At 43.1% G+C, this 51,092-nt stretch overlaps 1 protein-coding gene across 1 annotated transcript; it reads left to right on the forward strand.

Annotated features, from left to right (window-relative positions):
* Positions 1–25,832: 25,832 nt before the first annotated feature.
* Positions 25,833–39,354, forward strand: LOC141250273 (beta-crystallin B1-like). The gene is made up of 5 exons (XM_073669912.1): positions 25,833–25,967; positions 28,573–28,691; positions 33,433–33,565; positions 35,889–36,031; positions 39,152–39,354. The coding sequence occupies exons 1-5, from the start codon at positions 25,833–25,835 to the stop codon at positions 39,333–39,335; spliced, it is 714 nt and encodes a 237-aa protein (XP_073526013.1). The 3' UTR covers positions 39,336–39,354.
* The last annotated feature ends 11,738 nt before the right edge of the window (positions 39,355–51,092 follow it).

Here is a 51,092-nt window from a genome sequence, read left to right on the forward strand (position 1 = left end):
GTAATGACGCGCCCAGGGAATGGGGACGACTCGGTACCCAGGCCTTTGCCTGGTTTCGGGGATGTTGCGGTGGTCGGCTCCCGGGCCCGTACTCTGGGGTCACTCTTCAAAAAGGGGATTGTAACTTGGAGAGAAAATAAAAATAAAGTAAATAGTTTGTGACGCCACCTGTGGTACCTGGTAAGGTTTACCAGCGCTGCTGCAGACCTCCGGGGGGTGATGGGATGGCAGCTGAGGTGTTTCTGCTCCCCACAGGTGGAGCGGGTCCCCGGGGCAGTGTGGAGTTTTGATGGTGGGTGGTGATACTGGGACTTGTAGTGAAGAGGGAGAGATGGCGCAGCTGAAATAATTGACGTAGGCAGTGCAGTGCAGTCATCCGAGTTTTTACTCACAGTTCTTATGTAAGTTCCACAGGTACGCTGTACGGGTGTCAGCCTCCCACGTCGTGCTGCCTTCACCAGACCGGGGGTTCAGCTCTTCCTCAGATGTGTCAGACGTGCTTGACGGAACCCCGCTTTCCTTATGTTCCTTACTAAACCGACTTCTCACGCTGGGTCTTGTCCCTCCTGCCCTGCGCTTCCCCACTCACAGTCCCGATCGGGTGCTCTGAAGTCCCTCTGGGCAACCTGGAGTTCCCGGACCTACTTGGCCCTCACGGTGACTAAGATGAGGCTGTGGCAACTGTACTATAAAAGTCAGAAGCCTCCGGTTTTTCCAGCCGAGACCTGGAGTAACACGGCTGGTCTAGGGGCCGGTCCCCTTCTTGCGGCCTGATCCCTCTGACACCTGGCAGATTCAGGGTGTACGGGTGCCGTCCTGCACTCGCCGTACCCCCTGGGATCCCTTCTATAGAACGGAGCCTTCCTCCTCTGCTCCCCTCCTGGGCCTCTATCACTAGGCCCCACTTGTGGAGCAGAGGTCCTGAAGAGACTCTGCTCCCCTCCTTACTCCTCACTCACTTCTTCACTGACTGCTCTTCTTCTGTCCTGCCACCCTAAGATGGCTTCCCTTTATATACCTCCTATGATGGTGCTCCCCTACTCTACTTCCTCCACCCACACCCACTACTGGTTCCCCCTACCTTTGGTTCCCCCCACTCCAGCCAGTGACAGGGCTCAGCAGGAAACACAGTGCATCTTGCCCTTCCAGCCGGCCTGGAGCAGTGTAGTGTTGGATGCAGGTGTTGGGGTTCCGGGCAGCACTCCCTACTTACCTGAGAGAAGGAGACACCACACCTCTGGGTGAGGTGCAGTACCTCTGTGGCAACTGAACCCTCAGGGGCGCCACAGTAACTATTTTGGATTCTAATACTTTAATATTCCTCTATTTTCTTGTTTGGCTATATAGACGGACATTTGGGATGGCTTTTGACTTTGAGGTCAAAGAAGCGGCCTGGAGGAATCAAGTATCTACACTTTTCCATGCCAGCACGACAGTTACAACCCCTGGCAAAAATTATGGAATCACCGGGCTCGGAGGATGTTCATTCAGTTGTTTAATGTTGTTGATAAAAAGCTAATCACAGATATGGCACAAAACTAAAGTCATTTCAAATGGCAACCTTAGAGCTTTAAGAAACACTAAAAGAAATCAAGATTAAAAATGTGGTACTCAGTAAGGGTAATTTTTTTCAGACCAAGCAGAGGGAAAAAATTATGGAATCACTCAATTCTGAGGAAAAAATTATGGAATCACCCTGTAAATTTTCATTTCCAAAACTAACACCTGCATCAAATTAGATCTGCTCGTTAGTCTGCATCTAAAAAGGAGTGATCACACCTTGGAGAGCTGTTGCACCAAGTGGACTGACATGAATCATGGCTCCAACACGAGATATGTCAATTGAAGTAAAGGAGAGGATTATCAAACTCTTAAAAGAAGGTAAATCATCACGCAATGTTGCAAAAGATGTTGGTTGTTCACAGTCAGCTGTGTCTAAAATCTGGACCAAATACAAACAACATGGGAAGGTTGTTAAAGGCAAACATACTGGTAGACCAAGGATGACATCAAAGCGTCAAGACCGGAAACTTAAAGCAATATGTCTCCAAAACAGGAAATGTGCAGCGGCCGTGAGAGCTTGGCGTACTCAGCAGCCGGGCGAGCAGTCTTCCAGGGAGGTCACAGTGGCAGTAGCCCAGCTCCGTGGCCATGGCCGAGCAGATGAAGGGAGTATTTACAGGGAATTAGTAGTCTCTATGTGAAGCCACCTGTGGTGCCTGGTCAGGGGTGACCAGCGCTGCTGTGTGGACCCTGGGGGATAGATGGTATAGCAGCTGAGATGAAACACTTCCCACAGGCGAAGCGGGCCCCCAGGGACTGAGAGAGCTGATATGAAGGATGGCGGCAGGGGAAACGGTGCAGAGAGCAGGGTGGCAGCAGTGATGATAGTCACGGTGGTAGCACAGTTGCGGGGATGTGCAGAAGAAGGAGACAGACACGAGGAATGCAGTCCGGTTACCTTTACTGCAGAGAAAGCTGTGGAGTCCAGGGCACTGGTCACTACGTCCAGGAGGGTCCGGTCAGCCTGGAAGCAGTTGGAGTCCGCCCTGTCAGGTGGGTTTGGAGGCCTGCCTTCTTCTCTTCTCCATTGCGGGCCCCGCTGCCTGTGAGCTATTCTGCGGTCCCTCTTCTTCACTCTTGCTCTAAGCTTCGTACTAGCAGGCGGTGCAAACCTATAATGGGAACTGCTGTCTCGGGTGCACCTCCAGGCTCTAGTTATCCCGCTGTGCTGCCTGGCTTCTGCTTGTGGCCAGAAAACTTGCAGTCTCCTGTCCCCCAGATTTGGTTGCTGGGACGTGCAATCCTTGTACAACCCAGGACTCTGGCGTCCTCTGCTCCACTGCCTGGGGTGAGCTCTTCATGTGCTCGGCTCCCCAGAACTTTCTCCTTCTCTCTCTCTGCTGCTTTCTTCTCCCTCTCCCTTCCCTCTCACACTCACTGACTAACTCCTCCCCCCCAACCAGAAAAGGCAGCTCCCAAAAATAGGGTATAGAGCTCCCTCTTCAGGTAAGGGATCAGAACTTGTGTGTGCATATGGGGTTTACCTGACGTGGGGAGATCCTCCTGCTTCCAAGTGTAATACCACCTCCAGTGAAGGAGGCAACACTACTGTGGCAACCAGCCATTGGGGCGCCACAAATGCACTACAAAAGAAATGAGGAACGGATGGGTGGAAACTGGAGTCAATGTCTGTGACCGAACTGTAAGAAACCGCCTAAAGGAAATGGGATTTACATACAGAAAAGCTAAACATAAGCCATCATTAACACCTAAACAGAAAAAAACAAGGTTACAGTGGGCTAAGGAAAAGCAATCGTGGACTGTGGATGACTGGATGAAAGTCATATTCAGTGAAGAATCGTGAATCTGCATTGGGCAAGGTGATGATGCTGGAACTTTTGTTTGGTGCCGTTCCAATGAGATTTATAAAGATGACTGCATGAAGAGAACATGCAAATTTCCACAGTCATTGATGAGATGGCTGTCATTACATCTTCAATAAATGCCCAAATTTACATTGATATTTTGGACAGTTTTCTTATCCCATCAATTGAAAGGATGTTTGGGGATGATGACATCATCTTTCAAGATGATAATGCATCCTGCCATAGAGCAAAAACTGTGAAAACATTCCTTGAAAGAAGACACATAAGGTCAATGTCATGGCCTGCTAATAGTGCGGATCTTAATCCAATTGAAAATCTTTGGTGAAAGTTGAAGAAAATGTTCCATGACAAGGCTTCAACCTGCAAAGCTGATCTGGCAACAGCAATCAGAGAAAGTTGTAGCCAGATTGATGAAGAGTACTGTTTGTCACTCATTAAGTCCATGCCTCAGAGACTGCAAGCTGTTATTAAAGCCAGAGGTGGTGCAACAAAATACTAGTGATGTATTGGAGTGTTCTTTTGTGTGTTTGTTTTTCATGATTCCATAATTTTTTCCTCAGAATTGAGTGATTCCATAATTTTTTCCCTCTGCTTGGTCTGAAAAAAATTACCCTTACTGAGTACCACATTTTTAATCTTGATTTCTTTTAGTGTTTCTTGAAGCCCTAAAGTTGCCATTTGAAATGACTTTAGTTTTGTGCCATGTCTGTGATCTGCTTTTTTTCAACAACATTAAACAACTGAATGAACATCCTCCGAGCCCGGTGATTCCATAATTTTTGCCAGGGTTTGTAGTACTAATGATGATCTTACAATGGTCACAGATGAATTGCTCAAATTGCATAAAAACTACTTTCGGGTATGGTGGAATGCCAATAGCCTGGAACAATATTTGAAACTATCCATTATTTCCAGGGGCTTGAGGGTCCAGATTTTTCCAGCATGGGAATGTGATTCCCAATTTAAAAGTGCTTGGGATGCAGGTTTACTGCAATGCTCCCAAATTATCCTGAGAATGCTAATTGACCATGATAAGGCGTTGTTAGATCTTAAGACAAAAATTGCTGCCTGTGAGGGTAAAATTGACTCTTTTGATAAATCCTCACTGGTACAGCCATTTTATGCTAGGATTAAAGAAATCATGGACCGTTATGAAAAGGACATTATGGCTGGAAAAAAACAAATTCTTGAGGGATAAACTGGACTATGAAAATAAGACGGCATATAGATGATCATATTCAGGTAACAGTAGACCACGTATTAATATAGTTGGGACTGGTCCTATGAATAAGGAAAGTGACATAATGTCCAGTGATTTTTTTATCAACGGACACAAGCGATCCAGAAGGTGCACTAGACGTGGGGTGCGGAGGTGGAGGACGCAAAATTGTCAGAAGAGACAGACACAAAAATTTCTCGCCCTTTCGCCCCGCCTAAGGAGCGGGAACAGACGATAGAGGACTCGTAGGTGGTGGATTGCCCAGATGAACCTCAAATCATAAATCTTTCCAAACATACATTGTCTGAAGTTGAAAGGTCAGTGCTAGCAAAGGGGTTGACATTCTCCCCCACGCAGACACTTGATAGATTTACCTTTATTAAAGATGTGTACTTATTTTGCAGAAACCTAATATTCAGACATATGTACTGTCAACCATCTGCCCTGGATGATCTACCACCGGACGAACGACAAACCTTCCGTGATCTTATGGACCTTTTGGAAGAAAACGAGGAGCATTTAGGTAGGAGAAAGTTTAATTCCCGCCTCCCTTCTAAGGTAAAACCTTCCCTAGGAGTAGTACCCGCCATTCAAACCTTTTTCAGATCAGTTGTACATGACATAGAAAATTTTAAACTAAGAGGCAATGATGATAGCCATTTATCGCTGGCTCAAAAACGTGCTATTAACTCTCTAAAACAGAACACTCTGTTTGTTATAAAGGAGGCAGATAAAGGGGGTAATATAGTACTATGGCCAATTGAGTTATACCTTGCAGAGGCAAAACGGCAGTTGGGTAATAGGGACTATTATATGGCTCTCCCTTCAGATCCCACTGAGTTGTTCAAAAAGAAATTGGATTCTCTTTTGGAGGAGACATTTAGACAGAGAGTTATTGACAAGGCTGAACGGGATTTTTTAACCACCAGGAAACCAGTTATCCCAACATTTCACCTTCTTCTGAAGGTCCATAAGTCACTGTCGGCTCCCCCTGGCAGACCCCTCGTTGCGGGCATTGGTGGCCTTAGTGAAAGGCCGTGCGAATATGTAGATTTCTATTTGCAGCCTCACATTCTCGGACTCAAATCATATGTTCGTGACACAATGCAACTCCTTGATATGTTGGAGGGGCTCCATGTCCCGGAGGATACCTTTCTAGTGTCCATGGATGTGGAGTCCATCTATACCAGTATCCCGCACCAATTGGGTCTACAGGCAATTGCCTCCTTTTTGCAGGGTCCGGAGTCTTCTGACCCTGCACACAGTGCCTTTTTGCTTGAACTGATGTCTTTTATCTTGAAACACAACTATTTTGTCTTCGATCGTACCTACCACAGGCAGGTCTCCGGGACTGTGATGGGTGCGCGCTGTGCCCCCTCCTATGCCAACCTTTTCCGTGGTTGGTGGGAGGGCGAGCACGTGTACCCGTCAGCTTGTTTCCGGGGGCATGTCTTCAAGTGGTTTAGGTACCTCGATGACATTCTTTTGTTGTGGACTGGCCCTGAGGATCTATGTGTGGAATTCATTTCCTTCCTAAATCAAAATACATACAATATACACCTTACCTATCAGACCTCAACCAGTTCAGTGAACTTTCTTGATGTGCATCTTACCTTAGAAAACAATAGTATACGGTCTAATTTGTACCGTAAGACCACCTCGACAAACTCCTTGCTACATTATAGCAGTTTCCACCCACTGCACCTCAAAAGAGGTATCCCTTACAGCCAGTTACTGAGAACTGAATGCAATTGTAGTAACACTGTCGATTTTGCATTTTAGACCTGCGAATTACCCTCTCTGCTGAAGGCCAGGGGTTACCCTGGAAAAACGATTAATACAGCACTGAACAGGATTAGACATCTTGGGAGGTCGGACTTGTTACCACCTAAACCTAGAAAAGACGGTACTTCAATCCGTTTGATTACTAATTACAACAATCAGTGGAGGGATTTGCATGCCATACTCCATAAGAACTGGACTATTTTGCTGACTGAACCAAAACTGCAACATGTCATACCTGCAAAACCACTTTTGACTGCAAGGAGGGCAAGAAACCTTAAGGACGATTTGACAAGGAGCCATTTTATTCGACCTACAACGAAGTTGAATAGAGTTACTTCCCTCAAAGGCTCACATGCATGTGGAAACTGTTCTATTTGCTCGTTTGTGCCTTCCACGTATGTCTTTGTGAACCCAGTGGACCAGAAGGAATTTATTTTGAGAAACTATATCAACTGTCGGACCAAAAACGTTATCTATGCGCTGGTCTGCCCATACCCCTTGGTATACATTGGCCAGACATCACAGGAGGTTCGTAAAAGAATCCAACAACTCCTTTCGAATATTGCTCTGGCGGACATACATCTGAAGGCACAAAAACAAATTTCAACCGTGGCAATGCATTATTTCGAGCATCATCACTGTAAGACCCGTGGGACATTGATTTATTGTTTGGACTATATACCCTCAAATATCCGTGGTGGTGACATGTCACCGGCTTTTTTACATCTAGAATCTAGGTGGATATATAAATTAAATTGTGTATCCCCCAGACGTATCAATGAGGATCTGTTATTCACTGGTTTCTATAAAAGATAGGGTTATATGGGTGTACATTGTGTTTGGTATATGGGAATATCTCCAATCAGTACTGATTGTTTCTTTTGTTGGAGATGTCTGGCTGACTTCTGAACCAGAAAGAATTTTTTTGAATGGTGGGGAGGGAGGCAAGAATGTCACATCCCGTCATTGATACCATATTGCTGCGGTTTTGTTTTGAATAATTCTGGCCTTATGTATTTACATCTTATTGTGTTTTGTATGTGACACATTCCTATAAATAAAAATATACCTAAAAAGAATATTGGCTATTATAAGAAATGTTTAATAGGTTAGAGTAGAGTAGGGCCCAGCCAGAAGAGTCTTGTTGTCGTGGTCGTGGCTTAAAAAGTCTTTTGGCCAAAATAAAAGCTGCTGGCTATATATGTGACATGGTGTTTGGTAGGAACTGTTAATGTGTGACTGGTGAGGATGGGGTGCAAAAGTGGAGTTTTTCCAAAAGTGGGCGGTAGGACTGTGGAAGGATCGAGGGATGGAAGGGGAGCTGGGGTGGAGGCAGAGCTGGGGTGGAGCCTGGGCGCAGTCTCAAGGGGGCCCAAAAATTTTGAAAGTAGAGTTGAGCAGATTGTTTGAAATTCAAATTTGCCAACTTAATGAGTCTTTAATCAACTGGAAAATACATGTATAACATTCTGAGTTTTCCTAGTGTATACTGGACCCATTTTGAGTTTTTTCTTCAATGCCTTATTAATGTCCAAGTGACCTCAACTGATCTGGGTAGGAGAAAAAAGATGGTAACTGTTGGTAACGAACAGTGGTATTTAGGTGGTGTGAAGAGTGCAAAAAACAATTATTTTTTTTACTACATAAACACTTTGTGAAGAAAACAGTTGTGTTTACATTTCTGGATTATGGAGATTTTTCTTCACAGTGTAAAAAAAATAAATTAAGGCTTACCCGTCTAACAATTCAGGAAGCAGTCTTCTTTGACACACAAGCCTTTGTCTCAGGACTTTCATTTAGTAGCAAAATAAGCGCTTAACATTGCTTCTCTTGATTGCATTGCAAAACATGAATGAAAGGATGTTTATAAAGGGTTTTACACATAATTCAAATGGCAGCACATCTTAGACATGTGTCAGGACAGGTGACAGTCTGAAGAAACACTGCTCCCGGGACCTGTGTCTCAACTGACAGAGCATTATGGTAAGCATGTGTACCAGAACTGCTGGAGAAGTATCACTCTGCTGGCTGGTAACGGAGGACTGAGCCTGGAGAAAAAAGTCTTTGATGCCCCCTACCACTCTGTCTTTCCTTTACCTAAAGGGATCCTGTCATATGATTCATGCTGATTGACAGGTCTCTCTCATTATAAACACATGAGGGAGAGACTTGTCAGTCACCTCCAGCAGAGTTGGGAAGAATTGGCTGAGGATAGAGCCAGATTAGTCTAGTCTCCGGGTATGCTTCCCGACCAGATCTTTAAGTATAAAACACACTAGTACTTTCACCCTTGTACACACGGCTGTAGTAAGCAGCGCACTGACTACCTTTCTGCACAGAAATCAAGAAAACTACATAAAATAAATAGACAAAATGTGCTTATGCGTACCTAATAGACTAATAAGGAATTGTAGCTGTCAGTAGGTAATGATAAACTAACAGTTCCAGCAGATAAGTGCCTCAGTTGTTCCTACCTGTATAAAAAGATAGCTGTGTACCAGGCCCAGCGCTAGCACCTGTGCAAGTGTCGGGGCCCTGAGCAGGTGGGGGGCCCACTCGCCATCGGGCATCCCGCCGCGCTATGGGACCCGTGAGCGGAGGAGAGCGGTGTCAGTGCCCGCTCTCCTGCCCCGCTTGCTCAGGGCACCGGCAGCCGGCACAATACTTGCCCCTCCCCATCCCTCCACAGTAGTTCCGGTCTCTTCCGCGTCCTCTGACTGTGACGTCTCAGGTCAGAGGGAGCGGTGACGTCTTTCCACCGCACCCTCTCCTGAGCCGTCACAGCGCAGAGGGGAAGATGCCGGCGACGCTGGAGTCCAGAGCTGAGCAGCGGCAGCAGGTGAGGAGAAGTGAGGTGAGTATTTGATTTTTTTTTTATGCATGGAGGCATGGGGCATTATAAGGGAGGGGGGGTGACATCCTGCATGGGACATTATATGGGGGGGAAGTAACATCCTGCATGGGGCATTATAAGGGAGGGGGGGTGACATCCTGCATAGGGCATTAAAAGGGGGGGAAGTGACATCCTGCATGGGGCATTATAAGGGAGGGGTGACATCCTGCATGGGGCATTATAAGGGGGGTAGGTGACATCCTGCATGGGGCATTATATGGGGGGGAGTGACATCCTGCATGGGGCATTATAAGGGGGGTAGGTGACATCCTGCATGGGGCATTACATGGGGGGGAAGTGACATCCTGCATGGGGCATTATAAGGGGGGATGACATCCTGCATGGGGCATTATAAGGGGGGTGACATCCTGTATGGGACATTATAAGGGAGGGGTGACATCCTGTATGGGGCATTATATGAGGGGAACAGCCTGCATGGGGCATTATAAGGGGGGAACAGCCTGTGTGGGGCATTATGTGGGTGAACAGCCTGCATGGGGCATTATGTGAGGGTCACAGACTGCATGAAGCATTATGTGGGAGGAACAGCCTGCATGGAGCATTATGTGGGGGCACAGACTGCATGGAGCGTTATATGGGGGCCAGTATTCTGTATAGAGCGTTATATGGGTGCCAGTATTCTGTATGTAGCATTATAAGGGGGCCAGTATCCTGTATGGAGCGTTATATGGGGGCCAGTATTCTGTATGGAGCGATTCGCCGGTTTCTGAGCTATTGTGGAATTTACAATAGATATCACTCATGTAATGTAAGAAGTGAAATCTTTGGCCTTGTACTATATATATATATTTCTCTGCGGTATCTGTGCATCATGAATTGTGGTGTATGTTAAAGGGGCCACTGAGACTCTTTCACCCAGGGCCCACAAAAACCTGGAGCCGGCCCTGTGTGTAACCATCGTTGCCACACGATAGTTCCTCCTTGTCTGATCCTTGTCTAATGTCCCGATATATCTGCAATAATAGTGTATTCCGCGTGCTTGCTGTGGTTCCTGGGGTTTACTCAGCATATATGGTCCTTTCTGGAGTGCTCCAGCCGGTGGCACTAAATCAAACAATCTTGGGTCAAAAATAATGGCTCGAGCGGTGTGATGTTACCTGCTAGAGTGTCCAGTGAACCAAAAAAGTTTTTCATCCAATGTGTTTCAGAGGTTTTGTCTTCCTTAGTTAGAGACAATTTTTTGGCTCACAAGCCACTCTGTGACATCATGCCGCTCGAGCTGTTGTTTTTGATAGGTTTATATACCCCTTCCGCGGAAAACTATTTCAAATGCAAGTGCAGCAATACCTTTTTAAATGGCCAATCCCTTCCTCCATTACTGAGAAATCAGCATTTGAATTAATACATGAAAGAGGCTGAAGAGAGATCTGAAGCCTCTTTCACTCCATCTCTGTTCTATGGCCAGCACTGCCTCCTCCTGCTTAACTGACTCCTCCTTTGCCTAAAGACAAACAGCATATAAGCTGTCAGTCAAGCAGGAGACAGGAGGAGGTGGTGCTGGGATGGGAATAGATTAACTTTCGAAGGCTTTAGGATAGGATATGTTTGTGAAGATTTAATGCAGACATTTCTTATATGGTCCAAGTCTTCCGTTTAGAGTGCACATACACTTAAAATATCTATTTAAAGGTAATGTGTCACGAGGCCTAGGCGGCTCTATCTAATATAGTAATAAAAAACATGAATTTTGCATTTTCACCAATTTTTTTTCTTGCAGTAGTTTCCACAAAATCACTGTCTATCAGCTGCACTGTGAGCCGAGTGCTTAGCTGTCTTATTCATGAGCTATGTCTTATTTGGCCTCTCTTTGGCTAAATGTACTATCATGGTCTGCAGCATCTCCATACTTGTTTTCCATCAAACACATCTGGGATTTTTTCATCTTTTCAGTCGGCAATTGCAAATGATCTACCCACTGTGTTTGATGCCGACACAGAATTGATTGAGTTGCCCTTTTCTGAAGGGGAACTATGGGCAGCCATAAAAGAGTCCAAATCGGAGAAAGCCCCTGGCCAGGACAGATTCTCCTTATCCTATTATAAAAATTTCTTGGAATATCTTTCCCCCCATCTGATCTCTAATTTTAATGCGATATCCAATGGCTCCTCTTTCCCAGGGAATTCTTTACAAGCTCATAAATCAGACATTCAAAAGGATGGGAAGGATCCTTCCCAATGTGTGAGTTATAGGCCTATCTCACTTCTCACTGTGGATATTAAATTGTTTGTGAAAATGCTCGCAGCTATCCCCTTTTTTAATGGATATTATCCACCCAGACCAGGCAGGTTTCATGAGAAGTAGAGAAGCTAGAGACAATACAACTAAAGCATAAACCTCATACATACAGCCAAAGTGAAATCTCAGCCCCTTATGCTTTTACCTCCTGAAGAAGAAAAGGCCTTTGATAGGGTAAATTGGACCTTCATGAATGAGACACTCCGTGGTGCGGACCTAAAATCTAACATGCTATATTGGATATTCGCCTGTCATGAGTTTGAGTTCGAAACCTTGCGCCTGCGCTTTCGGCTTCTCTGTCAGCAGAGCCACAGCACAAACACCTTTTCTCCGGGTGTTTAGTTTCTTTTACCCTTGCTTCAGTATTTTTATGGCAACAGGTGTTTTCATTTACTCATTTGTCTGCCCTATCACCTTTCACCCTATACTTTCCCCCTGCTGGTATTTACTCCTGATGATAGTCTCATTTGGACGTCCAGCCATACTGCTGTAGTTTAAGCCAGTCAGGGAAAGAACAGCTAGAGTTTATCTGTTTGCTGTTTATGTTCTTTACCCTGCACCTATCTTCTGTTTCCTTTTAGGAAGTAGGCGGCATATCCTCTATCAGTACGTACTTAATCATTTATTTTGTATTTCGTAGTTTGTTTTACTCACTCTGGGATCTCTATCTAGTTCTGTACACTTTCCGTTCTGTAGGTAATTTGCACTCTGCTCTGCTCTATGGTTCTTTAGTCGGAAAGTGAAGAGCTTGATGGCCTTACGGGCAGCATACGTCCGAGTTGCCATTGTCTACTCTGTAGTTAGGGCTATCTCAGCTCATCTAGGAACCAATAGGGACTGTGGGGTCATTATCTCTAGTCTGTACAGAAGCCGGCAGTTGCAGTTTTAATGTGTTACCTATTTTCCTGAGTGCGTTGCTCTACTAGCATAACACCGCCCTATACACAAATTCGACAGCCAGCATAAAGGTGAATGGGATCTTATCTTAGGAGTTTGTTATATGCAATGGTACACATCAAGGGTGCCTCCTTTAATTTTCATACTTACACTGGAGCCTTTCCTCAGAAAAATTCGGTCCAATAGGAACATCACGGGCAATTGTATTCATGGGTCACCTTACAAGATTGCAACCTATGCAGACAATCTTCTTTTTTTCATTAATAACCAGACCACTTCACTCCCAAATTTGATGGCAGAATTCCAGGCATACATGGTCTAGCTAATTTTAAAATCAACTTCTCCAAATCAGAGGCCCTGAGCATCAACACCTCCCCCTCTATCATAGCGCCCCTGACAGCTGATGTCAACTTCAAATGAGCTAATTCAGTTATGAAGTACCTATGGATACTACTACCAAGAGACATAAGCTTGACTTACTCTTGTAATTTCCATAAACTCCTCCAATCGGTACAGGAGAACTGCTCAAGATGGATGAGGAATGCTTTTACTTGGTTTGGTAGAAGCTCAATCTTTAAAATGAACATCCTCCCATGGATTTTGTATGTCATTCAAGCTCTTCCGAATGGGGTCCCATTGTCCTTCTTCAGGAGTCTTGCTTCAGTTCATACCAAGTTCATATGGTCTGGTAAACCTCCAAATATCAGCAGAACCATATTAACTTATTCTAAGTCCTCAGGGGGATTGCCCGATTTCAGATCTTATTATATAGCCACCTATCTCTCTAGAATCTTGGGCTGGTGTAGGAATAGTAAGGGGAAAGCCTGGATCGGGATCGAACAAAGCTTTACAAAACTACTTTGACAGCTACTTTGTGGCTGGACTTGTTCTTGGTTAAATCGATTAAATCTCATCCCACGATTAGGGCCACCCTTGCCTACTGTACTCATCCCATGGTCCGTTCTCATATCTTACCACTCTCATTTTGGACAATCTGCTTTTCCCCCCAGGATTAGAGGATAAAGTCTTTTTCATATGGGCTGTTTTAGAGTGTTTAATTTTGGAGATGGACATATTTGACTTTCAAAGGAAGATCTTCTTGTTCTCTCTGCTCCCTCTCCCTTGGGAACCTGGAGAGTTGGTCAACTTTCACAGTTTTTCCACTTACTTTTGCTTAGACCTTTTTATAATAATGACAAAACGCCATTCGAAATTGCATGTACGGACTTGGGACCATTAAGACACACTTTATCTTTTTCATATTCCTTGCTGATTGAACCTCCAGATCAACCTAACACCAATTTTCAAATGGGAAGGCGATTTGGGCCTCTCCCTATCAAAGGAGCGGTTGAGGTGTATCTTCGCTTTAACGCATAAATCATCTATCTGCTATCATTTTCATGAGGCCGGTTACAAATTGCTCTCTCGGTGGCATAGTGTCTCAACCAGAGGTGTATCTAGGGGCAGGCAGCCGGGGCACGTGCCCCGGGCGCAGCTGGCAGGGGGGCGCAGTCGAGCCGCCTAATGCAGCAGTCCAAAGTGTCTCCCCCGGCGGCTGCATTCTGCCGCCCCCCGGAATGAGAGTCGGCCGTTCTCTGTGGTGTCTGTCAAGCTGACAGGCAGCTTAGAGAAAGTGCAGCTTGCCGGCTCCTAGTGATCAATTTTACTCGCGTCCTTTAGACGTGAGTTTAATTGAAGCTCTGACTGCCGGGTCAGAGCGACGCCAGCAGCGTGATCAGGTCATGTGATTATGCTGCTGATGTCAGTCGCCGCCACAGCAGACAGAGGCACGAACGGTGGTAAGTGCTCCACAGTAGTGAAGCTGAAGACACAGAAGATGGGGGTGTATTTACTGCCTAGGGGGGAGTATTTACTGCCTGTGGGGGTGTTTACTGCCTGGGGGGGTTATTTACTGCCTGGGGGGGGTATTTACTGCCTGGGGGGGAGTATTTACTGCCTGGGGGTGTTTACTGCCTGGGGGGTATTTACTGCAGGGGGTGTATTTACTGCAGGTGGGGCTTATTTACTGCATGTGTGTGGGGGTGTTTACTGAGTCTGTGTGGGGTTATTTACTGTGGTGGGGTATTTACTGTGGTAGGGGAGATTTTGTGTAACGGGGGGATGATTTGAAGAAACAAGTGTAGGGATCAAAGAAGGGACAGGTGCAGACACAATATGGGGAACGGTAGAAATTTGAAGACACAATATGAGGAGCAAGGGGTGCATGTATGGGGGGGTGGGTGCGGACACAGTATGGAGAGCGAGGGGAAAATTTATATGGACACAGTATGGGGAGCGAGGGTGATGGGATGAGTGCGGACACAGTATGGGGTGTCGGGGGGATGTGTGAGGAGGCAGTATGGAAAGTGAGAGGGTAAATGTGTGAGGAGACTATTAAGGGTAATAGTGTTTGGAGACAGTAGGGGGGAAGAAAAGTGTGAGTGGGCACAGAATAGAGACTGAGCAATGTGGGGGGATAGAATGGGGGAGACAGTGTAGGGGCACAGCAAGGAGGGGGCAGTATACCAAGGAGGGGGAGTGTGGTGAAGGGGCACATTATAGAGACTGGGCCCTATAGGGGGGACACAGTGTGAGAGGACAGTGTGAAAAGGGGGCCCCATAAGAGGGACAAAGTGAGGGTCATATTTTGTGCAGGGAATATAGTGAGGGGCAATTATTTATTTAGGGGCTCAGTGTAGGGCAGATATTTTTATTTAGGAGAATTGTAATAACGCTCCTATCTTTAAGGGCATCGTATGGGGATGTGCTGCAGAAGACCAGAGAAGATGGAAGTCTGCAGAGATGAGCTGTGGATGAAAAGTTATCAAGGGGTCTGGACAAGATGAAGAAGAAAAGAAAGAGAACGACTTCAGAGACGTCATCTATCAGGTACCTGAATGTAAATGTTTTTTTGTGATACTGACTAATTCTCATATTTTCATTGATGTTAGGAGCATTAAAGGGGTTGTCCACGTTTGTGATGAGTCTGCAGTCATTCTATGTGACTGCAGACTCTTAAATTCTCACAGTGCGCATTGCACTCAGTTAGAATTCTCTGGTGCCAGCGATTTGCATACATGCAGTCACGGGCCGACTAGACATGTGTGGCGTCACTCAATGAAAATGAATTGAGTCAGGCCGGACACGTCTAGTCGGAATGTGGCCAGAAGTATACAAATCGCATACTTGTGCAAGGGAGAATCATAAAAGTACGCAATGTGTGCACTGTGAGAATTCAGAAGCCTGCAGTCACCCAGAGTGACTGCAGATTTTCATCTCAAACCAGGACAAGCCCTTTAATTATAAAATGAAGCCCTGTAGCATGGCAATCCTAACAGCGTGTAATATACTCACTGTCAGGATTTGGCTCTGCTTGCTGGTTCCAGCAGTAATCACATGGCCACTTCACTCATATGCGATTTTTATACTTACGGTCACGTGACAATGAGCTTCTCTTCCTGCTTCTCTCAGTTTTTCACTGAACATTGAGAGAATTAGGGAGAGCAACTCATCGGCACGTGACTAAAAGTGCAAATCATATACAGGTGCATCTCACAAAATTAGAATGTCATCAAAAAGTTAATTTATTTCAGTTCTTCAATACAAAAAGTGAAACTCATACATTATATAGAGTCATTACAAACAGAGTGATCTATTTCAAGTGTTCATTTCTGTTAATGTTGATGATTATGGCTTACAGCCAATGAAAACACAAAAGTCATTATCTCAGTAAATTAAAATAATTAACAAAATATACCTGCGAAGGCTTCCTAAGTGTTTAAAAGGGTCCCTTAGTCTGTTTCAGTAGGCTCCACAATCATGGGGAAGACTGCTGACTTGACAGATGTCCAGAAGGCAGTCATTGACACACTCCACAAGGTCCCAGAGTTCCAATTTTCATTTGGAAATCAAGGTCTCAGAGTCTGGAGGAGTAATGGAGAGGCACACAATCCAAGCTGCTTGAGGTCTAGTGTGAAGTTTCCACAATCAGTGATGGCTTGGGGAGCCATGTCATCTGCTGGTGTAGGTCCACTGTGTTTTATCAAGACCAAAGTCAGCGCAGCCGTCTACCAGGAAATTTTAGAGCACTTCAAGCTTCCCTCTGCCGACAAGCTTTTTAGAGATGGAAATTTCATTCTCCAGCAGGACTTGGCACCTCTCCACACTGCCAAAAGTACCAATACCTGGTTTAAAATCAACTGAACTGAAATAAATTAACATTTTGATGATATTCTAATTTAGTGAGATGTGCCTGTATGTGCTGGACGGGGGGGATGCCAAACTGAATTCTTGCCTCAGGTGCCAGAAAGCCTAGATAAACCTCTGGTCTCAACATGACTACATTCTACCTTTCCGTAAGCAAGTCCCATGTGTTGGAAATGTGGGGAGGAGGAGAGTAATCTGTTACACTTTTTCTGGTCCTGCAGGCTTCTCTCTCCTTTTTGGGAAAAAGTGCAGCAAGTGATACGTAAAATCACAGATCTGTATCTGACTTCTGATCTTGTTTATGACTTTGGATCTGTTGTGATAATTCTCATGGATTATCCCTTCTGCTTCGGACGCACTCTGACTTCAGGCATCTGACCCCGGACTTGGCCTCTGAGTGTTTGTTTGTTGTATTCCCTGGTTTTGACGTACCCTCTTTACTACAAGCCCTCCTGGTATCTGACCTCGAACCTCCTGTCTACCCTGTCTCACACCTTGCCCGTGAGTAGTGACTCAGCGTCATACCGCTCCAACAATCTCCCTCTGGTTTACTAAAATACATGAGGTGATGCTAATGGACAAGCTCACTTCAAAGATGAATAATTCTGATGATCAATTTTACAAAACCTGGTATTATTGGCTGGAATTTAAATCTTCGGCTGACTACCTGGCCCTTATCGGGGAAATCTGAGTCTGCATTCTTTGGGCCCCACCTTTGAGCACCTTTCCCTATTGCCCTCCCTACCTCCCTCTCCCATCCCTTCTTCTCTTCTTGTTTCTTTTGCCTCTCTCCTTTGCTCTCTTTTCTATATTCTTCTTTCTTTTTCATCTACTATTTTGTCTGGATTACTCCACTGAGTCTGGGAGATTTTAGCTATGTACTTTCTCATCTTACTCATTAATGTTCATTTTGTGTTATTGTTTATTCAGAATTTGAGTAGCAAGGTAATAACGTCTTTTGTTATTTCCTCTACCCCAGTAATTGTTTATATTTATTGGCACTGTTAGTGCCTTGTGATTTTACCGTTTCTTCTCTTTATAAATGTAATAAATATAGACAAAGTTTAAAAAAAATAACCTCGTTGATAGCAGCCAAGCTGTCACGGGGTTACCGCACAGTTTGGAGCCAGAAGGCCTCAGCGTCGGATGTGTACTACGCCAGCTCCGAGAAGACGCACTTCTCCATAATTTTAAGTGTGTGTTTATTTCTTCCTGCAGAACAGGGGTTAAGCGGCCATGTTGGAATTCCCTGTGCTCATAGCTGAGCTCGGTTAGACACTCCTTTTCCCTTTATAATCTGGGCTATTATACAAATCATTGTCAGAGCTAGCTTTTGCTGCATGGCTAACGGAGGGAGAGGAGTTCTTGTGAGAAGGAGTGTTGAAGGAATTATTTGTAATTGCAGTCTGGTTTATACGCGTGGTAATTCCTTATCGTTCTCCATTTTTAGTTTATTCCCCAACCTTCACACCCCGGTGATTTTCTCTGTTATATATGAGTGAATATTTTGTGTGCCTGGAGTTTTCTGTTTAACCCTGTCTGTGTGATCCTGTTTGTCGGGTTGGTGTACTACGGTGCACAGTAGCACCCCCTTCTCTGGGAGGGGGAAGTGAACAGATGGAAGGTTTACTCAGGAGTTAGAGCGAGGGTGGAGGCCCCCGGCATCCTCACCTTCAGAGGTATCCCATGGAATAGGGCAAGCTAGGGCGCCCCCTAGTATTAGTGACAGGGTAGGGCCCCTGGTCCCCGGTCACCCGACAGATGTGTCGTGACACAAGCCATTTAAGCATGTGTATTTCTGCATGTGAGGCTCATACTTAATACTGAAAAAATCTGGATATTTTGAAAATGTTGTTTCCATTTTTCTATCATTTGCATATCAGTAACATGTCTACCAATCCTGTGATTTCCATCATTCATTTTTGGGGTAGAAATTGCAATGTTGAAGAGTGTAGATAATTCATGCAACAGTAAGGTTTTAGTTTAATGTTAACTCCCGAACTGAACTCAATATTGTTTTCAACATTATATCATTGTTAGTCTAATGCTGTAGTAAATCTAAAAGTGAATTGAACTATTTTTTGAGCGAGGTTTATTATATATTTAGAACAGAAATGAGAATAGGAGGAAGGGTTTATACGTTTTTAAAGATGGCCAAGATAAACCACTCAATTAATGGGCACTGGATGGTTGGAGGTGCACTTTGTTCTATATTGATTGCATTAAGAAATACAATACACAGATGTCTTACTCTGTAATATCCAGAAAGCAAACAGTTCGATAGTGTTTGGGAGCACAAAGGCAAAATCACAGCCACAATAAATTGAATTCATAATCTAGATGGATTAGCTTGTTTAGCAAGACGTACCAGTTACTTTTTTTACAAAGACAAAGGAAAGCGACAGTAAAAGCTTAACAAAAACACATTTATACCTGAAGATAATGCAGGAAGATGCAAATTAATTCCTAATCGTAAGTCTAACTCTGCTGAAGCCCCGTATACATATTTAATACATTTAAAACAGGTATAGTAAATAGGTAAAATGCCCTTCAAAATACTTTTCTGTACTTGGTTTCTGGAGAAAAAGAAATACATTACTGTCTTTATGTACCAAATGGGATTCATTTTCCATATGCATTTTCAAAAAAAGACTAAAACATAAATAGAAAAATGGATAACAATGGAATTGATATTTTCTGACTGACAAAAACTTTGGCTTCAAAATAAAAAAATAAAAAAATGAAATATTATTTTGTAATGTATGATTAATGTAATAACACAGATTGTTGCATTTTAATTTGAAATGGCATTTAGGGAAGGTTAGGAATTTTAATCAAATATATATTATTATTTTTTATCTATCTAAAGGCTCATATTTATCAAGTAAGTGGGTAAAACTGATATCACTAATTATTATATATGAGTCATTTATGAAGTCATCAAAGCTGTAGTTGGAGGATGGAAAAATAGATGAGAAAGGTCAACAGTTTGTCCAGTAGTGGATTACGTTACAGCTGTTCTGTTGCAGGCGCTGCAACCAATAAGTCCCGTAAGCGCTGCAACCAATCAGTGGTCGTTAATGGGCTGCAGCACTTACACCTCCCCTGAAGCCAAGTTTCGTTCCAAGCAAGGTGTGAGTGAAGCACTGGCACCAAAGACCTGGAACGGTGGCGGTTAGGGAAGTTGAGTATAAGGTTTTTTATTTTATTCATGGAATACATTATCCAAGAATGCGTTGTGCAAGTAGCGGACAACCTCTTTAACAGAAAGATAAAATATTACAATAATGCAATGAGGTTCTTGGATAAATGCAGGCTACGATTTAGTAGCATTCACAAATGGATTGTTCCTATATTAGATGATAGACTCATTTTTTTAATGTTTTTTTAGTACATTTTATTAAACTGGTAAGGCACAATTAGAATGATACACTTCATTATAATACATAAAATGTAAGTGAATGGGTAATAGGGAATAAAACAAGTCGTGTCCAAATCTCTTTCACGGGTTGAATAAGGCTTAGTGTTTACCCTACTATAATGGTTTCTGTTCTTACAGAAGTTATCCTGAATACAGTAGCAAAGCTCATATTTTGGCCAGGGGCATACATAGGAATCATGGGGCCCCATAGCAGAAGTTCTAATTGGGCCCCCCCCCCAAAAAAAAGGAAATAATTGTCGGGGTCACAGAAGAGCAGATCTCACAACTTTCCATCCTGCTGAAGTCCTAGATTCCTTTTTCACTGCCCCATAAAGTGTGATGCCAACAATGCCAACAAAAGTGTCCCCAAACACAGTATGATACCCCCATGGTGAATTCCTCCACATTCACAGTATAATGACCCTATTGTACCCCACCTCAACTCCCAAGGCAAAGTATGGTGACCCCAACACAGTATGATCCCCCAACTGTGACCCCCACACAGCCCTCCATGCAGTATAATGGGCCTACATACAATATAATGGCCTCACACCTCTCCACACTCCACAGAGTATAATGCACTCGCCATGGTCCTCCATACAGTATAAGGCACTCGCCATGGTCCTCCACACAGTATAATGCACTCGCCATGATCCTCCATACAGTATAATGCGCTCGCCATGATCCTCCATACAGTATAATGCACTCACCATGGTCCTCCACTCAGTATAATGCACTCGCAATGGTCCTCCACTCAGTATAATGTACTCGCCATGGTCCTCCACACAGTATAAGACACTCGCCATGGTCCTCCACACAGTATAATGCACTCGCCATGGTCCTCCACACAGTATAAGACACTCGCCATGGTCATCCACACAGTATAATGCACTCACCATGGTCCTCCACACAGTATAATGCACTCGCCATGGTCCTCCACACAGTATAAGACACTCGCCATGGTCCTCAACACACTATAAGACACTCGGCATGGTCCTCCACACAGTATAAGGCACTCGCCATGGTCCTCCACACAGTATAATGCACTTGCCATGATCCTCCATACAGTATAATGCGCTCGCCATGATCCTCCATACAGTATAATGCACTCACCATGGTCCTCCACTCAGTATAATGCACTCGCAATGGTCCTCCACTCAGTATAATGCACTCGCCATGGTCCTCCACACAGTATAAGACACTCGCCATGGTCCTCCACACAGTATAATGCACTCGCCATGGTCCTCCACACAGTATAAGACACTCGCCATGGTCATCCACACAGTATAATGCACTCACCATGGTCCTCCACACAGTATAATGCACTCGCCATGGTCCTCCACACAGTATAAGACACTCGCCATGGTCCTCAACACACTATAAGACACTCGCCATGGTCCTCCACACAGTATAATGCACTCGCCATGGTCCTCCACACAGTATAATGCACTCGCAATGGTCCTCCACACAGTATAATGCACTCGCCATGGTCCTCCACGCAGTATAATGAACTCCCCATGGTCCTCCACGCAGTATAATGCTCTCCCCATGGTCCTATATGCAGTATAATGCACTAGCCATGGTCCTCCACACGGTATATGCACTCGCCATGGTCCTCCACACGGTATAAGACACTCGCCATGGTCCTCCACACGGTATAAGACACTCGTCATGGTCCTCCACACGGTATAAGACACTCGTCATGGTCCTCCACATGGTATAAGACACTCGCCATGGTCCTCCACACAGTATAATGCACTCGCCATGGTCCTCCACACAGTATAATGCACTCGCCATGGTCCTCCATACAGTATAATGCACTCGCCACGGTCCTCCACGCAGTATAATGCACTCGCCATGGTCATCTACGCAGTATAATGCACTCCCCATGGTCCTGTATGCAGTATAATGCATTTGCCATGGTCCTCCACACAGTATAATGCACTCGCCATGGTCGTCTACGCAGTATAATGCTCTCTCCATGGTCCTGTATGCAGTATAATGCATTCGCAATGGTCCTCCACACAGTATAATGAACTTCCCATTGTCCTCCACACAGTATAATGCACTCCCCATGGTCCTCCACGCAGTATAATGCACTCCCAATGGTCCTCAATATAGTATAATGCACTCCCCATGGTCCTGTACGCAGTATAATGCAGCCCCCCATAGGGTAAAATGCAGCTTCCCCCCACCATAGGGTAAAATGCAGCCCCCAGTCTACCAGTTTTATCAGTACTCACTGATTTATAAATAAATACATACTTACCGCTCCTCATTCCCTGCTGCTTCAGTCTCTGCAGTGCGTCTCTGTCATCACCTCAGCAGCTGCCAGCTCCACTGTCTGAAAGAGCGTGGAGCGTCATCACGCCGCGGCGTCAGACGCAGAGGAGGAATCATGGGAGAGAGAGTGTCACATGATGTTCCCTCTTCCATCATTGCTATCATCCAGGGCCGACTCCAGGTTTTCGTTGGCCCCGGGCGAAAGAGTCTCAGTGGGCCCTTTAATACATACCAACATTCATGATGCACAGATACAGCGGAGAATTATAGGTATACAACACAGTGCCCAGCCTGTCCCCTCGTCCTTCACATATGCAGACATGCACACACACACAGTACGCAGACATGCACACACATTACACAGACACGCACACACACAGTATGCAGACACGCACACAGACCCAGTATGCAGACATGCACAAACACAGTATGCAGACACGCACACACACAGTACGCAGAGACGCACACAGACACAGTACGCAGACATGCACACACACAGTATGCAGACACGCACACACACAGAACGCAGATACGCGCACACACACAGTAAGCAGACATGCACACACACAGTACGCAGACACGCACACACAGTATGCAGACATGCACACACACAGTACACAGACACGCGCACACACAGTATGCAGACATGCGCACACACAGTACGCAGACATGCACACACACAGTATGCAAACATGCACACACACAGTACGCAGACATGCACACACACAGTATGCAGACATGCACACACACAGTACGCAAACATGCACACACACGGTATGCAGACATGCATTCATATGGTACGCACATATGCACGCACACGGTAAGCAGACATGCACGCACATGGTAAGCATACATGCACATGGTACACAGATATGCACATACACAAACAGATACACAGATAAGTACACATACAGACATACGTACTGTACATATTTGAACACATTATTAAAAACACATAAAACAGACATAAATATATATATACACAGTCATACACACTGACATACACACAAGACACATTAGAAATATATTTAATATGGGGATTGGGGAATCTGGTGACAAGCCTCACTCACCTGCCCCTTGGCCTGTGTCGGGTCCAGCTGTGCAGGGCCGTCGGCTTGTCTGATGGCCATCACAGGCCCTGGACCATCAGAGGGGCCCACTCGCCGTTGGGGCCCACACCGCTTCCCCAGCATCTCCGCAGGGAGTACCTCCGGAGGTGTTTGATTGCCGGCACTTCATCAGGGCCCCCCTCCTGCTCCTCCGGTGCTGCTTAATTGATGGCACTTCATCAGGGCCCCCCTTGGGGCCTCCCTTCATCAGGGCCCCCTTCGGGGCCTCCCTTTGTCAGGACCCCCCTCGGGGCCTGCCTTCATCCGCCACCACCCTCCGGCACTGTTTTCAGGCATGGCCGCACGCAGTGCGCTGTGCGGCTGTGTCTGCTAGTAATGACGGCAGGTGCGACAGAAGCACAATTGAAGGCGCAGTGTCGCCCCTGCCGTGTCATTACTACAATACACAGCCACACAGCGCACTGCACGCGGCCATGCCTGAAGACAGTGCCGGTGGGTGGCGGCGGCAATCAAGCAGCTGAGCGGGGAGTGCAGGAGGGGGGCAACTGCTGTTGGGCCCCCCCAGCTCACGGGCCCCATAGCAGTCGCGTGGCCTGCCGCCATTGGCGGTACGCCACTGATTTTGGCCCAGCGACAACACCGATGACTCCACCCTGTGCCAGTCTTTGCAATTGTTTCCGTTACTGCTCCAGAATATAACATAATTTTATCACACACACCTATAAAGCTTGTTACAGTGCTGCACAGCCCTACATCTCCTCCTGTATCTCTGTCTACCACTCTACAATAGTCTTTGTTTTGCTAATGATCTAAGAATCGCATTCTCTATAATCCGAACCTCCCACTTTCATCTCCAAGACATTTCTTGTGCTGCACCAGTTCTCTGGAATGCACTACCACAGACAACCCAGTTAATTCACAATGTCCACAGTTTTATGTGTGCCATAAAAACACATCTTTTTAGATAGGCCTATCATTTTTTCTTATTAATCAAATTGTTATCAGTTTTGCTTTCCTTCATATTCTTCAGAATTTGGTCCTTTCATCTTTTCTCACATACTGCATGCACTCAATAGCACTTTGTATTTGGAGACATACAAATACTAGCTGGTGACTGGTTCAGCTTTACATAAATACCCTTATTTTTAAAGCACTTTTTGGACCAAGCACTTTTTACCTTCTGCTCATAGACTGTAAGCTCTTATGAGAAGGGCCCTCGCTCTTCTTCTTTGAATGGTTGAACTATGTATTACTCTGCAACTTCTGATAATTGTCTGTACTTGTAAAGTACTGCAGAATATGTTGGCGCTACATAAATAAAAATATTATTTTTATTTATTACTTCAAGTCAGCTCTCATTCACTTCAATACTATACACACTTCAACCTGAAAAGGAAAGGCCATCAATATCAAAGTCTTGGAAACCCTCTTTCGTGAAACCATGAAGGATGTGACATTGGATCCATCTACTTTGATTAACTCTGCCTTTTTTATAGTAAGAATAGCACTACAGACTATATTTGGTTGCCGTTAAAACAGTGGAACCTGTTAGGACAGAAAACAACGTCTCTGTTAACAGAAGCTAAGCAATAAGTCACCATTTGGCAGTTTTAACATATCTCTTTCTCACATGTTCTTTTACTTAGTTTATCAAGATTTAAGCATTAATATGTATTTTAGCTTAAACTAACTAGTAATGCAGAATATTGCCATAATGTCCCAATGTCTAGGCCTTGCAATATTAACCATATGCTTAGTTTGACAAGTAAAACTTTTACAAGATCCGAAATATCATGTCAGGGATTTCAGGTATACGTACATAGCACACTTCTGACCAACAATGTAAACTGCTTGGTTCAGCTGCAATAAATGGTGGTTGTTTCCAGATGACTGGTCGCATTGAAATATGTGATGACTAGCAGCTTCCTAAGCAGACACTGATGAGCTTTGAGTTCTATTGTCCTCCACTATTCCGAGTCTGCCTTTGCCAGGGTATAAATTCTGGGTCCTGCAGTACCTCCGGCAACAAGCCTGTTAGCACCAGCAAGGATCACCTCCATCAGGTAAGAACTAGTTAGTACCAAGCACGTGACAAAGTTTTAGTGCAAAATCCGTAGTAAATGGGTCAAACACTTGGTATGCCATGCACACTTTATTGAGTCATCATGCAGAGTAGAGCCATCTGAATCTTGATTATTAGATGATGGTCATCACACTGGTAAAACAGATTACAATTAAAAATATTACGAAAATATATTTTAGATATAGAGAATGTAAGGCTCCAGGCATGGTGACTTTAGAGTTGCATCGCTTACTATTTTTAGTAGTATATTCATGGGCATACAACAAATGTGTCACTGGCATCTTTAAACATAATACTTTTTCATTCAGATTTTAGAACAAGAGCTTCAAAATGTCTCAGACACCTAAAGCTGCTGCTGCGGCTAGCCAGGGCACTGATGCCAAGGAAAAGGGTACCCCTGTTCCACTTCCCGTACCTGTAACCAAGCCCGTTAAAGGTGGTGAACCCAGCCCTGGAACCTTCAAGGTAAGACTGTCCAACTACATGAAACTGATCAGAAATGTTTCAATATGTACATGAGTTAATGACATAGATTTTATTTTATCACACACCACATGAACCATAGCGGTGTTCAGTACTATTGAACTGCTGCCACTATCTTATTAATAAATCATTTGGTCTTGTTGGCAGTGTATCTGATTTTAATCCTCCATGGCTTTTGCTTTCATAGGAGCCATGATTTTGTGTCTCCCAGTCAATTATATTGACTTATGATGAATTGGTATAGCTTCTATATTCTTTTAATTAACCATTAAAGGGGTTGTCCAGGTTTGGGATTCAAGTCTGCAGTTACGCTATGTGACTGCAAACTTGTAAATCCTCACAGTGTGCACAGTGCGTGCTGTCAGGATTCTGCAGTGTTGGGAGAAGGCAGGTGCGTGACCGCAAGTATGCTACTTGCTTTCACGCAGTTATGTGGTAACAAGAGATGCTCGGCTTTGCTCATTACAAGTGTACTGAGCAAGGCCAGACATATGTAGTTGGAATGTGGCTGAAGTATACAAATCCCATACTTTCGGTCACATGCCCGCCTGCTCCTGGCACCGCAGAATCCTGACAGAGAACACCGTGCACATTGTAAGGATTCACAAGTCTGCAGATACAGACAGTGACTGCAGACTTGAAGCCCAAACCTGGACAACTCCTTCAAATGTGAATAAAGAATTACAAGTCCTTTTTTTCAAATAGAAAAAAGTATATAGAGAAACACTTAAAATAATAATAACTATTAATATTAATATAAATAACAGCTGGTAAACATTAATAAGAAGCTGTTACACTGCCTTTATCCCGACAAAATCAATATTTTCCCAGGAGCGCATTTGGTCTCTGACCTTTTGGAAATATTCTGTGTACACAAGCCTAATACTCAAAAAGATGTATGTAAATATACAATGCTGTCACTGTACCTATAGTCCATAATGTACTCTCAGATTACTGGACAAGATGCATTATTAACTTTAACTCCTTCACAATTTTATTTTTGCACTTTTGTTTTTTTCCTTTTTTTCTTCCAAGAGAAGACATAGTGATATGAGGGCTTCTTTGTTTGGGGGACGAGTTGTAGTTTTGAATTACTTATTTTACTATAATTTATACTGAAAAACGGAAAAAAATCCAAATAAAGTAAAATAGTGTAAAAAAAAACACAATTCTGCCATTGCTTTTGTTTGTATGGCATTCATTGTGAAGTAATAATTACCTGACAACATGATTCTGCAGGTCAGTACGATTACAGTAATAATAAACTTGTATAGCTTTTTAATATTTTAGTAGTAGAAAAAATTCAGGGCTTTGTGAAACAGTTTTTATCGGCATACATTTCTTATTGGAGGTGCAATTACCAAAAAATGTCAATTATGGCGTTTCAATTTTTTATTTTATGGAGTTTACCATGCAGGTTAAATCATTTTAAATTTGAGTAAATCAGACTTTTATGAAAATAGAAATACCAAATATTTATTTACTTTATTTTTTTTATTTCTTTATATTTATATTGGGAAAAGAGGGATGATTCAACCTTTTTTTTTATACTTTAATCATTTAAAAAATATATATTTCCTTGAATCGGCGATCATTTTATTGTTTGTAATATGTACTGCAATAATTTTATATTATATTATAAGGTGAATTTACTGAACTCCTATGGAGCACATAGATGGCGACCACAGGAGTATCTAGTAGATGCTTGCCTGTCATGTCAACCCATTGCCACCGCACAATCATGTTAAGGGGAGAATTAGCACACTATCTGGATCGCGCCACTTAAATGCCGCTATCACAGATTGACAGTGGCATTTAAGTGATTAAACAGCAGTGATTGGCGCTACTTCCAATCTCTACCTTAGAGGCAGATGGTGGCTGTATAACACAGCTGGCACCCACTCTCTATACAATGGGGTGAGCTCTTGACAGCGCTTAACATTTTATATGACAGATGTAGGGAAAGGAATTAAACATGTTGTGTTCACGGTAATTATTTTTGAACAATATGTAATATAAATATAAAATATAACAAGCATGACATACAAAAAAAACACATATTAAAAATAAGTTGAATACGAGGGTAGGTACACTGTTATTACTCAAGATGTACCTGTGAAGAAATCTAAAAAGCTTGCTTTTATCCACAAATAAATAAGAAAAATGAAACTTAAAGCAAATATTAGCGTTGGTGTGAATCGATTCACATCACCAAGTTCATGGGCCAATCATTGGTAATCTGTGGTCGATGGATGGGAGCACTGAGTACCACCTCCTACTTGGTGGTATCTGTGGTTTTGCATTTGATTAGTCAGCCTGGCGCGACATCACATGTGCATCACTTCGCAATATTGATGTCATGACAGACCAGCTATTCAAAGGAAGAGCTGCAGATGTCGGGAGGAAGGAGGAGATTTTCAGAGCTCCAGGCTAGCGACCCCAGATTAGTGACTCGGTCAATGGACTGGGTCTTGCGAATCGATTCACACCAACTCTAGTAAATATAAAACATTAGTTATTTTCACAGATCTGAATGTGTGTAACCCAAAAATTATCCTTGCTCAAATGAAGAATTTCTCTCTTCCAGGTAATCATCTTTGAACAAGAGAACTTCCAAGGAAGACACATGGAACTTCTGAATGAGTGTGTAAACCTTGGGGAACGAGGCTTCGACAGAGTACGAAGTGTTATTGTCGACTCTGGACCGTAAGTGCTAAAAGCACCAGCTGACATATTCCCTTTTTCAGTTTACAGTAACGATGAAACAGTATTAGAAAGAACAGACATTCAATATTACTTGTTTTTATTTCTTTTCCATTTTTTTTTCCAAATTCTCAAATAACCAGGGAGATAGTGAAAAGAAAAATGAACTAAAACTCAAAGGCTCATCTTGTCTAAACTGTTCAATAGAATTATTGTCATCTTTGCCCATAACAAACCAATCATAGAGCAACTTGCATTTCTTACACTGCTCAGGAAAATGAGCCCTGCATTGTGATTGGTTCCCATGGACACCAATACTAGATGTTCTGCTTTGATAAATTGAGTCTATAATGTTTTGGAAAGCATATTTTCTTTTTTTTTCTTTTTAGTAAAACATAGTAAAAGATCAACACCAGCTATCATCTAGATCATCTAGTGTATAAATGATAGTATAATAACTTCATTGCAACCTTCTGTATTGAAATGTCTTGGAGAGACACAACGGCATGATAGCCAGGAGTGCTGTCTAGACAACAGCTTTACGCCCCACGAGTATCGCTCATAGGTCCAATTAATTAAAATATAGGATTGGGCAGTAGAGGATACTTTAGTAGGACATAAGGACATCACTTGGGTATCACTGCCAATAACAAAAAGGAGAGAAGACAAGAGGACCTGTTATGGTGAACTCTGATTGTCCTTCACTACATCTGAATGGCTGCCATGTAATTTCAGACTGGCCACAGCTTTCCCTTGAAAAACCATTTCTTTGCAAGGAGTGGGACATGGAGCGAGCCACATTTGTCAACAAGTAGTGCACCCATCGATAAATGTGGTAATCACTACATAGGGACAGCAATTGGGATATCATTCAAATAATGTGCCGGTAATAATCATAAATGTCCTCAAAATATGCTAATGTTAATGGGAGACTGTCAGTCCAAACTGATCGAAAAAGGAATGCGAATATCCTAGTTAGCCATAAAAACTTCCCCTTGACTCTTCAAATTGCCTCCTCTGTTCTCAAAAAAATGAGCGTTTTTCTAATATCTTTACTAGGATGCTTGATGTACCCTTGGTGTGACCAAAAATCTGCGTACATTGCTCTACCGACTCATTGTGCATGTAGCCACGACTGCAGAAAAAGCTCATGCAAGCCCTGTCAATCAAGAGAGAGAGAGGAAAATGCAAAATGAGTGGCTGGAGTTTCTCGGCTACACCAAGGGTACATCAAGCACCCTAATTAGCATATTGGAAGAAAATTAATTTTCTGGAGAAAGCGGTTTGAAAAAGCAAAGGTCCAATCTGCAAAATGTGTTTTTTAGACGTGCAAATTTTGATGGAGTCTTTAAAACCAATGTCAGAAGGAATCCTAATGGGAGAGTAACTAGTCAGGAAATACTCTACTTTGCCTCATTTTTTAAATTAGATTTGCCTTAAAAATCGGTATCATAATGGCATATATGAAAGCACACTTACCGAATATAAGCATCAGGAAAAATATATTTTCCTTACATTTTTATTATTCTTACAAACACAACATTTTCAAGCATTATATCTAAAAGTATTTGCACCCTACAATATGTTTTATTAGCCCTTTTTGGGCTTAAGAAGAATTATTATTGCCCAGAATGAGATCACAATTTGTGTTATATACTGAGTGACTAAGATTCATTTATCTCACTTTCCTGGTAGTTTTAAATTATTATCCCCATCTGGAGTTTAATGGTAAGAAGTTTGGAAATCTTATAGGTACGGTATAGATATCTCATAGCTGGCGCCAGAGGCTAATGCTCAGCTTAGAGGATATTGGAGGAGACAGTGCCAGTGCAGGATGTCCTTTGCTGATTTATGAGTAGCCGTCTGGTCCATGAATATGACACGTGGAAATAAGTGAAAAATGTAGGTAGCAATAAACTCCCACATCTTCCCACACAAGAATGATTACACTGGTTTGTTTATACACAGTAAAATATATTGAAATGTATATAGAGAATATATGATTTATTAGCCTGAGAGGATGATTCATCAAAGTATGCCAGGCCTGTGCGCTGTATACATGCATAAAAGTTCTTACTCTGAATTTGATTTATATTAGATACAGTCAGATAGGATGTATAGGATGGACTAACAGCATTCATATAAAAGAGACCCGGATCAGGAAACGTTACCTTTTGTATCCATATTATATATGGTTTTATGTTTGTCATTTAAATATATAGGGATAATGCTATATACAGTTATATGAAAAAGTTTGGGCACCCCTATTAATCTTAAGCTTAATGTTTTATAAAAATTGGTGTTTTTGCAACAGCTATTTCAGTTTGATATATGTAATAACTGTTGGACACAGTAATGTTTCTGCCTTGAAAAGAGGTTTATTGTACTAACAGAAAATGTGCAATCTGCATTCAAACAAAATTTGACAGGTGCATAAGTATGGGCACCTCACCAGAAAAGTGACATTAATATTTAGTAGATCCTCCTTTTGCAAAAATAACAGCCTTTAGTCGCTTCCTGTAGCTTTTAATGAGTTCCTGGATCCTGGATGAAGGTATTTTTGACCATTCCTCTTTACAAAACAATACCAGTTCAGTTAAGTTTGATGGTCGCCGAGCATGGACAGCCCTCTTCAAATGATCCCACAGATGTTCAATGATATTCAGGTCTGGGGACTGGGATGGCCATTCCAGAACATTGTAATTGTTCCTCTGCATGAATGCCTGAGTAGATTTGGAGCGGTGGTTTGGATCATTGTCTTGCTGAAAGATCCATCCCCTGTGTAACTTCAACTTTATCACTGATTCTTGAACATTATTGTCAAGAATCTGCTGATACTGAGTGGAATCCATGCGTCCCTCAACTTTAACAAGATTCCCGGCGCCGGCATTGGCCACACAGCCCCAAAGCATGATGGAACCTCCACCAAATTTTACTGTGGATAGCAAGTGTTTTTCTTGGAATGCTGTGTTTTTTGCCGCCATGCATAACGCCTTTTTGTATGACCAAACAACTCAATCTTGGTTTCATCAGTCCACAGGACCTTCTTCCAAAAAGAAATTGGCTTCTCCAAATGTGCTTTTGCATACCTCAGCCGACTCTGTTTGTGGCGTGCTTGCAGAAACGGCTTCTTTCGCATCACTCTCCCATACAGCTTCTCCTTGTGCAAAGTGCGTTGTATAGTTGACCGATGCACAGTGACACCATCTGCAGCAAGTTGATGCTGCAGCTCTCTGGAGGTGGTCTGAGGATTGTCCTTGACTGATCTCACCATTCTTCTTCTCTGCCTTTCTGATGTTTTTCTTGGCCTGCCACTTCTGGCCTGAACAAGAACTGTCCCTGTGTTCTTCCATTTCCTTATTATGTTCCTCACAGTGGAAACTGACAGGTTAAATCTCTGAGACAGCTTTTTGTATCCTTCCCCTGAACAACTATGTTGAATAATCTTTGTTTTCAGATCATTTGACAGTTGTTTTGAGGAGCTCATGATGCCACTCTTCAGAGGAGATTCAAACAGGAGAACAACTTGCAAGTGGCCACTTTAAGTAGCTTTTCTCATGATTGCATACACCTGGCTATGAAGTTCAAAGCTCAATGAGGTTACAAAACCAAAAAAAAGTGCTTTAGTAAGTCAGTAAAAAGTAGGTAGGAGTATTTAAAACAAGAAAATGATAAGGGTGCCCATACTTATGCACCTGTCAAATTTGTTTGAATGCAGATTGCACATTTTCTGTTAGTACAATAAACCTCATTTCAAGGCAGAAACATTACTGTGTCCAACAGTTATTACATATATCAAAATGAAATAGCTGTTGCAAAAACACCAATTTTTATAAAACATTAAGCTTAAGATTAATAGGGGTGCCCAAACTTTTTCATATAACTGTACATAGAAGGACAAGTCAGAGAGATCAATAGATTTACGTAGACATGATTTTTGCGCTCGGTGATGAAGAATTAGCGATATCTAAGAGAGTGAAATGGGTTATCCTAATTTGAAAAGTTTTTAAAAACAGCTGAAAGTAATATAAAATAACAAAATCAACCAAACTCATCTCTTGTCCAGTGATGATGTTCCAGTGGTCTTCCAGCCTTTGATCATAAGAAGTCAGAAGACAATTGTACTATACTGTAACATTGGCATCAAGGTTATCATTGCTGAGGGCATTTGTAAGGCACGTGACCACTGCAGCCACTGATTAGCAGCAGCGGTAACAAGCTTATTGCTTGTACCAGGGGAGAGCCCTCAGTGTGTCAGCACTGGATTGCCAGATAAAAAGATGGTGATTATTGTTGATTTTGTTATTTTATAACATTTGATGTTATTGTTTTTTTACATTTTTAAAGTTGGATAATCTCTTAATGTTTCTTTCCTCCCACTTTTTTTTTTACATTTGTGAGAAACCAGATTTAGCCTCTAAGAATATCCCAATACAATTATTTTCTTAACATAGACTTTAACCCACAGTGTTTTACGTGTTATAATGTCTATATTTTAATATATGTATTTACATATCATACATGTAGTGTTTCATTCTAGGATTACTCCTATACAGTAGATACAATAAGGTTAATAGTTCAAAAATGTTTTAGCACATATGAACTGCGTATAGTCTTGTATTATATTCTCATTCTTTTCACTTTTCTCTTCTAATGTTGTCATGTTGTGCGTTTTGTGGTGCTCTTTAATGTTGTTCTATTGTTCTCTATGTGATATGTGGACTCCGCGTACATATCTTCTCAGCTGGGTTGCTTTCGAGCAGTCCAACTTCCGTGGCGAGATGTTTATCTTGGAGAAGGGCGAGTATCCTCGTTGGGATACCTGGTCTAGCAGCTATAGGAGCGACTGCTTTGTGTCCCTACGCCCCATCCGAATGGTAAGTTTCAAACATTTCTAAATCCCTAACTAAATCATAAAAGTAGGATTATACTTGGAATTCAGTCAGTTTAAGTGTCTGCTATGGGGCCCATATAATAGGTGACCCATATGGTGATTGGTGAACTGAACACAGTATGATGCCCCAACTTTGATCACCACACAGCCCTCCACATAGTATAATGGGCCCCACATAGTCCTAATTACAGTATAATGTGCCCCACATAGTCCTCCATACAGTATAATGGGCCCCACATAGTCCTCATTACATTATAATGTGCCCCACATAGTCCTCTATACAGTATAATGGGAAACACAATCTTCCATACAGTATAATGTGTACCACATAGTCCTCCATACAGAATAATGGGCCTCACATAGTCCTCCATACAGTATAATGGGCCCCAAAGAGTCCTCCATACAAAATAATGGGCCCACATAGTCCTTCATACAGTATAATGGGCCCCACATAGTCCTCTATACAGAATAATGGGCCCACATAGTCCTTCATACAGTATAATGGGCCCCACATAGTCCTCCATACAGAATAATGGGCCCCACATAGTCCTTCATACAGTATAATGTGCCCCACATAGTCCTTCATACAGTATAATGGGCTACACATAGTCCTCCATACAGAATAATGGCCAACATAGTCCTCCATACAGTATAATGGGCCCCACATAGTCCTCCTTACAAAATAATGGGCCCACATAGTCCTTCATACAGTATAATGGGCCCCACATAGTCCTCTATACAGAATAATGGGCCCACATAGTCCTTCATACAGTATAATGGGCCCCACATAGTCCTTCATACAGTATAATGTGCCCCACATAGTCCTTCATACAGTATAATGGGCCCCACACAGTCCTCCATATAGTATTATGGACCCCATATAGTTCTCCATATAGTTTTATGGGCCCCACATAGTCCTTCATACAGAATAATGGGCCCCACATAGTCCCCAATACAGAATAATGGGTCCCACATAGTCCTCCATACAGTATAATGGGACCCACATAGTCCTCCATATAGTATTATGGGCCCCACATAGTCCTCCATACAGTATAATGGGTCCCACATAGTCCTCCATATAGTATTATGGGCCCCACATAGCCCTCCATACAGTATAATGGGCCACACATAGTCCTCCATACAGTATAATGGGCCACACATAGTCCTCCATACAGTAAAATGGGCCACACATAGTCCTCCACACAGTATAATGGCCCCACATAGTCCTCCATATAGTATTATGGGCCCCACAAAGTCCCCCATACAGAATAATGGCCCCACATAGTCCACCATACAGTATAATGGGCCCCACATTAAAAAAAAAACCTCACCTCTTCTCATTCCTCCACTGCTCCAGTCTGTGGAGCTCTTCACTGCTCGGCATAGCTGTCGTGAAATAGCGACGTCATTGCGCCCGCTACATTTAGACATCATACGCAGACAGAGATTGATGGAGGAGGAAGCAAGCGGCTTCCCTTTTCCATCATTGCTTTCAACTGTATCGGCATCCTGGGTGCAATACCGGGGGAGGGGTGACAAATATAATCATGCTGCAGGACAGAGTTTGACATGTGTGCGCTACATGGACGAAACAAGTGATTGATCCAAAAGACTTGTCACCGTGTAAAACAGATGAAAAATTGTGAAAGCTCGGGAAAAGACAAACCCTCCTATATTAGTGCATCAGTACAGAATTGGCTGTCAGTGGACAACCCCTTTAAGCAATATCCTTGTGGTATATACATATAGACATTATGAATTGTTAAAGAAGGACAGTATTCTGGAAGCAGTTCAATTCATATGCAGAAAGAGCAAGTTTATTCTGGTAGTGCGTCTTTGTCTACAGTAGTTTTTGCAGCCTCTTGTTGGCCAATGTCCCAGGCTTTTAATCCAGCTGCCCATTCACCAGTTCATGACAGTAAGGCTATGTTCAGAATCAAGAGTGTGAAAGTATAGGATGTGTGCCAAACACTGATGTCAAATTCTTAGCAAAATTAAATATGTCGCCAATATAAAAACATTGGCTAATGTAAATATGCACAAAAAGAAAACAGTAGAAAGCAGAAATATTATTTATGATGTTTCTCCTACAGATGACAAATGAGTAGAAAATATTTCTGAGAAAACATCACAAATTGTCCAACATTGATGTTTGTAGTAGGAGAAAATGAATTAGCAACAATGAAAGGTGATCAAAGTGTTTTATATGTTTTTTTTTTTTACATTTTCCAGGTAATGGACTAAAACAACCATATAGTGTCACAGGTAAATCCAATTAATTATAATATTTTCCTGTACACTTGCAGGATAGCCAGGAACATAAAATCACCCTGTTCGAATCTGCCGACTTCAAGGGCAACAAGATGGAAATCATTGAGGATGATGTGCCCAGCCTGTGGGCCTATGGATTCTGTGACCGCGTGGGAAGCGTGAAAGTTCCTAGTGGCACGTAAGTCATGAATCTAAACAGAGGTTAGATAATAAAGTCTGGAGAAAAGAATATATTTCTAAATTTTATTTTTTTCACAAGTGAGAAAAAAAATTTATATAATATGCAATAACCTATCATGTGAAAAAATGCAATAAACCTGCAGATATGGGGGTAGTGTTCTGAACCTGCCTGGCGCCGGCGCGGGTTAAATCACTGCTCTGTGTATAGAAAGTGGTGGCTGTGACCATGCCCCGGCACTGACTGACAGCAGCTCAGTATTGGGGCTGGCTGTCAGTCAGTGCCGGGGGGCTGTAACCGCTTTTTATATACAGAGACTGAGACTGCGCTGGTTCCACCCCTGTGACTGAAACTCGAATGCTACTGGGAGGAATAAAGTTAACTTCCTCCCGACAGCGGGGGTCTAAGTGCAGGCGCCGGGTAGATTCAGAATGCTATTAACCTGCAGATTAACCCCATATTTGCAGGTTAATAGCATTTTTTCCATGTGACAGGTTCCCTTTAACTATCCATAAGACCATTTTGCTTATAAAATACAAACTATACTTAAATGGGTTGTCTACTACTTGACAACCTTCTCTTCAAAGCTAAAGTGTCTATAACAAAAGAGAAAAAATAATATACTTACATCCTGGACCTGCAGCACTCCTCCAATGTTGGAACTATGGTCAAGCAGCCGCTGATTGGCTGCAGCTTTTCAGTATTCCGTTAAAGGGGACATTTGCTCTAACAGAAAAGTGAAGGCTTCAATTTATCAGCAGTTACTGATTGGCTGTATTGGACATGTGACACAACAATGTCAAGTGACTGCCGGCATTGAGGGTACTTCAACAAGTCTGGGAGGTACGGTAAGTACAGTACAGACCAAAAGTTTGGACACACCTTCTCATTTAAAGATTTTTCTGTATTTTCATGACTATGAAAATTATGCATTCACACTGAAGGCATCAAAACTATGAATTAACACATGTGGAATTATATACTTAACAAAAAAGTGTGAAACAACTGAAAATATGTCTTATATTCTAGGTTCTTTAAAGTAGCCACCTTTTGCTTTGATGACTGCTTTGCACACTCTTGGCATTCTCTTGATGAGCTTCAAGAGGTAGTCACCTGAAATGGTTTTCACTTCACAGGTGTGCCCTGTCAGGTTTAATAAGTGGGATTTCTTGCCTTATAAATGGGGTTGGGACCATCAGTTGTGTTGTGCAGAAGTCTGGTGGATACACAGCTGATAGTCCTACTGAATAGACTGTTAGAATTTGTATTATGGCAAGAAAAAAGCAGCCAAGTAAAGAAAAACGAGTGGCCTCATTACTTTAAGAAATTAAGGTCAGTCAGTCCGAAAAATTGGGAAAACTTTGAAAGTGTCCCCAAGTGCAATTGCAAAAACCATCAAGCGCTACAAAGAAACTGGCTCACATGAGGACCGCCCCAGGAAAGAAAGACCAAGAGTCCCCTCTGCTTCTGAGGATAAGTTTATCTGAGTCACCAGCCTCAGAAATCGCAGGTTAACAGCAGCTCAGATTAGAGACCAGGTCAATGCCACACAGAGTTCTAGTAGCAGACACATCTCTACAACAACTGTTAAGAGGAAACTTTGTGCAGCAGGCCTTCATGGTAAAATAGCTGCTAGGAAACCACTGCTAAGGACAGGCAACAAGCAGAAGAGACTTGTTTGGGCTAAAGAACACAAGGAATGGACATTAGACCAGTGGAAATCTGTGCTTTGGTCTGATGAGTCCAAATTTCAGATCTTTGGTTCCAACCACCGTGTCTTTGTACGACGCAGAAAAGGTGAACGGATGGACTCTACATGCCTGGTTCCCACTGTGAAGCATGGAGGAGGAGGTGTGATGGTGTGGGGGTGCTTTGCTGGTGACACTGTTGGGGATTTATTCAAAATTGAAGGCATACTGAACCAGCATGGCTACCACAGCATCTTGCAGCGGCATGCTATTCCATCCGGTTTGCGTTTAGTTGGACCATCATTTATTTTCAAACAGGACAATGACCCCAAACACACCTCCAGGCTGTGTAAGGGCTATTTGACCAAGGAGGAGAGTGATGGGGTGCTACGCCAGATGACCTGGCCTCCACAGTCACCAGTCCTGAACCCAATCGAGATTGTTTGGGGTGAGCTGGACCGCAGAGTGAAGGCAAAAGGGCCAACAAGTGCTAAGCATCTCTGGGAACTCCTTCTAGATTGTTGGAAGACCATTTCCGGTGACTACCTCTTGAAGCTCATCAAGAGAATGCCAAGAGTGTGCAAAGCAGTCATCAAAGCAAAAAGTGGCTACTTTGAAGAACCTAGAATATAAGACATAATTTCAGTTGCTTCACACTTTTTTGTTAAGTATATAATTCCACATGTGTTAATTCATAGTTTTGATGCCTTCAGTGTGAATGTACAATTTTCAGAGTCAAGAAAATACAGAAAAATCTTTAAATGAGAAGGTGTGTCCAAACTTTTGGTCTGTACTGTATATTATTTTTTTTCTCTTAATATGGCTAATTTAGATGTTACAAGGCATCTGTCAGCAAGTTTTTGCTTAGTAATATGATAGCAACATGATATAGGGGCAGAGAGCCTGATTCCAGTGATGTATCACTTACTGGGCTGCTTGGTGTAGTTTTGATATAATCCGTGTTTTCTCTGCTGTAGATGTAGCAGTTGTCAGAATATTGAGCTGACTATAACCCAACCCAAGCCCCTGATTGGCAGATTCCTGTGGACATTGTACGCAAGCTGCCAATCAGTGGTGGGGAAGGGGTTAGGAAGTGACCGGACTGGCTTGCACGAGATCTAGTCCGTCAGTGATAATCATCTGCTGATTGCATTGAAACTACAGCGCACAGCCTAATAAGTGACACATCACTGGAATCAGGCTCTCTGCCCTACATTATACTGCTCTCAGAATAAATAAAAAAACTCTGCTGACAAATTCCCTTCAAGAAAAAAAGTAAAACCAACAGTAACAACTCATTTCTTTTACTTTCCAAGGTGAATCTGATTGGGCAACCACTTTTTCCTTTGCATTTATTTTTATAAAAACCTGTCATTTTACAATCCAGCATCCAGGACGCATATTCACAACCCTTGCTTTTGCTTTCGTACAGATGGGTCGGATATCAGTATCCCGGATACAGAGGCTACCAATACCTGTTTGAAACCTGTGATTATAAACATTGGAATGAATGGAGTGCCTTCCAGCCCCAGGTCCAGTCTATCCGTCGTATCAGAGATATGCAATGGCATCAAAAGGGATGTTTCCTTATCCCTACCGCTGCCACCACCAAGTGAACATACCACATGTCCCCAACTTGACAGAGAACCTTTAAGAATCTTTCTTGCAAATTGACCTCATCACCATTTTTTTTAAATTACTCTGTCAACTAATTTGTTGTATATTGCACATTTAATGGATGTACTTTACTTTATGATGCAAATAAACACAGTTTCTGAGGTATAAGGGCTGGTTTTCATCTAAGTCAAAACCATGTTTAAACTATAGATGCCTTTATACCCACTGCTCAGAGGTGTAGTTTCCAAATGGGGTCACTTGTGGGGGTTTCTGCTGTTTTGGCATGTCAGGGGCTCTTCAAATGTGACATGGCATCCGCAATCTATTCCAAGCCAAAATTGCGCTCCAGAATTCAATTGGCGCTCCTTCCCTTCCGAGCCCTGCTATGTGCTCAAACAATAGTATATATGCTACATATGGGGTATTGGTGTACTCACTCAGGAGACCTGTATGGTCCATTTTCTTCTGTTGCCCTTTAAGAAATGAAAAAATTGAGGCTGAAGCAACATTTTTGCTGGAAAAAAAGTATTTTTTCATTTTCACGGCTCAACTTTATGAAATTCTGTGAAGCCCCTGTGGGTTTAAGGAGCTCACCACACCTCTAGATAAGTTCCTTGAGGTGTGTATTTTCCAAAATGGGGTCACTTGTGTGGTGTTTCCACTGTTTAGGCACATCAGAGGCTCTGTATATTCCAGTAAATTTTGCCCCCCGAAAGTCAATTAGCGCTCTTTACTTTCCGAGCCCTGCTGTGAGCTCAAACAGTAGTTTTCCCCCACATATGGGGTATCAGTGTACTTAGGAGAAATTGCACAACAAACTGTAAGGTCCATTTTCTCCTGTTACTCTTGTGAAAATGCCAAATTTTGGGCTAAAGCTACATTTTTGTATGAAAAAGTAATATTTAATTTTTTTCTTCCACATTGCTTTAATTCCTGTGAAGCACCTGATGGGTTAATAAGCTTCTTGAATGTGGTTTTGAGCACTTTGAGAAGTGCAGTTTTTTAAAATGGTGTCACTTTTGGAAATTTTCTGTCCTATAGGTCCCTCAAAGTCACTTCAAATGGGATGTGTTCCCTAAATAAATTGGTTTTGTAAATTGTGTTGGAAAAATTAGAAATTGCTGATAAACTTTTAACCCTTCTAACTTACTAACAAAAAAAATATGTTTCAAAAATGACACTGATGTAAAGTAGACATGTAGTAAATGTTACTCAATTATTTTGTGTGATATAACTATCTTGTTTAACTTATCAAAATTTTCATCAAAAGTGGCACTGGTCAGAATGGTACAAATTGGCCTGGTAAGGAAGGTGAAAACAGGCTCAGGGGTGAAGGGGTTCGCAACGGAAAGGAGATACTGGAAGTTGTTGTTACCAGTCATCATCAAAACAGCAGTGTATGTGTGGGGGGGATATTTTGGAGAGAACCAGTGTGTGGGACTATATTGCAGAGGGGCAGCATGGGGATATTTTGCAGAGGGAAAGTGTGGGGGGATATTTTGGAGAGGGGGAGTGTGGGGGGGATATTTTGGAGATAAGCAGTGTGTGGGGCTATATTGCAGAGGGGCAGCATGGGGATATTTTGCAGAGGGAAAGTGTGGGGGGATATTTTGGAGAGGGGGAGTGTGGGGGGGATATTTTGGAGAGAACCAGTGTGTGGGACTATATTGCAGAGGGGCAGCATGGGGATATTTTGCAGAGGGAAAGTGTGGGGGGATATTTTGGAGAGGGGGAGTGTGGGGGGGATATTTTGGAGAGAAGCAGTGTGTGGGGCTATATTGCAGAGGGGCAGCATGGGGATATTTTGCAGAGGGAAAGTGTGGGGGGATATTTTGGAGAGGGGCAGTGTGGGGGATATTATGGATAAAGCAAGTGTGTGGGGGGATATTTTGGAGAGGGGCAGTGTGGGGGATATTATTGAGAAAGGCAGTGTGTGGGGGGATATTTTGGAGAGGAGCAATGTGGGGGATAGTATGGAAATAGGCAGTGTGTGAGGGAAATTTTGGAGAGGGGCAATGTGGGGGATATTATGGAGAAAGGCAGTGTGTGGGGGGATATTTTGGAGAGGGGCAATGTGGGGGATATTATGGAGAAAGGCAGTGTGTGGGGGGATATTTTGGAGAGGGGCAATGTGGGGGATATTATGGAGAAAGGCAGTGTGTGGGGGGATATTTTGGAGAGGGGCAGTGTGGGGGATATTATGGAGACTGGCAGTGTGTGGGGGGATATTTTGTGCCGTAAGACAGCAATTATTTATTCAGAGGCACAACCTTTATGAGTAAGTATAATGATACTTTTATCTTTAAGGGCAAAGTATTGGGAAGTGTTGCTGAAGACAAAGAAGAGGGAAGTCTGGAGAGATAAGCTTTGGGTGTGAAATCTCATCATAGAGTCTGTACTATATGGAGACAAAAGTGATGGGAACGACTTCAATCAGAGAAGATGTCACCTCTAGGGTACCTGGATGAAAATGTTTATTTGTGGTCCTGCCTGTGTCTCATCGGTGCAGTTGTTCATGCATTGTCCGCCTTCATGGAGCGCTTATTATTGCCTGGGCCATCTCCACTGCGGTGCCAGCAGCAGTGTGATAAGGTCACAGCGTGCTGACCTCATCATGTTGCTGCATGTTGGGGCCAAAGCTGACTAGCACTCCTCTGTCCTTGTCCCGGCGCTAAAGTGTTCAAATGTGTTTGCATCTGAAAGACGTGAATAAATTTGCATATAGGAAGAAGGGAGCTGATGTCTCCCAGATAGTTCTGCGGGACGCAACAAGCCCTTTGGTGTGCAAGCCTGGGTTATAGGAACATGACAATAAGTTTTTCTTGCTTTCCTATCCTTCATAGTACCCAGATCTTCATTCTATGGAACATCTCTGGGTCGAGGTGGAATGGGTCGTTCAAAGTGTGTTAGTACCTCCATCAACTTTAAGGAGCGATCCTGTCTGCATGGGCCAAATTTCGTGGTTGAACCTAAAGTATGACATTACAAATTACTTCAGTTCTGAAAACCAAAGGAGAGCTGACTATAAGTTGGTGGCCTTTTATAAAGTGGCCATTCAGTGTATATAACATTTCTATCGCACTATTTAGTAAATGCATTTTCTATACTTAGTGTTCAATTAAGAATATTATATTGGGGAAATATTTCTAACTTGCACCAATGTGAGCCCTCTTTGTTGAATCAGTGATGAATTAAAAATAACTCTCCTGCCTGTATAGTTGTGTAATGAGAAGCCTTGACTGAACTGAAGTAGTTAAAAGGAATGGACAATAGCACACCACATTTCTTTATGATGTCACTTTGTATGCATGGATCAAATTCTGCAAGTCTACACGTTTTATTTTTATATGAGCTTTGTCAGCAGGACTGTCTGTCTGATATCTATCAAATACAAAGAATAAGGAGCCTGCGGTGTCACTGTCTGCAATCTGACAAGATCAAATACAAACAGTCCAAAAAAAGCCTTTCCACCCAAATACTGGGTTTGTGTTCCATTTACCTGGTACTTTATATGCAAAATTACCAGCCAGAGGTGAAATGCATACTGCTGGAGGAGAGGGGTTAGAGGACCCCTGTACATTCACATTCTCACAGTACATTCTGAGTGTAATACGCCTCTAGTATGTGACCCTAAAATACATCACTATCCCATGAATATTCCCTGTGTGAACTAAGCCTTATAGTATAAGTATCCCTTTGGTTTGGGGTTTTGTTAATCTTTAGTGAAATTGTGAAATTCGTCAATTCAGACAAAGGCAAATATAATTTCTCCCTTCCCGCATCAAAATATAGATTTTTAGTATGCCTGTCAAGAACTTGGCACAACCTGCCATAAATGTGTATTAGCTGTACATAATGATTGCTGTATAGGGACATTTCAGTCATTTAAAGGGGTAGTTTGGGCAATTAATATTGATGACCTATCCAAAGAAAATATCTGATTTGTAGGCGTCTAAGACCTGGCACAAGGTGATCAGCAGTTATTAGACAGATGTAAATAAGAAACAGAGCTAAATGGCACAGCTCTGTTCACCTTGTAGCAGCCGCTGCAAATGAAAGCAGCTCCTATTCAATTGAATATGAGCTAATCTGCAGTTGTTCTCGTCTGCTGATCTGTCCATAGACCATATCGACCATATCTCCAAACCATTCCAGATCTAACAGGACATACCACCTTCTATCCCGGGAGGTCAGGGCTATGTTCCAATTTCAACTCTGCAGCACAGCGATCTCTCCTCCATGCAGGCTCAGATGCTGAGGTGATTGTTCTGCTCCTTCTCCTCTGACTCAGGATCTTGATGGTGTTCTTCTTTATATTCATATTGTCCTGATACACCATACAAACATCAATTGACCATAAACCCACAGGACGTCCAACGTATCTTCAATGGAACAGCTTTCATCCCAGACACACAAAAAAATCCATCATCTACAGTCAAGCTCTGAGGTACATTCGAATCTGTTCAGATAAGAAGGACAGAAAACTGCAGCTACTATCACTGAGGAACACATTCCTACACCAAGGATACTATCCACTGGTAATAGATGAATAGATCCAAAGAGCTACAAGAATACAAAGAAGCAGCCTCCTGGATTATGGACAGTGGGAGGACAACAACAGGGTACCTCTTGTGGTCGCATACAACCCCCACATGAACATCCTAAGGAAAATTGGTGCTGATCTCCAACCCATATTCCACAGAGACCACAAACTGAAAGGAATATTCCCAGAACTACCACTTCTCTCCTACAAACAGCCCCCTAACTTAAGAAATTTACTTGACAGGCACATTCCCATGTAATAAAAAATGCAAAACGTGTATCCACATATTACCATAGAATACAGTCTGCATACCAAACACAAATGAGGACTATAAAATCATGGATTTCTTTTCATGTACATCCTCCAATGTGGTGTACATGATACAATATACGAGGTGCCCGGAAGGTGTCTATATCGGAGAAACTATGCATAAACTACAAACCAGAATGGCATCACCTCCTCCACCTCATGAACAAATGTCCTACTGTAATATATTTTAAATGTTGTGCCTTCTTTATTTATCTTATTAATTCATTTGTAATCCTACCTGACGAAGGAGACTCTGTGCTCTGAAAGCTTGCATATATAGTACAGACCAAAAGTTTGGACACACCTTCTCATTTAAAGATTTTTCTGTATTTTCATGACTTTGAAAATTCTACATTCACACTGAAGGCATCAAAACTATGAATTAACACATGTGGAATTATATACTTAACAAAAAAGTGTGAAACAACGGAAAATATGTCTTATATTCTAGGTTCTTCAAAGTAGCCACCTTTTGCTTTGATGACTGCTTTGCACACTCTTGGCATTCTCTTGATGAGCTTCAAGAGGTAGTCATCGGAAATGGTTTTCACTTCACAGGTGTGCCCTGTCAGGTTTAATAAGTGGGATTTCTTGCCTTATAAATGGGGTTGGGACCATCAGTTGTGTTGTACAGAAAAACGAGTGGCCATCATTACTTTAAGAAATGAAGGTCAGACAGTCCGAAAAATTGGGCAAACTTTGAAAGTGTCCCAAAGTGCAGTTGCAAAAACCATCAAGCGCTACAAAGAAACTGGCTCACATGAGGACTGCCCCAGGAAAGGAAGACCAAGAGTCACCTCTGCTTCTGAGGATAAGTTTATCCGAGTCACCAGCCTCAGAAATCGCAAGTTAACAGCAGCTCGGATTAGAGACCAGGTCAATGCCACACAGAGTTCTAGCAGCAGACACATCTCTACAACAACTGTTTAGAGGAGACTTTGTGCAGCAGGCCTTCGTGGTAAAATAGCTGCTAGGAAACCACTGCTAAGGACAGGCAACAAGCAGAAGAGACTTGTTTGGGCTAAAGAACACAAGGAATAGACATTAGACCAGTGGAAATCTGTGCTTTGGTCTGATGAGTCCAAATTTGAGATCTTTGGTTCCAACCACCGTGTCTTTGTGCGACGCAGAAAAGGTGAACGGATGGACTCTACATGCCTGGTTCCCACCGTGAAGCTTGGAGAAGGAGGTGTGATGGTGTGGGGGTGCTTTGCTGGTGACACTGTTGGGCATTTATTCAAAATTGAAAGCATACTGAACCAGCATGGCTACCACAGCATCTTGCAGCGGCATGCTATTCCATCCGGTTTGCGTTTAGTTGGACCATCATTTATTTCTCAACAGGACAATGACCCCAAACACACCTCCAGGCTGTGTAAGGGCTATTTGACCAAGAAGGAGAGTGATGGGGTGCTACGCCAGATGAGCTGGCCTCCACAGTCACCAGACCTGAATCCAATCGAGATGGTTTGGGGTGAGCTGGACCGCAGAGTGAAGGCAAAAGGGCCAACAAGTGCTAAGCATCTCTAGGAACTCCTTCAAGATTGTTGGAAGACCATTTACGGTGACTATCTCTTGAAGCTCATCAAGAGAATGCCAAGAGTGTGCAAAGCAGTCATCAAAGCAAAAGGTGGCTACTTTGAAGAACCTAGAATATAAGACATATTTTCAGCTGTGTCACACTTTTTTGTTAAGTATATAATTCCACATGTGTTAATTCATAGTTTTGATGCCTTCAGTGTGAATGTACAATTTTCATAGTCATGAAAATCAGAGAAATCTTTAAATGAGAAGGTGTGTCCAAACTTTTGGTCTGTACTGTATGTTCTATAATTTATTTTATTGTACATCAGAATTTTTGACTGAAATCAAAAAGTTTAGTATGACGTATGCCAATAAAATGACATACCAACTATATACAGTAATAGAATGGTAGCCCATTTCTAAACATAAGTTGTCTTCTATCTGGACTTAATAAATAGAGGATTTTTCACAGAGCCTACAAAGTTTAGAGGTTTTTTTCATTGTTGGGTTATTTTTCCCATACCTCTTGTATCTGAATATAGTTTACACATGATATGTGTTTTAAGTGTTTTTTAAAAAAATCTGCTTGTCTGTGTGTTGCTGATGTATTATTAATAAAGATTTTTTGATATTTTGCATTATATCTGGGAGTGCACAGCTTTTTGTTTTGCTCTACGTCCTTTTCTCTTCTTTATAATAATTGATCCCTAGCGTGGGTTTACTGTAGCACCCCTTTATGTATTTCTATATTTAAGCATTGAGCTGTGCCCGCTAACTAAGTTGTGTATACTTCTAAAGGTGCTATTGACATGAAATTCTCACCAAATGTCGATAACAACCCACCCAATCCACACATGAAACCATAGATGTCCATAAATTAAGTTATGTGTAGCAATGAGAAATGACACATGGAAAAAGTATTGAATACATTAAGAAACAGAGGTGTAAAAAGAAAATCATGTATGATGATGTCAGCATGTTGCTGACATCATCACACTGCTGCCAGCACCGTAGAGGATTCGGAGACATCGGGCCCCGGTAAGCGCTCCATGGCTGAGACGAAGATTAAATGTGTAATTACTTTAGATGGGGAGGAGGATTGGGGTTACTGTCAAGGCACATTATGGGAGAGAGATTGTGAAAGGGGGTACAATATAGCGAGGGGTAGTGGGGTGGGAGTATTATAAGCAAAGGGGAAGTGTGGAGGGAATATTATGGAAAGGGGCAATTTGGGGCATATTTTGGAGAGGGGCAGTGTGTGGGGGCATATTATAGAGAGGCTCAGTGGATGGGGATATTATGGAGAGACCCAGTGTGTGTGAGGGTATACAATGGAGAGGGGCATAGTGGGGGAAGGGGATATTATGGAAAGGGTCACTGTGGGGGAGGGGACTATTATGGAGAAGGGCACTGTAGAGGAGAGGGATATTATAGAGAGGAGCACTGTGGGGTAAGGGGATATTATGTAGAGGGGCACTGTGGGGGGATTTTACGGAGAGCCACAGTGTGGAGGGAAATATTACGTAGAAGGGCTGTTTGGGGGCACATGAAGAGGGGAAATGTGGGGGGGATATTTTGTGCAGGAAGCACAGTGAGGGTATTTGGATGTAAATGTTTATTTGTGATACTGCCTGTGTTTCTTCAGTACTATGTGTTACGCTCGCACCCGGACTGACTGACATGAGCGTGATTAGTGATCCCACTGGACCATGAACCGAGGAGTGCCTGGAGGGGCGTAACTAAGTATCAACCCGGTCCGACCAAGGTCGCACGGCGGCTCAATCGACTCCGTAAACCAGGGAGGAACCCAGCAGAGGGACCAGGTGTTACTCCAGGTCAGACCCCGGTCACAGCTGTTGACCCACATCGGGGAATGCAGGAACAGGCAGGTTAGACTGGCATATTGACAGGTGGGTACTGGCAGGCACGGCTGGTATGCAGACAGGTGGATATTGACAGGCACAGCTGGTATGCAGGCAGGTGGGCACTGGCAGGCACGACTGGCATGCAGACAGGTGGGCACAGGCAGGCATGGCTGGCATGCAGACAGGCGAGTACTGGCAGGTAGAAACGTAGGCAGGATAGGGACCAGTACAGACTGGTATACAGGAACGGAGCCGCAGGTGCGGCAGACAATCAAAGCGGAGAAAAACCCGCAGGTGCGGTAGACAAGCAGAGCAAAGCAAAACTCGCAAGTGCGGTAGACAAGCGGAGCAGAGCAAAACCCGCAGGTGCGGTAGACAAGCAGAGCAAAGCAAAACCCGCAAGTGCGGTAGACAAGCGGAGCAGAGCAAAACCCACAAGTGCGGTAGACAAGCGGAGCAGAGCAAAACCCGCAGGTGCGGTGAACAAGCAGAGCAGAGCAAAACCGCAGGTGCGGTAAACAAGCAGAGCAGAGCAAGACCCGCAGATGTGGTGAACAAGCAGAGCAAAGCAAAACCGCAGATGCGATGAACAAGCAAAGCAGAGCAAAACCCGCAGATGGGGTGAACAAGCAAAGCAGAGCAAAACCACAGATGCGGTGAACAAGCAAAGCAGAGCAAAACCCGCAGATGCGGTGAACAAACAGAGCAGAGCAAAACCGCAGGTGCGGTGAACAAGCAGAGCAAAGCAAAACCCGCAGATGCGGTAGACAGGACAGGGCTCTGTTCACATGGAACAGACTAGAAAACACAAGAAGATAGCTGGAACATAGGAGTTAGATACAGAGGCAGGGAACAGAAAGAGCAGAACCAGATACACACAAGGTATTTGCAATGAAGTAGCGAGTGGACACAAAACTCACAAACAGAAGTACAGAGACAACGAGTTGGAGTTAGGTGCAGGTTCAGATACTGCAGGAAAAGGGGAAGGTACAGACATAGAGACAAACAGGTAACGGACTAGGACACTGTTCAGACAGGATCTGAACCAGGAACAAGATACAGGAACAAGCCTGGGAACTCAGCCCCCAGGGTGGCGGAAACTGACTAGAAGTCACAGGTACAGGTAACAGGTCTGGGTATACAGCCCCCAGGGTGGCAGAAACAGACTAGATACAGGACAGGACCGGGCAACTCAGTTGCAAGGAACACACAGATGGAAAGTGTTGCTCAGGCCCCTCCTACTAGGTGGAGGGGGTTTAAGTATCCAGTGACTCACAGCAATAGGCTGGGGATGCATTAGGACTGCGCACACTGTAGCTTTAAGAATCAGAAAGTAACAGCGCCGCCGCCCTAAGCCAGCAGACAAGAGACATACAAACAGCAGGTACTGGAGCAAAATGTGCAGCCTGGCCTGATAGGTAAGATTGCGGTCTTGCATGGTGGGAGGTGGTAAGCCATGCAAGCACGCCACCAGGGATGTTACACTATGGTTCCTGTATGGTTCGCATGGTCTGTATGATGATGGCTGGTAACAACAACTCCCAGTATCTCCTTACCAATGTCAAGGACATACTGGGAATTTTAGGTTCAAGTAATACACTTATGTATGGGGCTGACCTGACATTACATTTGAACGCTGCACAATGCTTGGTGCTGTATACATGTACTGACAGTGGTTCTGGCGCTGCATTCATACAAACACGGTGGTTCTGGCACTGCATTCGTGTACTGACAGTGGTTCTAGTGCTGCATTCATGTACTGATGGTGTTTCTACCGTTGCACTGATATACTGACGTTGGTTCTGGCGCTGCATTCATATATTGACGGTGGTTCTAGCACTGCATTCATGTACTGATGGTGGTTCTGGTGCTGCATTCATGTACTGATGACGGTCTTGATGCTGCATTCATGTACTGTTGGTGGTTCTGGTGCTATATTGCTGTTATGATATTCTCCATGCTTAGTGTGGCACACACAGATACACAATGCAAAAATTGAATCAACTTCTCCAATTTTTATCTGGTTTCAGGTGTGCTTTTCATATTGCCCACACCTGTTACTTGCCATAGGTGAGTTTGAACGAACATCGCATGCTTAAAACAAAGGTGTTTACCCAAAATTTTGTAAAGGTGCCAACAATTTTGTCTGGTCCATTTTTGAGGTTTTGTGCGAAATTATGTCCAATTTGCCTTTTTTTCTCTCTTTTTTTATGTTGTTCCAATGCACACAATAAATAAAGAAATAAACATATGTATAACAAAACATGCGTAATTGGAATAATTTTTTGGGAGAAATACTTAATTTTCTAGAACAATTTCAAGGGTGCCAACACTTTTGGCCATGACTGTATATGTAAGAGGTGTGGACAATGAGTGTTGCGTCCGTATCCCTGAAGACACCAATCATGTTATGTGAATAAGTGTTATGTGTCTTTTACATATATTGATAGTATTATGTAATCCATAGTGTGTAGCAGTATTATAGGTAATGTGATAATGTAAGGTGTTATAATGTATAGTGATAGGATGCATGAAAGACATAGGTTAGGACTTAGGACATGAGGTAGTGTTTACATAGACTGTAAGTGAAAAGGTAAGTCTCACCAGCAACAGACTGCAGGGTCAGAGAGAGAGTTAATTTTGGGACCAGCCCACAGGTGGAGTGCTTAGTGCTAGGGTAAGTGACCTGCTTCCTGAAGTTAGTCAGATAGGAGTTAGAGTCTGAAGAAGTGACAAGTGTGCAGTGCTGCCGTTGTAGGTGAACTACAGCAAAGGAGACGAAGGGACATGAGGTAGCACGACCGGGAACTGGCAGAAGAGACAAAGTGGCCTGCCACTTTAAAGGGGCCCTTGGATAGGACGACTTGTCAAGAGAAACTCTGAGTTTGATAAACACCGAAGGTATGGACCTAATGAGGACTGGGAATGTGGGACTAGTGAGGGTCCCGAGCAGGGCATCCATAGTGATAGGACGCGGAGCCGCTACTAGCTTCAGTAAACTAAACCTACAAATTTCCTCCAGCATGTTATGTGTTGGGGGTTAAACCACCATTTTTAAAGGGAGTGTTTTTTTGTGAATAACATTGAGAAGGGCGGGAGGTCATTCACCATATATCCACCTCAGGGTGTAGCTGTTATGATCTGCAACATGTACTAAGGAAAGATAGGGGAAAGCTGTCCCTACAGTAAGACTAAGCTGAATCCCTACGATGTAGCGGGCTGCCTGTTCCTAGCGAACAGATCCACCTTAGTCCTCTTCTAGTCTGAACGAAGACCTATAGCATTAAGGGAGGGGTCCCTAAAAGAACTAAGGACTGGGACAAAAATGGGACACCTCCTAAACAGAGAAGTTGTTGCAGAACACAAAAAGACAAACTGACAAAAAGGTACTAGAGGTCCCAGAAGGACAGAGCGAAATGACAGAGAAAGGCACCAAAGCACCAGGCTAGAGAAACAGTCAAACACTGAAGTCCAGCACAGCCAGAAGGGCGGAGCTGGAATATAAAGGCAGATGG

This window comes from Phyllobates terribilis, unplaced genomic scaffold, assembly GCF_046119375.1.
Source record: "Phyllobates terribilis strain yellow unplaced genomic scaffold, ASM4611937v1 Scaffold_5514__1_contigs__length_51091, whole genome shotgun sequence".
In the NCBI taxonomy this organism is placed as follows: domain Eukaryota; kingdom Metazoa; phylum Chordata; class Amphibia; order Anura; family Dendrobatidae; genus Phyllobates; species Phyllobates terribilis.

Bases quoted from the DNA above. Each gene is read 5' to 3' on its own strand.
- LOC141250273 (XM_073669912.1), top strand. From the start codon at position 25,833: ATGTCTCAGACACCTAAAGCTGCTGCTGCGGCTAGCCAGGGCACTGAT. The intron at 25,968-28,572 runs GTAAGACTGTCC...TCTCTCTTCCAG, and splicing joins CCAGCCCTGGAACCTTCAAG to GTAATCATCTTTGAACAAGA. The intron at 28,692-33,432 runs GTAAGTGCTAAA...ATATCTTCTCAG, and splicing joins GTTATTGTCGACTCTGGACC to CTGGGTTGCTTTCGAGCAGT.